We start from the raw sequence: 72,089 nt of genomic DNA on the forward strand, positions 1-72,089 counted from the left end.
TTCACTACATCAGTAGTGCGGCTTCAAATATATGAACCAATTAAATTGTCATTCAATACATCAGTAGTGCGGCTTCAAATATATGAATCTATTTCCTTTTAAATTGTATCAAAATAAATGTCTTCTTTCCTAATTTGAAAATAAATTCTCTTTATGAAATAATTTACAGCTACACAAATATTTAAGATTTATTTTAAACCATAAGTTTTAAAAGTTTTCACTCTTTTTTAAATGTCGTGCCCAGTCAAATGGATTCACATAAATGAAAACTTGGGGAATATATTATACTTCATCTGTTTCAATTTGTTTGAACCTATTTTCTTTTTAGTCCGTATCAAAATGAATAACATCTTTCCTAATTTAGAAACAAATTCACTTTATGAATGATTTACAGCCACACAAATTTTCAAGGCTTATTTTGAACCACAAATTTCAAAAGTCTTCTCTCTTTCTTAAATATCGTGTCCAGTCAAATGAGTTCATATAAATTGAAACGGATGGAGTATTATTTTATTTACTTACCAAGAAATGCGAGCAGCCACTAGAGCGTCGACATGCCTGCTTAGGCTAGGCAGTTTGGTCATTTCATGTGCTGCCTTTGATATGTTAGATAATCTTTGACAGGTGTATATGAATTTGCTGAAAAGTTTTATTCCGGTGAGGCACAACTAGTATTAATCGCGTGAGGGAGATTATTTAATTGAATTTATAATGCGGGACCCGTTAATCATTCACCCCACCTGCTCCCATTCTCTCCAATCCACTGTTTTTCTCTTCCTCGTTTCCCTCGGTCTTCTCTCTCCTCTTTTTGCACATTTTCTATTTTTCATCAAACTTTGAAACCAATTTTATGACATGGAGACCATAATTCTTTAAGACATTTTGAGTAAATTTTTTCGATGGTCGGCTAACTTTAAGAATTTTGTCCTTGCCTCTGTTGACACAATTAACCAACGGGACCGACAGACGAATGGGCTTTTGTGAGAAATGGCGAAATTTAATACATGGATGTTTATGTAATGAAGACTCTAGCTAAGAAGTTAAGTCAACCTTTTTTTTTTTTTTTTCAGATTGGGGAGAGTAGATAAAGAGCCCGTTTGGATTGGCTTATAAGTTGCTTATAAGCTGTTTTCAGTTTTTTTGAGTGTTTGGCTGGCCAACTTAAAGTCATTTTGTGCTTAAAATAAGCTCAAAAAAATAATTGGGCTAATTTGACTTAGCTTATCTAAAGTAACTTATAAGCTGAAAACAACTTATAAGTCAAAAAAAATAAGTTAGACTACCCCAACTTATTTTTTTTAGCTTATAAGCTGCAAACAGCTTATAGGCATAAGCCCATCCAAACAGGCTCAAAATTCCCTTATGGGGTATTCCGAAGGTGTAACCTAGGCAACGAAAAAGGCGGGGGGGGGGGGGGGGGCAAAGAGATATTCGCCTTTGACTTCTTCTCCGCCTACTTACTGCTACTCGGCTAGATGCTCCTATTTCTTATTCGGATTTGGTATGAGATCGATGATCTCGATGAGATTGATATTCCAATCTTTCTTCTTTTTATTATATGAATATTTTTTTTAAATTATAAAGGTCATTCGATTTTAAAACTTATCAAACATTTTTTTAATTTTTCACTTAAAAATCATTCAACTTTAAAGTTTACAACACAACTATTTTATTTTTTATATTCTCTTTTATTGTCATATAAAAGTCATTCAATATTGATCAAGTTAAATTAGTTGTGGCGTGCAATACTACATTTGCTTTCCTTGTTTTGATTTCTTATGATAATTTTAACTCATTATCATTAATGCCAAATAATATGATTTGACTATTTTTCCCTTAATAATATATTAATACGGGAAGTAACTTTTGATAAACACCTTTTAAAAATAGAAAAATAATTTTTATGTGATAAATTTTTTAGTTGGATGATTTTTACGTAATAAAAAAATAAAAAAGTGCTTTTTATGAGATAAACATTAAAGGTAAACGATAGTTATCGTAACTATAAGTTTAACTGTCGCCTAACTTTAATGTTTATCCCACACAAATATGAGTCGGCATGTCTCACACATACTAATTTTTTAGAATTTGCTTAATTGGGACATACCTCAATTTGCACGCTACACGCTGCAATTGCAAGCTTTTACAACTATCACTTTTTGACAATGTGGGTTGAATTTTTCATCTCACACTTTCATTTGCACCTTCTTTAAATGTGTCAATACTTGTCTCTCTCTTTGCATTGCATAACTTATATCCAGCTTTGTGGTATTTCTTTATTGAGTACTTCTTTAAAATCATACTATTATAAACTGCTTAACATTTCACAAAGCTTAGAGAACAGTTGAATAAGCTATTGCATCCAAAATTTTGAGCAATGTATTGAAAATAATTGTAAATACTAAAGCTAATAAAAATACATCACTAAATTATATTTTACAAGTTTATATTGCATTTTGTCTTTTAGGAGAAATTCATTCAATTTAAATTTATGATTATGAAAACTGTATTACACTATAATTTTAACAAAATGTATCTTAGGAAGAGATCTAAACTCATACTAATGAAAAAGTTACAAATTAAGAGCAAACACGTTTTCATTTTGAATAGGTAAAAGTACAAATTTAAGAATATCTTAAAACAACATTCTTTTGGAGTTGGGCCGTGCGTTGCACGGCATCTTCCTACTAGTCTTTTAGAAGCTATGATGATGATTATAATATTAATAATAGTGCCAATAATTATATCAAGAGTTTAACTTTTACACAATCGCATCGTAAAATGATTTTTATATTATCAAGTAACTTGAAAAATGATTATTACAGATTCATATAGTCGATTCTTACTTATTTGAGACTAAATCATATATTTATTTTATTGCAAGAATGTAAATATGTAATAGTTCATAAAAATTGAAATTTTGTGATCTGAAAAATAAACGAAGGTAAAATATATTAATATATAATGTAGATATTATCATTTACATGGTCCCTCTATAAGTTAAATTCATGTACATAATATGTTTATCTTGGATCGGGGTAATATGGTCGGTTTACAAGTCACCGAATAATTGTTTATTGCATAAATAATGAATATATAGGTGACCACTAGATCTAATAAGAAATTCAAACATCAAGAGGCTGGTCCTGACGTGCTTAGATTATCTGTATTATTATACAAATAAAAATATAATCATAACCAATCAATCAATTAAAAGAACTATACTTGAAGAAGTTGGCGATCATGTTCATGTACATACGATATATCTACACGATTTATTTTTTTAGTATTTCTTTTGTTTTACCCCTCCCGCAGGAGCTTTTTCCTCTTTGCTCTCTTGGCGACTCGAGCCTCACAATCTTCAAGTCGGAGATGGAGGTGTTTACCGTCTGAGCACCCTCCTATTGTCTACATGACTAGTGAATAATTCGCTTTTTATGCATTTGTGTCTCCTGTGAAAAATCTTTTCAGTCAATTGCTGAAAAAGAAATTGATCATTCGGTAAATAGTTGTAAAACATTTTTAAGACATGATAGAATATTACTCATAAAATATAATAAACTCATTTCCATACACTATATGCCATAATTTTCGAAAATCCATTCAAATTTAATTATAGCTAGTAGCTTAGCTTTATTTTTTATATATATTAATATTGTACAATAGACTAGAAACCAATCATTCTGATGTAGTATTCTTTTTAACAAATCATGAAAATAATAAACTACAGGCAAACACTAATTATGTTTAGTTATATTAATTTATTTAAAATGATGACCAGATAAATCTGAAGAAATATTTTTAAAAAGAATAGGAAAAAGAAATTTTGCGGTAGTTAACACTCAAGTGGATACTTAATTTATTCATCAGCGGAAAACTCTAGTGTGGATGATTTAAATCAAATTAACTGAAATTCGGTTCTCTGCTTGATATTCCAGTGTTTTAAGACACGGTGTAAGACAAAAAAAATCCTAGATATGATGATTTTTCTCTATAAAATATACCATCCTTTTACCTTTATATAAAAATCTCTTCTATTTAATGCTTAGTGAGGTAATGTTTACTTGATCTCTATTTTTCCAATTTGTTTTAATTCTTCATTTATCTTTTAAAAAGACCGTTTAACGCAAATTAATAGAAGAAACTGCTCAATTTGAGTTCTACACTTTTGTTATTCAACCGTTAATGTATTCTTAAATTGTTAGAATTGGAACTAATAGTGTTCCACGACTCACACAATAAGCCAAGCTTGATTTTGATTTTGATAATAAAAAAACTAACTAAAGAAGGTAATAATATAGTGAACGTATCCAACTTTGAAACAAGTTAATTTAATGTAACTAACGAATTCTTATACAGTCAAATATCTCTATAATATTGCCGTTTGGCCGGATTTTTATGGCTGCAATAGCAAAATACTGTTATAGAGAAGATATAGTATAAACATTAAAGTTTTTCCAAAAAACTTGATCGTTATATACTAAAATACTATTATAAATGATGATTATTCTAACTATATAGAAGCACGGGTGGATCGTCGTCCATTCCACCAAAAAAAAAAAGGGGTAGGCCCCATACTAAACACCAAGCAATTTAAAAAAAAAAAAAAAAAAAAAGTGGAACCCATCATTTCCACCCATATTAACAAAATAAAGTAATATAAAAAAAAAAAGGTGGATCCCATAATAAAAAAATAAATAATGTAAAAAAAAAAGTGCATCCCATATTAAAAAATCAAACAATATTCATGTAATTTCCAAAGTATCTCATTAAGTCAATAATGATGGATTTATTATCACATGTGTATCAACCCATTAGTGAGAGCAAATGAAATTATTGTACATAAAAAAATATAGATCCCATATTATGCCTTTTCTTCAAAAGGTTAACTAGCCAAATCATACAATTCTTTTTTTATATTAGCCTAAAATCTAATCTAGATTCCACCATGTCATTTATTTGTTATGTTTACTAAAATAAATATACTTAAAATATTTATATTTTAAAATAAGATAGAATTTAATTACTTTTTCATTTTTATTCCTACTCTAATAAATATAAAAAGAGGTTAATGTCGTAAAAGAAAAAATAATGTGGAGATCAAATAATGAATAAGGTAAATTGGTCAAATTCTAATTCTAATTAACGTTTCCTTAAAAAACCATGCAAAAAAAAAAAAAAACATGACAAGTAAAATGAGCTAAATCGAGAGTATTTACCAAAAATTAAAAAATAGTAGTTCTTCGTTTAAATAGAAAATCAAATTTCTACTTTGTTTCCTATTAAACATGTAAAATTAATTTAACAATTTGAATCAGAATCATCCAAATCAAACTTTGGGAAAAATTAATAAGTATTTTACACCTTTAAATTAATCGATTTAAAACTGAAAGTATCAACTGATGCTTAAATATTGCTATGGTTTTTATCTCAAAGAGAGGAAAATAGTTTCTTTTTAAACAAGTCTTCTCTTTTAAAAAGTAATAATAAATTTTTGTAGACTTTGTATTCATAGCAAACACTAATATAATAAAGTTTTGGATACGGAGCACAAACTACAATGTTATATTAATCGTGTTTATCAAATTTTTACTTTGTTTCGTTTTAAACATGTAAAATTAATTTAACAATTTGAATTAGAATTATCCAAATCAAAATTTGATAAAAAATAATAAGTATTTTACACCTTTAAATTAATCGAATTAAAATTGAAAGTATCAACTGATGTTTAAATATTGCTATTGTTTTATTCCAAAGAGAGGAAACTTGTTTCCTTTTAAACAAGTCTTCTCTTTTAAAAAGTATTAATAAATTTTTGCAGCCTTTGTATTCGTAGCAAACACTAATATAATAAATTTTTGGATACGGAACACAAACTAAAATGTTATATTAATCATCTTTTGAACATAGTATCTATATATATATATGCATAAAAACAGTGTAAAGTAATAATGTCAAAAAAAAAGTGCATTCCAAATTTAAAAATCGAACAGTATTCCTGTAATTTCTAAAGTATCTCATTAAGTCAATAATGATGGATTCATTACCATATGCGTATCAACCAATTAGTGGGAGCAAATGAAACTATTGTACGGCAAAAAATATGGACCTCATATTATTGTTTTCTTCAAAAGGTTAAGTAGTCAAATCATACAATTTTCTTTCTTTTTTTATATTAGCCTGAGATCTAATCTAGATATTGAACTGTTGTATTTGTTATTCCGCCATGTCATTTATTTGTTATGTTTACTAAAATAAATATACTTAAAATATTTATATTTTAAAATAAGATAGAATTTAATTACTTTTTCATTTTTATTCTTACTCTAATAAATGTGAAAAGAGATTAATGTTGCAAAAGCAAAAATCACTATAAGTATGAGTAGAAGCTGAAGGAAACCCCGAACCTGAATATATTCTTCTTTCAAAAAGACAATCAAATTGAATTGACATGTAACTTGAAGATTCAATTGTGAAGCACCAATCAACATATATAAGCAAAAAATACTAACTACAGATTAATTATTTTACTTTGAGACCCAAAGGAATTCCAGACTTACCCCAGAAGCGTAAGTGAATTTTTAATGGCTATAATTCAAACAATAATTTCTTAATCACTTTCACAAAAAGAGGAAAATCAGAAGCAAAAGATTAAAAATATGTGAATTTGAATTCTACGGAATACACTTACTAATCAAGTTAATTTTCACTCTTTTTCTCATACCACTTAAAGAATTTTGATTAAAAAAAAAAAAACATGACCCCACCAAAAGAAATTACCATCAGAGATTAGAACAACAACCATAAATATTGCATGTCTTTCTCGGATTCCTTTGGGTTGGGTTTTCCCCAGTTTGTTAATTTCACCATTGAATGGTTGTTGTGGGTTAAATCACACGTTATTGGACTTTTAATTGTCATTCTACTGATTGGAGTTTCTCAATTTTGAGCTAGAGTCTTAATTGTTCTTTCTCTTTTTCTTCATCAGCTTTTTCCGTTCTTCCACAGTTCTTTTGGGTTCTCTCCATAATTGTTAATGTCGTCATTCGATTGTTGCTGTGAGTTAAATCACGAGATATTGGAATTCATGGTGACGGTAATGGTGGCAATGGCGGTGGAGGGAAAGAAAATTTTAATGCAGGAGGAAAAACAAATAGAGGTGAGGGGTAAAATAAGTTGGGGGTACTGAGGTGACATGCCGCGTGACATCCAGTTCATCTAATGTTAGTGCCACATAAGATTGGATGTCCATCTTGAACAACTTTAACGGAGAAGAGGTATATTTGAACTAATAGTATAACAATAGAGGTATATTTGACCCCAAAGTATACTGAAGGGTATATTTGGCCCTTTTCCAGTAGTATAGGAATATATTTGGCCCTTTTCCGTTATATTTATAATAATATGTATTGATAGTTATGTTTGATGAAATTGCCTTTTTAAATGCTTGTTTATAGTTTAAGTTTAATAAAACAAAATTTAAAAAAAACTATCGCAGTAGACGTTTTTTATTCAGTTTCCTAATTTGGGCCTTAGGAAAAACTCGTAACTATACGATTTCAATAACATTAATAATTGTTACTGAGGATTCAGAGGATATATAAATTGATTCATTTGTTGTTTCATGTAAATGACGATCGAACAAAGAGAATGATGTATTTAATTGGTGTCAATAAAAATTTTCTAAAGGTATAAATTAAATTAGGGGAAATAAATTCGGAGAAGTTTGACATATAATGGCTTCTTAGTTTAAATCGCTACGCATGCTTCTTATGAGACAATTTCGTCAAAGATAACACTCGTGTGTTTTAATAATAACAAATAAAAGTAATTAATTTTAGATTAAAATTGTTATGTTATATTTAAGACCATTTAAAATCATAACTAAAACACAAGGGGCTAATTTTGCTATTTACTCACACAACATTAGGGGTGGGGATACAATGAAAATAAATTGGCGATATTGAAACTTGTTTTTTCTACTTCTACTATAGAAATAAAAATATATTTTCCAACATGCCAAACACACCCTTGGTCTAGTGGTTTTTTCCTACCATTTAATAACATTTATTGAGTTGGGGAAATTAAAATTCAATTATTGTCTCATAAATATGAGATGACAAAAACTTTATACGGCATTTATTTAAGGAACCGTAGTTTCTATTTTCTTTGATATAAATATTACTCCCTCTGATCACTTTTACTTGTCCACTATTTCAAAATATATTTTCATTTTTACTTGTCATTTTTCGCATATCAAGATAAGATGACTTTTTTCTTCCTGTTTTAACCATAGTATTAAATACTCACTTCAAATCATTTTTCAAATCCAATAAAATATGCACCAATTAATATGGGTAAATTGGTAAATTATGCGCTTCATTTATTATTTTCTTAAACAGCGTGAAAAGTCTAAAGTGGACAAGTAAAAGTGAACGGAGGGAGTACGTAGTATGAATCTAAGCCACAGAAAACAAATACATGCAAGATCTTTCATAAATCTATAGAAACATCGCACTGGTATTTTTTCCTTCCATTTTAATTTTACTAGTCTCTATGAACACGTCTCGCACGTTAATCCATGTCAATCATAACATATGTTAGGTATTTTTGTTTGAAATTACATACGTACTATTCATTTCATGAGGCACAAAAATATTATTTGTTGTAGCCACTTAATACTTCTCAAACGTGCAGTTGCACGTTATTCCCAGTCAATCCCAGTAAAAAATTATTAGATAACATTATTGTAATTATATAAATTTATTTTGTGAGTTACAAAAATGTTACTATAGTATATGATTTAGGATTGCACCTACGTTATACTTTGTTGAAATTGATATTCTCAGTATTTATTTTTTTCTTCTTTTTCCCCATAGAGAAAACATGTCATGACTAAGATAATACAATATTAGAGAATAAGTGACCATATATTTGTTTATTGTCATTTTTTTTTTGGTGCTGAAAATCATTACTAAACAAAATTACATTACAAGAATATCAATCAATTTTAAAAGTATTTAGAAAATAACTTAAAAATTAAGTGATCACTAAAATAAGGTATAATTATATCTTCTATTAAAAATTCAAGTAATACATAAAAACAAAAACATCCAACCAATCCATAAATAAATATAAATATGAATTCACAAATTAGCACCTCATGAAAAATAAGTTAACATAATTAATAAATCACAAAAATAGATATAGGAAAAATAAACTCATACCATATCCTACACAATGCAGATTATCAACTTTGTAAAATAACTAAACCCAAAAAAAAAATGATCTTCTAGTAGTCTCTATACATGTTTTACGAATAGCGTACATAGAATATAAACCTTCAACTGCAATTTTTGTTTCCTCGTTGATTTCCAAATATTTAAGAACTGCCTTCCGTCTCTTTTAACTATTAAAAATAAAAACTTAAATAATTAGTTCCTTAAACGTACCTTAATTTCTCCAAAAGGAATAATTAATTTAATGATATTTTATTATTAATTGAATTCAAAATCCTAAATATTGGATATATATTTAAGATTATAATTTTATTCAACGTTTACGTTACTCATTATCTTGAAATGAATATGTTACTTTAGTTTAACGACTCTTATTCTATCTTTTAAGACCACGCATATAAAGTAATCTAAAAATACCTAACCCTATCAAATTATGGTCTAATAATTACCTAATCATTTTATTTGTTAGACTTCAAATTCTAACGTGCACGAATAACTTTCAATCACACAATTACTCCAAGGAAAATAAGGGCATCCGTTTGATACTTCCTAATTTGAATGTGATATCAACTCTTTAACTAACTTGATTCGAAATCGAAAATTAAAAGTAGTATTTGCTTTAAACTCTAGTTTTAGTTGCGGCACTTTATATATTTACCAAAATAGTCAATAGAAATATAGTAGAATTAGACTAATAGGGTATAAAAGTCGTTTAATAGTTAAAGGCTATTTTAGTCTACCAACATTTATATTCATGCTTTTAAAATAATTATAAACGTGCAGTTGCACGTTATGTCAATCTCAACCATAGTAAAAGATATTAGATAATATTATTTGTAATTATATATATTTATTTAATGAGTTACAAAAATATTACTATAGAATAGGATTGTATCCACTTAATACTTCTTTGAAATTGATGTTACTGGTATTAAACTTTTTCTTCTTTTTACTCATATAGAAAACATGTTACAACTAAAATAATTCAATTTTAAAGATTAAGTAACCATAATGCCGACACATGGTAATCACTGTCTAGAGATTAATTAAAATTAGATAATTCACTTGTCTGTGACCTTATTTTATAAATTCAATTGTTAATCTTTAATCTAGATTTTAGGTTAAACATTCCGATATTATTTGCCATAAAAACTAAATAAAAATATTTCTAATCTTATATTATCTTTTAACCTGGTGAATATTTAGGACATGAGATATATCAAAGTTCTTAATTATGATAAAAAAAAAAAAAAAAAAGAGGAAAGAAAAGACTCTCCTAACGTCGATTCTTAATTGACTTATTTAATACACTATGTTGTCTTTAATAGAAGTCATATGGGTATAGGACTACTATCCTACCTATTGCGTTCTAGCATATTTATTTGCTAATCATTCTCAACATATTGGTCTTGGACCCTATCTCTATATTTTAACTTGGACTCTATAAATGAAATATTTTTACTTTTTTGTTAATTAACATTATAGAGATAATTTAATTAATAAGAAGTATAAAGATCAATCAACATTATTATTTGTTTTACTCAATCAAAGTAGTAGTAGAAGCAGTAGTACCTAGTTTTGATATACCCAGTTTTGAATATATACATCATAGGGGATGTAATAGGAATTCCATAATATAGGAGGTGTAAGTGTTTAATTTTAAAATACAGGGGATATGGAACTGAGTCATGTTACATTGGTGTTTAATAGTGTAATTAGTCCTTAAATTTTTTGCTTTGAAAATTTGTAGAAAATAAAAAAATTGTTTGGCTCCTTCGTTTTCTAAATCAATTCTTACAATAGGCTCATATCAAATTAAAATGTACGATTCAAATTGAAAAAGGATGGAAAATCAATTTTTTCAATCTACTATCGTCTTTGATGTCCATAAACAAATAGGATTATATCCTATATCATGCACGTTGGAAGTAGAATTTGAAGGATCCTATAGGCGGTGTTTGATTAAGATTAGAAGTTTATGCTAATTCATATTAGGAGAAGTTATTAAATTTACAATTTTATTCATTATAGAATTATGTTATTAAGACTCAATTTATCTTTAAAGGGTATAAAAATCATTCAATATTTGAAGGATATTTCGATCTACCAACATTTGTATTTATGCTTTTAAAATAATATAGATAAATGAGTTCTACAGTCTTATGGTGCATGTTAAACTTGACCCCTACCTGTATATTAATAAGCATCGTAGTTGTGTTATTCACGTTTGTAGGCTATCGACGAACTTTTGCAATTAAAATTGCAAATAATTAGTCATTTGCACTTGTCCCACAAAACATTACAAGTTACTACAACATTATATTCTATGTTTTGCTACAGCAACTTCAAAATTTACACCAATTAATGCAACGTAAGCTTCTAATTTTAATGTACATTTATGACTTTTGAGTATAATAAAATGTTGCCTAAAAAGATTCTACAGTTTTTTCCTTTTCCAAAAAAATGATCGTATGTTTTTCCACCAATTCGCATTTTTTTTAAGGTTTATTCCAGGTTAGGACACCACTTAGACACTAGAGAAAGAGTGAACAGTATTTAAATAATTTTCAACCTATTAAAATTTAACGTAAATGTAGTTTTCGGCCAACTAGCTTACCAACATGGCCTTATTATACATTACGTATACACTTCGGCTGTACAGGCTGTGTATAGCTATGTATATTACATATATAGTATATGTATATTTAGTATAGAGTATACACTATCTATACTGCCATTCAGGTCAAAACTAGAATTCTGGTCAAAATTAGAGTTCAGTTCAACCCCACCCAATTCACTTAGCATACATAAGTCATGTCAGAACCAAATAATTACTTAACTTTGGCAATAACTATGTCTAAATCCCGAACAAGTTTGATTAGCTAACAGTAGAAACTTTGTCCGGAACAATCCTACATAGTAAGCCAACTACTGCATCTCTAATGGGATAGATGTACAATTATTTTGCAACCACTTGGGGACCTACATTACTAAATGAAAACCAGTTAAATTACAACTAAATATCCAATCGAAACTGACATTTAATTAATTATTCTTGCAAACACAGAGGACAATCTCTAAAGAGTTAAAAAAAAAAAAAAAAAGGCAAATTAAAAAAGACAGGTTGAAGAAGTTTATAACATGTGATGTGTGTATTTCTGGTGCAAATATAGGGGAAGAAAAACAGCATGGTAAAGAAAGGAAAGTTGAGAGTTATGGTTAAAAAAATACCTGAACTATCACTTTTTCGCAAGTTTCACATCCCAATTATCAGCTGTTCCCTTTTCCTGAACTAATATCATCCATGTATTAAAACACACCTCCAAACCAATTAGGCCAACTATCAGTTGTTCCCTTTTCCTGCCTGAACTATCACCATCAACTCAACTAGATGTGTTTAAACACATCTAGTTGAGTTGATGGTGATAGTTCAGGCAGGAAAAGGAAACAACTGATGTTGAATTATCCAATTTGCGAAAATATGATAGTTCAGATGTATTTTTGCTCATTATCTCAAAAGTTAAAAGAAGCATGTGGTTAATTTTCTTTGGGGAGGGTATATACAAGTGGGGAATTTATCTGTGGTTGGTATTGAAGGCTGTCTAAACGTGATGAAAGGGTCTCTAAAGAGATGTTGATGGAAAGGGATAGGGAAAGTCCAAATACTAGGGCTGCTTATCGGGCGGATTATGACACTTAATGGTTTGGCTTATCGGTTATCGGCTTTTAAATATATAAATCCGCTAGCCAACCGATAAGATATTGGTTGGTCGATATCGGGCTAGCAATTATCGGGCGGTGTATCGGTTAAATTATGTAACAACTATCACTTTACAATTCATAAGTTCCAGCAAATCGTAAAGCTAATCAAGTCGGTTCAAAATAGAAATAGATCAGGCCAAATCAAAGTTCAAAGCATTATGAGGAGTTAGCTACACATAAAAAAAATATAACTTTTATTTACCAAATATATATATATATATATAAATTTTAGTGTATAAACTCTCCAGTGATTAACAGAAACTTCATCGAAAGGAAATCATTTGCAACTTCAAATCAGGCATGAAAGCAGGAGAACCAATTCATTTGATATGTTTAAGCACAATTTTTTTGAAGCACCAAAACATAACAAAGACGAATGAAGAAAGATGAAAGAGGAAAGACATCCTGGATAATAGTTTCTGATTTGTTTGCCTTTAGCAACACTCTCGTAGTTGCTGCTCTTTAGGGAAATTAGGTTCCTAAGGGGTAAGATGTGGGGTTGGGCTTTAGCTTTAGATTTTTGCTTTAGGTTTACAATATATATTTTATATGTTTAGGAGTAAAAATATAAATATGATAAATTCTTAACGGATTAACGGTTTACCCGATAAGAAAATTGAGTAATCCGCCCCCGCACCAATAAACCGTTAATAATAAAATTTTAACCCGTTTCCCAACCGCTAATCCAATAACCCAACACCAATAAGCCAATTTTACAGTTGGGTTATCAGTAACGGTTCGGTTTTGAACGGCCCTACAAAATACACACACTCATCACTGAAAAAACTAACCTTATGGAATGCAATTAAGACCGACTGGAGCACGCAATTTGACCGTTTCTTATAAATCCTTCATCTGCATATTCCACAAAAGGCTGTTTTCACGGCTTGGTATAAAATACTCATTCATTTTGTTTTTACTTGTCATGTATTGACTTGGCACGCCTATTAAGGAGACAAAAATAGAATGACAATTTTACTATATCACCCTTTAGACATAATAAATGCAATATTTTGGAAAATGCATTGATAAGTCACTACAAAAAATGGGTAATTTGCGGAGGTTGAAAGTTGCAATTTGTCAGGGTTTTATCTTCCGCTAGCAAATAGTTGAGGCTAAAACCTCTGCGAATTGCAACTTTCAACCTCCGCAAATTACCCAATTTTTGTAGTGAATGATTATAGTAAATAATAAGGGTAAATTAGGAACTAAGTGTTAAATATTGTCTTGATTTTCGACACTGAACAAGTAAAAATTGACATCTATTTTTAATATAAAGGATAAGTAAAAATGGACGGAGGGAGTACTAGTTACAAATCCTAAATTTCATAGTTGAATATTTGTTTCTGATATCTTGAATGCTACTTACTACTTACGAGTTTAAGTGACTGGTGCGAATTTTTTGGGAATAATAAAAATACCCGGGGGCTGGGAAACTGACCAAAAAAAAAAGGAGGTAACTTTCAACCTCCACAAATTATCCAACTTATTGCAGTGAGTGATTATAGTAAATAATAAGGATAAATTAGGAACTAAGTTTTAAATATTGTCTTGATTTTCTAAACTGAACAAGTAAAAATTGACATCTATTTTTAGTATAAAGGATAAGTAAAAATGGACAGAGGGAGTACTAGTTACATATCCTAAATTTCATAGTTGAATATTTGTTTCTGTTATCTTGAATGCTACTTACTACTTACGAGTTTAAGTGACTGGTGTGACTTTTTTGTGAATTAAAAAAAAAAAAAAACTTACGAGTTTAAGGGCCCTTTCGTCAATGAAAATTATTCACTTTTTTTCGGAAACTTTTCTCACTTTTTTCACTTTATGGTGTTTGGCAATAAAAATTCCAAATACAACTTGAAGTTGTATTTGAAATTTGGAAAACAACCAAAACTTGTTTTTTACTTTTTTTTTTTCCACTTTTTCCACTTTCAATACATTCAAACAATCAAATATCATTTGCAAAAACTATAACCAAACACAACTCCATCTTCAACTCCAACTCCAAAATACCAAATAAAGTGAAAAATATTTGGTTTTCATGGCCAAACCGCCTACTAAGTAAATGAAGAGAGAAAATACTAAATTAGCCAAAGCTGCGCCCTACTTTGGAAACAATTTGTTCATCCTCATGAGTCATGAGGTTACACAACTTGAAATTCAAAAGGGGACATTAATTATGTCCCATATCTGTAGTCTCCAGACTTAACGCGCAATCAATTTTATTAATGAAAGGTCTTAATATTGAAGATATTTTTAGATTGGTCTACTTTCAGAGTGATGGCCAACCAACCTATAGCTTAAATGAGCATGTAGTCAAGGGCATCTTGCACCGGAGGAGTAAGAATTTGACCTTTAGGGGTTGAATTTGCCATGAAATACATATATAGTCATCATAGTTACTGTGTCCGCAGTTAAAAATTTATACATATTTAATAGATTTTCTAAACAAAACTTATTGGGTTTATCCGAATCTGAACTAATACTCTCCTCCGCCACTGACAGCTAGTGTTTAATGGCAGAATCAAAATTTTCAATAAAAGGAGTCAAAATATAATTTACACCTTTCAAAGAATATTTATATACATGAAAAAAAAAACTTTAAGCTAGTTATACAGTGTAATTCTCTACCGAAGAAGTGTCACTATTGACTCCCTTTAAACAAAGAGAGAAAGACTATGGAATTAAAGGCTAAGTGTTTACAGCGAGTTCAATCTATGGTGACAAAGGAACATTTAGAGACGAATCTAGAATTTCTAGAAGATCGGTGCACTATTAAAGAACAGAGGGAAAAAATGTATCAAGTGGGATTGATCCTTAAACCTCTAGATATTGCGTAAATGAAAGTGAATTTGGGAGTAAAATTATCTGTGCATTAGGTACTATGTTTGGTGTATCTATCTACCCAATCAGGGTAATTTAGCCAACAGGTATCACTAACCAATTGATCGTATTGATATTGATAGTGTCATTACTTGCTCGTTCACTTTTTTAAGCGATAAACTTTATTAGTGTTGCAGGTCATTGACACCAATTGTATGTGACTTTTCGGTTTTTTTGGAAGTGGATATCGAACACTGAGTCGAATTAGTTCGGTTCGATTTCGGTTTTTCTAATTCGATTTTTTGGCATGGGCCTAAAACAGGCTATTTTTCTGCTTGTAAAATGGACTACCCTTTTAAATAAAAATGAGCTATTTTATGTTTTTTAATCTAAAATAGGCTGTTTTAATTTTTATTCAGAAGGAGTTAGGCTATATGGTGCGATGATCACCCTTCCAGGAAGACCAACAACATAAACTAGATTGGGCAAACTATTGCAATGCTGTTAGATTTATAAACACAACCTTGTGTGACGTAAACCTTTGAAGCTGCCAAGCTCCTCTATCTTACTGTAAAGTTATGATTATTGAGATGACTATGAGAGAGGGATGGTATGAGAAAAGCCTTTCGTTTGTAAAGTTTGAAATATTTACCCCATAAGAGAAACATGAGAAAAATAATGAACAGATATCCTCTTTTTTCTATAAGGCAGAAAGAATGGAGATCCTACAATTTCTCAAAGCTATCATTCACGTCATAATATATACATACATATGACTCAGTATATAAAAGCAAAAAAAAAAAAAAAAAAAAAAAGCAGCAGCAGTTGACAATTAGAGTAAAGCTATCTTAGAAAATTAACTTTGGCAACCATGTCAAGATTGTCGTTGTATAAGGATAAGGGGAAAAATGTAGTTAACAAAGCATAAACTTGGCCAAACTACGAGAGGCCCCAAAAGAAAATGCATTACACAAAAGATGTTGACCCCATTTCGTATCCATATAGTAACTCTTCGGCTAAACCGAAATATCGAAGAACCGGTGACCCAGAACCAAACACCGAATTTGTTTTAAAAAAAAAATTTATAACCGAATCGAAAAACCGAATTAATTTGGTTCGGTCCGGTTTTTCAGTTTTCGGTATTTTTGCCCAGCCCTACATGCAGCACAAGAGAATTCCTTAAATTGAAGAATCTTCTGGTTCTTCAGAGAGTGTCCCTATGAATTCTCAATTGTTTTGCGCATCATATTAGAATCGGGATGGCCCAACCAGTCATGCCAAATAATAAAATCATTTGAATTAGTAAACTTCTGATTTACTATGGCATGCACGTTTTAACCATGTTAATACTTGTGTAGTATAAACCAGAAGAAAGAGCGGATAACTTTTCAAGCACATATTTCTTACCGACATCTAGTAATATAAAGATATTCAATCTTTTCATAAATTGTAGTCTCAATATGATATCCATTTTTGGCGAATGTCTTTGAAACTCAATAAGTTTCTTTGAGACTTACTACAATATAATGCTTCATTAATTGACAAATTTGTTCCTCCGCATAATAATAAATTAACTTTTATGGAGCATTTAATTAATCTTGTACTTCCAAATATTGTATTAACGTTGGCTTCTTTTATCACCAAATAAGAGAAATATTTCTTATCTCTTAAAATAGTGTGCGTTGTAGTACTATCTATTAGACATATAGCAACATAATTGATCTTGGATCCAACTGATGACTGGGAAATTTCCATATTCTTCATAAAAATAAAAGGTACGTTATAAGAAATGTGAAAAACAACTTTACGAAAGTGTGCTATAAATGTAGAAACTAGCAAGGCATGATGCTTTAGGAAATAAATTTAAGGAAAATAAATTAGTGACAAACATGAAAGAAAACAACAACTTTTTTTTCATAATGCTATTCCCCAGTGTGATGATCAGTTCTTCAATCAATATCATTATAGAAGTCTCCAGCTTCTAATTAAATGAGTATATTTATAAGCAAGATTTGTCAATATCATCATATTCGTTTGAGGGAGCTGCTTCATCAACATTATTTCGAAAGATCAAGTATGCCTCTACGTTATTTTCTCTCACTTTGAGGGAGGACTTATAAAGCTTGATAAAATGATTGGGCGTGCGGAAAACACGTGCCAATGACCTTTCATACCACATTGGTGGCACATATTAACACGTGCCAATGACCTTTCATACCACATTGGTGGCACATATTAACTTTACCTCTTGAAGGATTATTTTGAGAGCCCTTATTGGCTTCTTGTTTATTCTCACCATGCTGACAATAATTATGACGTCTCTTGCCACGTCCCCGACGACGGTAATTATTTTACCTAGGCTTATCATAAGCTATTGTTGTATTCACTTCAGGAAATGGAGCAGACCCAGCCGAACGGATTCATGATTTTTCATTAATAGGGTATTATTTTGCTCAGCCACAAGTAGGCATGAAATTAAATCAGCATATTTTTGAACTCCTTTTCACGGTATTGTTGTTGTAGCAACACATCTGAAGCATGAAAAGTGGTAAAAGTTTTCTCTAGTAAGTCTTCATCAATGATAGTGTCTCCACACAATTTTAATACGGAACTTAATTTATGGATAGCAGAATTATAATCAATTACAATTTTAAAATCTTGGAACAAAGATATATCCAGTCATATCGAGCTTTTGGTAATACCGTCAGTTTTAGGTGCTCATATCGATCCTTTAAATTATTCCACAACTCAAGTGGATCTTTCATAGTTTTAATATTCAATTTTTAATCCTTCATGGAGATGATGACGTAGGAAAATCATGGTCTTCGCTTTATCTTGACTTGATGCTTCATTTCCTTGTTTAATAGTATTCCCAAGACCTTTAGCGTCAAGGTGAATTCAGCATCAAGGCCCCATGATAAATAATTTTTTCCGGTAAAGTCAAGTGCCACAAACTCAAGTTTTGATAAGTTTGACATAGTAAAAGCTGAAATAGAATATGAAAAAATACCTGAAAGTGGAATGGAAATGATTTAAGCCTCGTGCTGATAACGTGTTGTGAAATAATAAAACTAAAATACAAGAGAACATATATAAGAAAGAGACTTGAAGATTGATATTATTTCTTTCACTTCTGTGTGTCCTCAATAGGATGTGAGTGGTCCTATTTATAGGAAAACTAATTTAGTGATACATCTGGTTTCACACTTACTTTGGTGATAACCAATTTTGGTTCTTGACATCCACCAAAACTAAGTGGGTTTACAACAAATCATCATATCTTGGATTTTTGTTGTCTTACACCTAATGTTAGGGTTTTGCCCTGATTTTCTTACCATATTTGAGTTTTACTTTTCTCTTGAAGGAAAGTAAGAATATAACCATAGTTGCTTTATTTTTACTGAAAGGAAAATATAATTCTCTTCCATATTTGGCTAGTTTTTTTCTCGGAGGAAAAGGTTTTGGACCTCTATATATTGAAGAATCCCTCTCATACAATATAACACACAATAGCATCCACAATGTAGTCATTTAGAGAGGCTTGTTTATGGGGAAATTATTCTCTCCATAGTTTTTAATGCTTGAAAAGCATCCACAATGTAGTCGTTTAGAGAGATTTGATTAGGGGGAGATTTTCCTCTCAATAAATTTTATGCTTTTATATTAGTTTTCATATGTAGATCAATTGATCAAAGCATATTAGAATATTATGCCTCTTTTAGTATGTTTTTCTTTATCGTTTGATTTATCGTCATTCAAGGTTTTGCAATTATAAGCTTCCACATGACGTCTGATTATTTCGATCCCAATAAGTGATATCAGAGCCAACGATACAACGAATCTTAAGACAGGTTTAAGGTAGACTCATATCAATATACAACCAATTTGATGATAATGAAGATTTTTGTCCAAAAAAAAAAGGAAGAAGATATCTGAATTACTACATGTGGAAAATTTTCAATCATATTTTCAACAATCCTGCTGCTGCATATTTTTAAAACAAAAAACAATTTTTAACTCATGCTTACTTAACACATGAGCTCCAATTTTCAATTCGTGCTTACTTTTAACAAATGGCCTCAAATTTCAACCCTTGCTAACTTGAAATGCTCATGTCAATTTTAACCCTTGTTCTGAACGCAAGGGCTCCACTTTTAACCTATGCTCACTTTTAACGCACAAGGCTCAAATTTTTAACCCATGCCTACTTTTAACCATAGCAAGCAGCAGAGCCAGTGATGAAGATTATGTGAAGAAGACATATCAACTTTTGTTAAGAAAATTCAGGCCAAAAGGGGAGATTTGTTAGACTTTTGCTCTGATTTTCTTACCATATTTGAGTTTTACTTTTCTCTTAAAGAAAAGTCAAAATACAACCATAGTTGCTTTACTTTTACTGAAAGAAAAATATAATTCTCTTCCATATTTGGCTAGTCCTTTTCTCGGAGGAAAAGGTTTTGAATTTCCATATATTGAAGAATCCCTCTCATACAATATAACACACCCAAAAGCATCTACAATGTAGTCGTTTAGAGAGTCTTGTTTATGGGGAGATTATTCTCTCCATAGTTTTTAATGCTTGAAAAGCATCCACAGTGTAATCGTTTAGAGAGTTTTGATTAGGGGGAGATTTTCCTCTCAATAAATTTTATGCTTTTATATTAGTTTTCATATGTAGATCAATTGATCAAAGCATATTAGAATATTATGCCTCTTTTAGTATGTTTTTCTTTATCGTCTGATTTATCATTGTTCAAGTTTTTAAAATTATAAGCTTCCGCATGACGACTGATTATTTCGATCCCAACACTGGAATTAATACTCACCAGAGAATCAAAATTAAGTTAATTTGATTTAAATCATCCACACTAGAGTTGTTGGCGAATCAATCGAAATTAATTATTCACTTGAGTGGGTAACTGATTACCAGCACCGAATGTTTACACAATAAACTGATGCAACTTATCATAGTTGAATGATTTAATGAAGTAAATAAATTCGGATTTTCCTTTTCTCTTTGAAAATATTTCTTTAGATTTATGATCTGGTCAGCATTTTAAGCAAACCTAGCTTTTGGCTTTTACGACCGCATATTAGTTAATTATTTTCATTATTTTTCAAAAAGTACTAGTACTACTACTATATTAGAGATATTATTTTCTAGTCGATTATGCAATACTAATATTAAATAATCAAGATAAGCTAATTGCTATAATTAAATTTGAAAGGATTTTTGACAAATTATATAGTCTGGTTATGTCTTGTATAATAATATAGATAATCTGTGCACATCACCTCTTGAAGTTTGGATTTCTTATTAGATCTAGTGACACCAATATAAAAAATTATTCAATGATTTATAAACCAACCATATTACCCTAATAAAGATACACCTATATGTATGAATTTAACTTATACACGGACCACAACAGAAAACAACAGCATACCGAGTGATAATCTCACAAGTGGGGTCTGGGAAGGATAGAATGTATGCAGATCTTAGCCTCATTTTAAAAGGTATATTACTTGTAGTATCAAATAATCTGCCTTGTTTTACAGATCACAAACTGCATTTTTATTTAATTGTTACCTATAACTACCTCTGAATTGACTTATGGCAATGATAATTGCACCTTCACTCCAAACAAGTTAAGATCAAGGTTGGAACCAACCTTAAAGCTACAGGATCAGTAAGATCGAGAGCAGAGCCAGCCTTAAAGCCATGGGTTCAATAGAACCTAGTAGATCAAACTTTTTATTCGTGTTAAGAAATTTATTTCATATATATAAATAATTTATCCAGAACTCATTAAGCAAAAGTGATTATGGTTCAGAGTCACGAACTCAAAATTCTACTTCCGCTTCTACTTGAGATTGACTAGCTATATGACCGATCTATTTCAAGTGATCACTTGATAATATAAAAATTATTTTACGATGCGACTGTTTACAAGGCCGGCTTTAGGGTAAGTTATAGTATTATTTTCTGAAAAATAATAACTTAAGAGTACTATATTGATAACATATATTTAGTGTGCACTCTTTTCTATTTTTTTTCTCGCATTTCAAGCATTGCGAAGAGTTACTGAAGCGCCAAAAAAAAAAATATTTAGCAATCAACTCATCAATTTTTTGGGTCATTCTAATTTTCAAGTTTTATTTTTATCACATATTAGTTGTTTTTGTTATGTTTGTTATTTTCTCTTTATAATTATATATTATCATTTAAATAATTTATTATAATTTAAATATGTAGATAATCCGGTTATTCAAAATTATTAAAATTAAAACTATAGTACAACCCCTTGATAAGTTGGTATTTTACCTACTTATTTCTTCTTTAAGTTTAGACTTTTGCAATGTTTGATTGAGAAAATACTGGATTTAATGTCGTTTACCCCTATTTTACAGGTTTTGTGATTTAGAAGTGATCGGAAAAGAAACCAAGTGAAAATAAGTCAAAAGAGGCCAAATTGAAGAAAATGAGAAAAATGGTTAAAATTGCAAAAACGGCCAGATTTGTAATTCCGAAAATCAGTGGCTGTTTTGGACATATTTTTGATTGGAAACTTGTGCAACTATAAAAGGAAGACTTGAAGGAAAATATCTTCATCTTTGGCCATTTTACAAGTCTTGGAGAGCTAGGGTTCCAACACCCACACTTGGGGATTGAAGATTTGAAGTTTTGATGGGAAAAATTTCTTAATCCTTTACTCATTTCTTTAATTCCTTGCTATGTATTAAATATCTAAGTGTATAGTATTTCATTTCTATACTTGAACCTTGTTTATGGAAGTATACATTGTTAAAGTTTGGATTGAAACTCTTGTTTTGCTTATGTATTGAATGATTTTTATTTTTGTTGAAGTGGGTCTTTGTTGTTTTAATTAATCTTGTTCTTTAATGTTTCTTAAGGGATTAGCTAACCCTAAGACCCGCCCATTTACTTCGATTTGAGCTCGAGAGAGGAAGATTGAGGTTGGGAAATATTAATTAACAAGAATTTGGGGCTTTAAAACCCATCTAATATCTTGAGAAAGCTTAGAGTGAAATTCATTGATTTGGTCGAGAGACTTTTGATGAGATTTTAGAGATCCTTATCTAATTAGCATAAGCTCACTCATAGTTGTAAAATCGTGAAATACATTGGATCGTTACTTGAGCGTAATTTCCTTTGTATCCATACTTGTGGCCATTAATCATTTTACCCGCTTTCTAGTTAGTTTTATCTTTGTCAGTTGTTAAAACAAAAATCAAATACTGAAAAAGTGTTTGACTTAGCGTAGTTGGTGATAATTCCTTACTTGTTTAAATTGCCTAATATATTGTTCCTTGTGGGATCAACATCCAAATCCACTCCTCAAAGAGAAAGTGTACACGGTCGTCTGCAACATAATTTACCCAACTATGAGTCAGGGTCGATCCCGACTCATAGTTGGGTAAATTATATTGCATACGACCGTGTACACTTTTTCTTTGCGGAGGGAATTTGGACGTTATCAATTTTGACGCCGTTGTCGGGGAACAATTTGGTGTATCTGGGTTAGTTTGGGATTTAAACTTACTTGATTTGATCCAAACTTGTGAATATTTGTGTAGTTATTTTCTCTGTCTTTGTTTATTTTCTAAGTTTTTGTAAATGTCATCACATAATGAAAATTGGTCGGATGGTAGTTATTCAAACATTGATGACCCTTCTCTTTATTGTGGAGGACCACACTCATGTCAAAATTGTTTGAATTCTCCCGGGGGCGGATTGTGCGCACAATCTCAAACCTATGAGTGGAGTGTTTGTGATAGGTGTGGTGGTCAAAATGGTCATTGGGCTAATTGTGCTTATTTGTCCTTCCCTTCCCCGAACCCCTACTATGACGATTCTACTTTTGGTTTTGATGATGATAGGGATATGGAAGTGGAAGAAGTCTCAAATGCTCAAAATGAGAGAATAATGCTCATGTTGAAGACCATTCTCGAAAAGGAGGTAAAGTTGAACTTAGAACTTGAGGACTTGAGGCAACCACTTAATTACTTGAGGCACGCAATTAATTGCAATGACAAAGCTATTCACATCTTCGAGGATCAAATGAAATTATTGGTTGAGGCTCATAATGCTCACCAACTTGAGGGTGTTGAGAGTAGACTTGAGAGTGTCCAAAACATGAATTTTTCCATGGGTGAATTTTTACAAACTTTGAAGGACTCTCACCATGGAGAAACACTTGACAAAGTGGAAATTGTGAGCCAAGAGTGGCTAATGAATCAAGCTTAACAACTTGGAATCTATAGGGATCACGGCGAACGCATTTCACGGATGATGGAAGAATTTCTAAAAATGCATGTTGAGCAAAGTCAAGAAATTGATCTATTTGAGCAATGGCAAAGCTATTCACATCTTCGAGGATCAAATGAAATTATTGGTTGAGGCTCATAATGCTCACCAACTTGAGGGTGTTGAGAGTAGACTTGAGAGTGTCCAAAACATGAATTTTTCCATGGGTGGATTTTTACAAACTTTGAAGGACTCTCACCATGGAGAAACACTTGACAAAGTGGAAATTGTGAGCCAAGAGTGGCTAATGAATCAAGCTTAACAACTTGGAATCTATAGGGATCACCACGAACGCATTTCACGGATGATGGAAGACTTTCTAAAAATGCATGTTGAGCAAAGTCAAGAAATTAATCTACTTGAAATTGCTATCCGGGTATTGGAGGCCGAATTAAATGCAAAAATTGAGGCATACAACATAAAAGGGTCGTGGAGAGTAATTTTGAGTTGACTTCAATTGAAGATGAGGTCAAGATTGATTTTAAAGAGCTAATGGTGAATTGCCAACTGACCAACCCAAAACTAGTGAATGATGCCGAAGTTGAAGAAATGATACTAGAGTTGAATAAAAAGGTTCACAAAATATTTTTTGAAGACTCTAGTTCATTTGGGGATGAGGATGTCAAAAATGAAGCTTATTTGAAAATGGAGCGCCTTAAACCGCATTCCAACCATTTTTCAACATTGTGCTTAGTGGATGATATGAAAATTGAATTAACCGAGCCTATGGAGAATTTTTGAGGTGAAGAACAAGGCGTTTTTATTTTGAAGTTTGTCATGCCAAGACGACAAAATGACATCCCTCACTTAAAGGCCAAAAAGTGCAAAATGCGATATTCGAAAGTTGGCCTCTTTGTTTTTTTTATCATCGCCCCACGATTATCACCGGAATCTTGATTCAAAGTTGGGGCGAAAGTTCATATTCTCCAAATGGAGGGAAAAGTGGTAAAGTTGACTCATGTTATGCCACGACAATATATTAGGCGCTTGGTGGGAGGCAACCCATCGTTTTCAAAATTTTATATCATTTTTGAATTATTTTTTTAAGTAGTTTATTATATTATTTTTGACTAATCTGTCAAGTTTCATAATTTTTGGACTTTAATTGGCAAGATTATATATTTGAAATTTGGCAGGTTTTATATCAATAAGTGCAATCGATGAGAGTGTGTGTATATATGAGTGTGTATATATATATATATATATATATATTAAAGAATTTTTTGACTTTTTATATAGTTTTCAACAGAGTAGGGTAGCTACATGCATCGGCATTTATCGCACACAATCCATGGCACCATACCCAGCAAACACCGACACCCATGCTAATACTTGATTTGACTACAAAAATATACTAGTCATATCATCACAATGAAATAAAATATAATGAAGTTTATTCATTTGATACTAGTCATCTCATTAATAATTAAATAAAAAATAATAATCACCCATGGGGATAACTTTTCATGCGCATCGATCACATAATATTTTCCATGCATATTGCTGGAGATGAGCGGTTTCTTCTTCACGCATTGACAGAGACACTTTCAAATTCAATCAAGTGATGTTATTCGACGTGATATCGTAAACAAATTGAAACAAATATGACATATATTTTCTCTGTCCCAATTTATGTGACACTTTTCATTTTCTGAGATTCAAATTGCATGAACTTTGACCAACATTTTAAGATGTATCTTTTCACCAAATTGATATGAAAAGTTACAAATTATAATACTTTTTATGTAGTTTTCAAAATATATAAATTTTAATCTTAAAATATTAAGTTAATCTGATCCAATTTGGCTTAAAAATTTAGTCAAAATTGACACTCCAAAAGCGAAAAGTGTCACATAAATTGAGACGGAGGGGATAATATTTTTTAATAAATAATTGTATAATTGTCACGACCCAAATCTGACACTTCGGCCGTGACCGGGCACCTTTCGAGCTTCTACCCATAAGGCGAACCCTCTAAGCTAATCATGCGAAAATTAACGAATAAAATGAATAATACGCAAAGTGTCATAACATAACGAAAAGTACGGAAGCGAAATACAAATACTGAGTCTTGCCCATAAACCCCATAAAATGTCTAAGTCATGGAACTACTAGTCTGAATAGAAAAGTACGAGACGAAGCTCAGAATACTACTAAGTCGACTAAAGAAGAAGAGGCCGCCATGATCTAATGGTGGCTCACCTCCACTGAACTGGACTGAACAAAGCTGGAATGAATCAAGTATCGGCTACCTGGTCACCGTTAACCACACCTGCACACATACAACATTAACAAGTGTGAGTCTAAAAGACCCAGCAAGATCATCGACACTCTCAGCTTACCCCTGGGGCAAGTCTTTGAAATTCCTGATAATGCATAAAAGCAATTACACAGTACAAGTATATTAAATATATACAAACACTGAAGCTAAAGCTAAAATCATGAAGCACAACCAAGCAAAACATGAAATACTCTAAATCTGAATCTATGCTCACGGGACATAGTATGTATTTATCTATGTCTTACCCCGTTTCCGGAGAGGGCATTATTTACCCTCATCTTACCCGGACGAGCAATACATGAAATACACTGAATCTGAATGTATGCTCACGGGACATAGTACGTATTTGTCTATGTCTTACCCCGTCTTCCGGAGAGGGCATTATTTACCCCCATCTTACCCGGGTTACTTAAAATTCTAGCATCTATCTCTCACCGAACATCAATGGGACCTGTGGAAATATGCCCCTCTGAAGATACGATAAGTGGAACATACATCCATTCAATACCACTTCTAAACTTTACATTTACATAAATAGTATCTATTTAAGCGAAATTACGCTAAAGGACTCATACGGTCATTACTTTAGAAACTTGGAAATTATCCAATTTAGATCATGCTTGCCCACTCACACGAACTAAACGGTTTAAATGCATACATACAACACAAACCATATGCTTTTTATGAAAAGCAAGTAAACTAAGAGTTTAAGCCTCACTTGCCTTATAACCGGAACGCAACTCTCTTGAAGGGTCAAATCTTCAAACAATCTCCAATAGCCTCAATCTATTCAATTCCATAAATAAATATTCCGAATTAGTTTAGGAAAACTAATCCTATAATTTTGGGTTTAGAACTAAATCCCAACATCCCCAACCTTGATTCTATAATTCTTTTTTTTTTTTTAAAGATAGAAACTGTAATTTAGTACCAATAATAAGCAGTTGTATATAAATATAATATATATATATATATAAACTAAAGATACAGTTAATAGCACACTGTAATCCTCACGTTAACTTTTCCTATATGCAAAATTTAATCAATAATTTGAATGATGTATGTGTAGCTAGTAGTAATAATGGGTATACCCCTTTGGCATTATTAGGAAAATAATTATAAGATAAAGAAAGAAAAATAAAGAAAGGAAGAAAGAAGAAAGGGGCGAAACCCAAAAAAATAAGCACTGTACGAAATAAGCAGAAGAGAATTGCTACTTTTACACTTTTGAAATCAACTTTTCATGCTTAATTCTACAATTCTTCATATTAGCACCATCATGTGGATCCCGTTAATCATTACTCCGAATAGACTCTTGTCATTCCTATCACACTAGACAACACATCACTGCAACATAGTAATTTTCATATCCTAAAAGTTAATGACATAAATACCTGATGCTTTCCTTTTAAGTCAAGGAGAATTTTCACTTCACTGCTATATTTTGGAAGCAACTGCAAACCCTATGCGGTTCTCTTTCCCTCGTTCTTTTTTTTTTTTCTTTCTTTTTCTTTTAAGGCTAATAACTAGAATAATGATTTTTCTGAATTCTAACTTTCACCTTAACGTGACTAGTGGTGAAATAGTGGGCCTGGCCCACTAATTTACTTTTAATGAATTCACTATCTATAATATTATATCATATAGATAATATTCTCAACAATATATATATATATATATATATATATATATATATATATATATATATATATATATATATATATATATATATATATATACATATTATATGGATATAATGAGTACCTGCTATGATATGAAACTAGTTACAACTATTAAGCTATATTTAGGGACGTAACTTTAAAATTCACTTGGAAAATATCGGGTTGTTACATTCTCCCTCCGTTAAATAACGTTCGTCCTCGAACGTAAGAACAGCTCTTCGTGTGGTCAAGGAGGAACACATTAACAACCTTAACTGTCTCAACCAGTCTCTTAGGCCTACTGAAATTTGGGCAGAGTTTCCTCTATAATTATGACTAATGTCACTTATATATCTAGTATAAAACCACTAATAGCAACACCAACAAACATCATAAATAAATCAACATATACTAGGGAGTTCTAGGCGACTCCATACCATCAAGCACATGCAAAATGGGGCACCAGGCGACCCCGTACCATCATGCAAAATTACAAATAAAAATATAACACCAATGTAACTCAAATAAGTCAACACATAAATGCGAATATATAAACGCACTATCTATTAGTTTAATCCTCGTGAAAACACATAAAGAGTATACCTGTAACCAATGCACAAATGCATTGGAGCTTCTTCTCTTGACATGACTCAAGAGAAAAGCTCGGGATATCTGTCTCGAATGTCCTGCTCTGCCTCCCAAGTAGCTTCCTCACTCGGATGGTTCTTCCATAAGACTTTTACAAAAGGAATACTCTTGGATCTCAGCTGGCGAATTTGCCTATCCAAAATAGCTATCGGGGCCTCCTCATAGGCTAACTTCTGATCAAGATGATCTGTCTCATGGTCAATAACCTGAACAATATGGCTCGGGTCTCTAGAGTATTTTCGGAGCATAGAAACATGAAAAACTGGATGAACTCCTGCTAAGGATGGCGGTAAAGCCAATCTATACGCAACTGCTCCTATCCGCTTTAGGATCTCGAAAGGACCAATATATCTCGGGAACTTGCCCTTCTTGCCAAATCTCATGACACCCTTCATGGGCGATACTTTCAACAATACCAAATCACCCTCTGTGAACTCAAGATCGCGGACTCTCTTGTCCGAATAGGATTTTTGCCTGCTTTGAGCTGTCTTGAGCCGGTCTTGGATTACCTTCACCTTTTCCAAAGCTTGCTGAACCATCTCTGGACCCAAAAGCTTCCTCTCACCTGGTTCGAACCAACCAACTGGAGAACGACACCGCCTACCGTACAAAGCCTCATATGGAGCCATCTCAATACTGGAGTGGTAGCTGTTATTATAGGCGAACTCTACCAAAGACAACTGCTCGTCCCAATGACCTCCTAAATCGATGGCACATGCCCTCAACATGTCCTCCAAGATCTGAATAACCCGCTCTGACTGACCATCAGTCTGCGGATGGAATGCTGTACTGAGCTCAACCTTAGTACCCAAATCTTTCTGAAAAGATTGCCAAAACTGAGCTGTGAACTGTGACCCTCTGTCAGAAATTATAGAAATGGGCACGCCATGCAATCGAACTATCTCACGAGTATAGATCTATGCTAACCGCTCTGCTGTGAATGTAGTCTGAACCGGTATAAAATGTGCAGATTTGGTAAGTCTGTCCACAATCACCCAAACTGAATCATGTCTCCTCAGAGTACGTGGCAAGCCCACCACGAAGTCCATAGTGATTCTCTCCCACTTCCACTCGGGAATAACCAGATTCTGAGCTAACCCTCCAGGTTTCTGATGCTCATACTTAACCTGCTGGCAATTCAAACAACGAGCCACATAATCAGATATGTTTCTCTTCATCCTCATCCACCAGAAATGTTTCTTCAAGTCTTGATACATCTTTGTAGCTCCCGGATGTATGGAATAGCGAGAACTATGAGCTTCTTCCATAATAGTCTGCCTCAGGTCTCCTACATCTGGTACACATAACCTGCCATCATGCCATAACACTCCATCGGAGTCAATAGTCGCTCTCTTAGTCTGTCCCTGCTTCACTTGCTCTTTGAGCTTAAGCAACCGGCGATCCTCGAACCGATGAGCTTTGACCTGCTCAATCAAAGAAGACTGTGCAACTACGCAAGCAAGTATCCGTCCACAAGGCGTGACATCAAGTCTAACACCACTATTGGCCAACCGCTGAAAATCTATAGCTAAAGGTCGGATTGAGGCTGAAATAGAAGCCAAACTACCCATTGACTTCCTACTTAAAGCATCTGCCACTACATTAGCTTTCCCCGGATGGTACAAAATTGTCATAGCATAATCCTTTAGTAACTCAAGCCATCTCTGCTACCTCAAATTCAAATCTTTCTGCTTAAAGATATACTGAAGACTCTTGTGATATGTAAATATCTCACATGGCTCGCCATACAAATAATGCAGCCATAACTTCAAGGCAAAGACCACTGCTGCTAGCTCTAAATCATGAGTCGGGTAGTTCTTCTCGTGATTCTTCAGCTGTCTAGAGGCATATGCAATCACCTTGCCTCTCTGCATCAGAACATAACCTAAACCCACTCTCGAGGCATCACAATACACTGAATAGCCTCCCTCCCCAGTAGGCAAAGTCAATACTGGAGCCGAAGTCAAAGCTGTCTTGAGCTTTCGAAAGCTCAACTCACACTCCTCTGTCCACTTGAATTGGACATTCTTCTGCGTCAATCTGGTCAGCGGTGCAACTATTACTGAAAATCCTGCCACGAAGCGTCTGTAATAACCGACTAAGCCCAGGAAACTCCTGATTTCAGTAGGAGTAGTAGGTCTAGGCCACTGCTGCACTGCATCAATCTTCTTTGGATCGACTAGAATACCATCCTTAGAAACCACGTGACCTAAAAATGCCACTGTGTCTAACCAGAACTCATACTTCGAGAATTTGGCATAAAGCTTGTGTTCTTGCAACTTCTCTAACACCGCCCTCAAATGACCCTCATGCTCCAACTGGCTACGGGAGTAGACCAATATGTCATCAATGAATACTATAACAAAAGTGTCGAGAAAAGGCTTGAACACTCGATTCATAAGATCCATAAATGCTGCCGGGGCGTTAGTAAGCCCAAAGGACATGACCAAAAACTCATAATGGCCATAACGAGTCCGAAATGCTGTCTTCGAGATGTCCTCTTTCTTGATCCTCAACTGATGGTAACCCGATCTCAAGTCAATCTTGGAAAAACAGACTGCACCCTGAAGCTGATCAAATAAATCATCTATACGAGGTAGTGGATACTTATTCTTGATTGTGACTTTGTTTAATTGCCTGTAGTCAATGCACATTCGCATGGAACCATCCTTCTTCTTCACAAATAATACTGGAGCACCCCAAGGTGACACACTGGGCCTGATGAAACCCTTATCAAGCAAATCCTGAATCTGTTCTTTCAGCTCCCTCAACTCGGCAGGTGTCATACGATACGGGGGAATAGAAATAGGCTGAGTCCCCGGTAAAGTATCTATGTAAAACTCAATCTCTCGGGTGGGAGGAAATCTTGGCAAATCTTCAGGAAATACATCTGGGTAGTCCCGTACAACCGGAATGCTGTCTATAGTCACTGTCTTAGCTCGAGTATCTCGAACCGTGGCTATGAATCCCAAACAGCCCTGGCTAATCAACTTACGAGCCCTAAAATAAGAAATGATCCGCTTCTCTGGAGCGGCTGTGGTACCTTTCCACCCTAATCTCGGCTCTCCAGGTATATCAAATCTAACTAGCTTGTTACGACAATCAAGTGTAGCATAACAGGCTGTCAACCAATCCATACCGATGATGACATCAAAACTGACCATCTGAAGCTCGTGAAGATTCACCAAGGTCTCTGTACTCTGAATAGATACTATACAATCACGATATACTCGATCTACCATTATAGACTCCCCAACTGGGGTAGATACTATAAAAGACGCATCTATGTAATCGAGTACTCGCTCCAAACAAGCAGCATAAAATGGGGATACATAAGAATAAGTGGATCCAGGATCCATCAAGGTAAATGCCGGATGAGAACAAACTGTGAGAATACCTGTGACTACTGCATCACATGCGTCAACATCCTGTCTGGCCAAAGCAAAGAAACGGGGCTGTCCACCCACTGCCTGTGCACCCTGAGTACCCTGTCTAGCTGTTCCACGACCTGCCTGTGGTACTGCTCTAGCTGGAACTGCGGCTATAGGTGGCGCCGCAATGGCACCCTGCTGCTGGGCTGCCGGCTGGACTGCGCCTACAACTCTAGGACATGCAAAAGACAAATGACCCTGCTCCCCGCAAGTATAGCATCCAGTGAAACCTCTCATACACTTTCCTGAATGGTTCTTCCCACAAGAAGAACAACGATAAGCCCTGTTCTGAAAAGAACTATGTCTCTGGTGCTGTTGCTGCCCCTGCCCCTGCCGGGCTGACTGAAAACCAAGTGAGTCCTGAGAATGATTATGTGAAGCTAACTGAGGAGGTCTAGATGACCCCTTACCCTGAACACCCCTGCTCCCAAATGGAGCCAAACTGGATACCACTAATGTGCGCGACTTCTTCCCTTATCACTCAGTCTTGTCCTCTAAATAGTATCCCTCTCGACGCATAGCACTATCTAGAACCTGATCACAGGAAGACCTCCGCACCTCAGTAGCCAAAGCGGTACGGTGGGACCCTTTCAACCCATTCACAAATCTCATGACCCGATACTCCTCAGTAGGAATGATCTCAAGGCCATAACGAGACAACCTCGTGAACTCTGCATCATATTGTGCCACGGTCATGTCGTTCTGACGAAGCTTTTCAAACTGATCGCGCAAAGCATCACGCTGACTGGGAGGTAGAAACCTATCCATAAAAAGTGTCACAAACTGGGCCCAAGTAAGTGGCGGAAAATTTGCACGCCTATTACGACTCAAGGTAGTCCACCATGACTCTGCCAATCCCGAAAGCTGAAAAACTGTGAAGTGAACCCCGTAAGTGTGTAAAATACCCTGAGTCATCAGAATCTTCTCACACCTGTCTATGAACCTCTGGGGACCCACCGACTTAGGGGTAGCATCGAAGTTCGGTGGTCCAAAACCCATGAAAGTTTTAAGCTCATCTGTAGCACTTGCTCTCCTACCAGTAACCAAAGTTGTACCCCCTAGATGAACTGCTGGCTGTGTTACCACCTCAGCTGGTGGTGGAGCTAAACCAGGTGGTGGTGTCTGAAAATCCTGTGCGACCCGCTGCTCTGTGGTAAGAGTGGCTGGTGTTTGACCACCCACACCCTTTTGAGTCTGAGAAGTAGCTGGAGGCATAACTCCACCTAGACGAGGAACAATAGCCTCTAAAACTGAAACCATCCTGACTATAAACTCTGGTGGTACTGAAACTGTAGCTCCCTCAACTGGGGCTGCTGCTGGTATGTCCATGACATCCTCCTCTGCCGGGAGCTCGGGTGGTGCCTGTATGGCGGCTGGGGGTCTACCTCTAGGCATAGCAGCCTGTCGTGCTGGAGGCCATCCTCGTGACCCGGCTCTCCCCCGTGCAACTGGTGCACCCCCTCGCCCCGCAGATGCAGAAGATCGAGTCCTAGCCATCTGTTCCAGAACAAGAAAAGGGTTAATTCCTTATTAAACTTTAATGGCACGATAAGAAGTAGAAAGAAGGGAAATTTTTCCTAAAATACCCAAGCAGCCCCTCGAAGATAAGTACAGACGTCTCCGTACCGATCTACAAGGCTCTACCAGGCATCGTTCCATGACTTCAAGGAAACTGAAACCTAGTGCTCTGATACCAAGTTTGTCACGACCCAAATCTGACACTTCGGCCGTGACCGGGCACCTTTCAAGCTTCTACCTATAAGGCGAACCCTCTAAGATAATCATGCGAAAATTAACGAATAAAATGAATAATACGCAAAGTGTCATAACATAACGAAAAGTACGGAAGCGAAATACAAATACTGAGTCTTGCCCATAAACCCCATAAAATGTCTAAGTCATGAAACTACTAGTCTGAATAGAAAAGTACGAGACGAAACTCGGAATACTACTAAGTCGACTAAAGAAGAAGAGGCCGCCATGATCTAATGGTGGCTCACCTCCACTGAACTGGACTGAACAAAGCTGGAATGAATCAAGTATCGGCTACTTGGTCACCGTTAACCACACCTGCACACATACAACATCAACAAGTGTGAGTCTAAAAGACCCAGCAAGATCATCGACACTCTCAGCTTACCCCTGGGGCAAGTCTTTGAAATTCCTGATAATGCATAAAAGCAATTACACAGTACAAGCATATTAAATATATACAAACATTGAAGCTAAAGCTAAAATCATGAAGCACAACCAAGCAAAACATGAAATACTCTAAATCTGAATCTATGCTCACGGGACATAGTACATATTTATCTATGTCTTACCCCGTTTTCGGAGAGGGCATTATTTACCCTCATCTTACCCGGACGAGCAATACATGAAATACACTGAATCTGAATGTATGCTCACAGTACATAGTACGTATTTGTCTATGTCTTACCCCATCTTCCGGAGAGGGCATTATTTACCCTCATCTTACCCGGGTTACTTAAAATTCTAGCATCTATCTCTCACCGAACATCAATGGGACCTGTGGAAATATGCCCCTCTGAAGATATGATAAGTGGAACATACATCCATTCAATACCACTTCTAAACTTTACATTTACATAAATAGTATCTATTTAAGCGAAATTACGCTAAAGGACTCATACGGTCATTACTTTAGAAACTTGGAAATTATCCAATTTAGATCATGCTTGCCCACTCACACGAACTAAACGGTTTAAATGCATACATACAACACAAACCATATGCTTTTTATGAAAAGCAAGTAAACTAAGAGTTTAAGCCTCACTTGCCTTATAACCGGAACGCAACTCTCTTGAAGGGTCAAATCTTCAAACAATCTCCAATAGCCTCAATCTATTCAATTCCATAAATAAATATTCCGAATTAGTTTAGGAAAACTAATCCTATAATTTTGGGTTTAGAACTAAATCCCAACATCCCCAACCTTGATTCCATAATTCTTTTTTTTTTTAAAAGTAGAAACTGTAATTTAGTACCAATAATAAGCAGTTGTATATAAATAATATATATATATATATATATATATATATATATATATATATATATATATATATATATATATATATATATATATATAAACTAAAGATACAGTTAATAGCTCACTGTAATCCTCACGTTAACTTTTCCTATATGCAAAATTTAATCAATAATTTGAATGATGTATGTGTAGCTAGTAGTAATAATGGGTATACCCCTTTGGCATTATTAGGAAAATAATTATAAGATAAAGAAAGAAAAATAAAGAAAGGAAGAAAAAAGAAAGGGACGAAATCCAAAAAAATAAGCACTGTACCAAATAAGCACAAGAGAATTGCTACTTTTACACTTTTGAAACCAACTTTTCATGCTTAATTCTACAATTCTTCATATTAGCACCATCATGTGGACCCCCTTAATCATTACTCCCAATAGACTCTTGTCATTCCTATCACACTAGACAACACATCACCGCAATATAGAAATTTTCATATCCTAAAAGTTAATGACATAAATACCTGATGCTTTTCTTTTAACTCAAGGAGAATTTTCACTTCACTGCTATATTTTGAAAGCAACTGCAAACCCTATGCGGTTCTCCTTCCCTCGTTCTTTTTTTTTTCTTTTTCTTTTAAGGCTAATAACTAGAATAATGATTTTTCTGAATTCTAACTTTCACCTTAACGTGGCTAGTGATGAAATAGTGGGCCTAGCCCACTAATTTACTTTTAATGAATTCACCATCTATAATATTATATCATATAGTTAATATTCTCAACAATAAATAAATAAATAAATATATATATATATATATATATATATATATATATATATATATATATTATATGGATATAATGAGTACCTGCTATGATATGAAACTAGTTACAACTATTAAGCTATATTTAGGGACGTAACTTTAAAATTCACTTGGAAAATATCGGGTTGTTACAATAATATGCCAATAAACTTGAATAAATAATGCAAAAATCATAAAATCATCGTATACAAATTGTATGAGCTAAACTGTGATAATAGATTGATATTATTTATTTAAAATTCTGCATACACAATTATCTTCCGTTACTTGCTTGTTACTATGATTAGAAACGAGTCGGCATAATGGACTCCATTTATGTCGTAGACTAGTTGCATGTGGCCCGGGCTCATGATAAAAACGTAGTAAATTTAATTTAAAAATACTATAATTTATGTTAATTTTCTATTGCATAATTAATTTAATCTAGCAACACGTTAATCATGTCTTTTTGGTAAGTCTTCATAATTATTAAAGTTTTTTAGTCACATAATTGCATAATTTTTAAAGAATAAATTATACATGAGGAAGGAAGTTTGGAAGGACAATTAACAAATACAAAGGGACACAAGATTCGATATTCACTAAAGAAGCAGAATTTTGGTGATTTAAAACAAATAAAGGGTGTGTTCCGTATAAAGGGAAATATTTTAAAAATATTTTTCTATTTTTCATGTTTGGTTGGTTAAAATTTTTGAAAAACATTTTCTTTAGAAAAACAAATTCCTTAAAATGAGGAAAATAACTTTCATAATAGAAGTAGGGAAATCAAGTTTCACAAAGTGGCTTTCACATTCATTGTGTCCTCCCCACATTCCAATACACCTCATCTTCACTCCTACCATTGTAGCTCCCATCCCCACCAACCATCACCGCACATCCCCACCCCCACCTCTCATAGTACTTGTCTAGGTTATAGACAAATGATTTTGGCATAATATTTTTGCTTACACCAAAGATGAGAATTTAAGTAAGCAACACACTTGTTTTCCTAGAAATTATTTTTAAAAGAATAATTTTCGTGAAAAATATTTTCTCCATACCGAACACATCTAAAAGAATATGGAGTACTAATTAGCAAGACCTAACAAATGTTTTCATTGGAAATGAAATTGTGATTCCAAATTTACATGAATTTTATCAAAATGTATGATAATAATAATAATAATAATAATAAGACATAATGGCCAAAAATACACCTGAACTATCACTTTTTCGTGAGTTTCCTACATGAACTATCAGGTGTGCAAGTTTCCTACATGAACTATCACCAACTATTTAACAAAACACACGTCAACTATCAGTTATTTTATTTTTCTGCCTCAACTATTCAGATAAGTTATGAGGTAAGTTTGACTACTACTTCCTACATCTCAAATTATTTGTCGCTTTTTCATTTTACAAGCTCTTTAAGAAATTATAATTAGGAGACGTATTTGACTACTTTACCCTTAGTTATGTCTAAGTTATATACTCCCTCCTCCTTAAATCATCTGTCGCTTTTTTGTTTTAAAAGCCCCTTAAGAAATTATAATTAGGAGGGGTATTTGACTACTTTACCCTTATTTATGTCTAAGTTATAATCTCTTTCCATTAAACATTTATCTATTTTTATGTGCCGTCTTCATTAATGACAAAATTCTACTAAGGGTAAAATGAGGAAAAATAATTAATTGTACCCTGAACTTCTAAAACGACAAATAATTTGAGATAACTATTTTTAGTAATCACAACAGATAATTTTAGATCGAGGAAATAATTCTTATATAGTTACTTAATGATAAGAGTAGTATAGGACAAATTAATAAATCTTTCCTCATTTGTTAAAATAGACAAATAAAAATAATTAGTTTTAGTATAAGGAACAAGCAACAAGAAATGGAAGGAGTAATCTAATAAGGTACAAGCAGACATCCACCAAAAAAATACTATATATGGTGTCAATTTAATTCAATTACAAAGTTTCAAGTGGGAATGATCATAAGAAAATGAATGAGAAAAATGAAAATAGGTAAGCAAAAAGCAACAAACACATGTAGCAACCTCATTGCTATGACGTGAGGACTATAAAAACTTGATATCCTCACTTATATATAGTAGTAATATAGAGCAAATGATTTGCCGTCATTGACAAGACTTTCCCAAATGAGACCAAGAAAAATAGGGACCATAACATTATACTGAAACAATTAAAAGTAAGGTTATATTTTGTGGTACGTATTATTTTTTATTTAAGGAAGTATATGAATATTGCACCAATAAGAAATTTTGTGGTCCAATGCCTATCCAGAGTTTTGGAAGTTTGCATTTCAGCATAATGATGTCGATATATCAAGTCGGATTTAACCTAAAGCGATATTCGAACTTCCTATACCATTTTAATTACTAGAACTTTCTCCTATATCAAGAAAATTCAATAATTTATATGTAATTAAAAATAGTAATTTTTACATAATTTGCACAATATAATTTTTTACTGAAGGAACTTAATTTAATCTTTTTTTTTTCAAGCTAGATCTGCCCCTGGTTAAACGATATATAATATGAACCAGAATGAGAGAGTGTGTGTGTATTTTTGCCCTTCCCCACATGCATCGATCGACATCTCCTTAGATACGCTTTTATCTATTAGATAGTTTGTAATATAAGAGGTTTTAAATTAAATAGACACATCTGTTCATGAAAGGGCATGACTATTCTGAAAAGCTATTTCTCAAATTCTATAAATATAAGGACACTCTTGAAGCAGCATATAGAATAATCTGCAGGTATAAACACGGGCTTTGTTGTATCCTGAAGGGAATTTCTTGTATTTTTCCTAATTTGTATATGGACAATATTTCTTTAAGGAAAGTTGATTCTTCATGCCTCAAAGTCATTTCTTCTTCTATTATGTTTATCTATTTTTCTAACAATCACGTTGACATGTTCTTCACTACCAACCACATATGAATTACCCTAACCCCCTCACCACTTGTTCATACCCTCCTATATCCCCACAAACAATCACATGCTTCTATTTATGTGATGGTATTTGATCGGATATAAATTTTAAAAGACTTTGATATTTATAATTTTAAAAATGTCATGAAAATTTGTATGATGATAGAAGTGTGTTATTAAAGGTAAGTGAAAAATTTAAAGTTATAGATTTTCTAAAAATATAAATGCATAATTTTCTTTGAAACAAACTAAATAAATAAAGAATGTCATATATGTTGGGATATATACTATTAACCATGTGTTTGGATATAGTATTTATTACAAAAAAATTATTTATTCAATTTCTGATAAAAATTTAAATAGATCATGTATTCTTATGTGTATCATTTACTTATATAATAGATGATTTAGTGTATAGAGTTTAGTGTATCCAAGGAAGATTAAACCATTAGTTCTTATAAGTATACATTTTCTGTTCACAAGCTAAGATGAAAATTGGATAAAGCCATCGGTATGACTGTAGAACAAGATTAAATATAATTTATTTTCATTAAGGGAACGATATAGTTCCGACTTCTTCTGCTAGTATATTTTGTATGTATTGAACGAACCAAGTAAAGATAAGTGCTTTTGTATTGAATATATAAAACAACTTCTCTAGTTCATTAAATGTACTTATACTCTTAATCTTGATATAATTATTATGATCAATGTGATTTGTTCATTATTTTGATTTATCAAAAGGTATGACTGTATTGTGAGTCAATTGTACCTCATAATTGGATAGCAACAAATAACATTTGTGAAATAATAATTAGTCAATAGAATCCATGTCAAGACTTTGAGATTGATGATACCCCTTTATGGATGCTTATAGGTTTTCACGTGAAAACCCAGCAGGTGAATTTTGTATCCGCCACATGAAATAAGTTAAGCAGAAGTATAAAGAATTTAATTAGTCAATGAATTAAATTGTCAGTAATTTAATTTAATTGATTAGTATCTAAATTAGTCAATGAATTAAATTGTCAGTAATTTAATTTAATTGATTAGTATCTGTAATCTTGACATGAGGAGTTAAATATGATTTAATGAAAGATTTTGAAATTGAAGTGAGGAGTGCCATTACAGATTTTAAAGTGGAATAATATGTAATTTATTGTGGTTGGATTAATTCACTCATATTCCAAATTAAGCAACAATTGGAAGCCTCGTTATTATATATGTGATCCCTGGTATGCTAATTATTCTTGGGGGAAAAGCAAGTCTACACGTTTTGGACTAGGGTTTGCATCCTAAAACGTGCTTGCAAAATAGGATGCTTTTCAGCCCTAAGACACACACTTTTTTCTGAGTTGTAATACTTGCCCACACGAGTATTCTCTGTCCAAAGGCTAGTTATGTTACATAGCAGAAGACTGCATACCATTGAACTGGAGGCCGATCTCGTGGATGGTTTCTGCTCGTGATTGAAGGTTCGAATTGCGGTCGCGGTCACGCTTCATAAGATAAGTATCGTTTATATATTTGATTAAAATCTGCGATTATGTGTTATCTATATTACATGCAAGTTCGATCCTGACTATTTGCTTCCACTGTTTATGCCTGTATTGCATCAATATACACTGAAATGACAAGACTATTCTAGATTTTGATTTGCAACTTTTATTAGTAAAGGGATAATAGATATAATAGTACTTCACCGTCGTCAGTGTCTTAAAATCAAAGTTTCTGGTGAATGGGTGACCAGACGACCTGAAGCAACTAAAAAGTATGTTCCTTCTAGCTCGAAATATATTACAACAATAAATTACCAAAGGATGGACGAAGGGGAAAGAACTACTACTTCCTTGGTTTTAATTTATATGTATTACTTTTATCGTTAGTTTATTAAGAAATCCATTCGTCTGATAAGTTGGCATTTTTGCCAACTTATGCTACTTTTAATTGATAAATTCATGCCCCATTTGTGAGATTAATGAACTAATTATGGTTTGAATGATATATTTTTAGGTTTTGGGAGCCTTGGAAAAGCATAAGGATTAGAATAGCTCCAAGGGCTTGAGAAAAGTGGTTATGAAGGCCAAAATTTGAAGAAAAAGTGGCTAAAAGAGTAAAAGAGAAAATATGTGTGGGCCACGTAGCTCACCTACGTAGCTGAAGAGAAGATTGGCTTCTAGGAGTACCCACGTAAGCTACGTGGTTGGGAACCTTACCCGCGTAGCTAGGAGAGAATGGTATTTTTGTCACATTTTTGGATGGCTTTAAATAGATTTTTAAGGCTTTTTCATACATCGTCTTTACACCTTTAAACTTAGGAGAGCCTCTATACCTACTTTTGATAAGTTTGGAGAGATTTCATCATAGAGTTTGAATTTTCTTATTTAAGTACTCTTTCATTATGTCTTTAGTTTCCCTTTATCTTGTATTTTCTATTTCTAATATGAGGAGCTAAATTCCATAGCTGGGATTGTGACGCTTATGACATTAATGTGAATGGATATTTGATTATCTTGCTTATTAGTACTGGAATTGTGATTATCTACTTGTCTTTAAGATTTATTGTTAATTCGGTGGTTGCAAACACTAAATTAGACCCTTGTATGTCTATTTCTTACTTGGAAAGGTAGAAATTGATTTGGATATTGAACAAGTAGCAAGAAGTTGAGCTTATTAAGGAATTACTGAAGCTTGATTAATGAAATCAAAGTAGGAATAGGGAGATTTCTATTTGGGTCATATGCAATTGGGTTTTAATATATTCCTTTGGGTTTGCAAAAATTCTTAGGAAAAATCTTGATAGAGTGAAAACTCTAATGAGTAATAATTAATTGGATCATAATCACTAATTCAAAGTAGTTAAGCAATATACTCATGTCCATGAAATCACTATGTCATATTGATGTCACAACCCCGGTCCTTCTTAATATTCGAAAACAATCAAAATATTTTGCATTCTAAGTGTTTGATAAAACTCCTAATCTAGTTTTAGAAGTAAGAGATCAATCATTCTCTTATTTGAAGAATACTTTAGGAAATTACAAATTCTCACACATTTTGACATCTTAGCACGCACATACTACCCGTGGGATTAGCCTTAGCTTGCAAACATCCTTTTCTCATATGTCCGAATTGTTTCTTCAGGTAAGTTGCTTATTTTTCATACATGAAGGTTTTATTACATCCTGTCAGAGCCTCTAAGTCATATTCTCATCTTCTTGCTCAGGGCCATGGCAAAAACGTTTCTGCCATATATCTAGTCAAGAGAATACTCTACACTGCCTCCGAAGAATTAGAGAGGTTAAAAGCTGAGAACTTGCGCCTGCAGGCCGACATGTCACAGTTTGTGTCTCGATAGTCTTCCCTTTTATCTTGGTGGTGGGAGGCTAAGAAGGCCTTGTCCTATCGGGAGAGCACTATTCAACGTCTCACAGTCGCCCACTAGGAACTTCAAGGGAAGGAGGCTCAAGCTGAAATGGAGGGGCCCAGTCGCTCGAGAACGGGTCCAAGGATTGGAAGATTCCCGGGCTCGACTCCGAGCTCGTTTTAACTGGCTGCGACTTCGTCGAGCTGCTGACAAAAATGCTGCCAACATCATTAAGGATTTTGCTATTTTGAAGACCCGGGCAGATACTCTCATGAAGGTTCATGAGGGTCGTATTACAGACATCCCTTCGACCCTGGTGGATGTCGTAGTGGATGTAGGAGCCGCTGAAGTAACCCTGGATGACCTCCGCGATGAGACAACCTGTCCTTCAGATGCCTCTGCCGACTGATACGCTCAAATTACACCTATTAATGGCGTAAAGCGGACGTTGTCAAATATAGTAACCCAACAAGGTTGGGGTCGAATCCCACAGGGAATATGGAGAGAAAAGAGTACTAATCGTATGCGATACCAATCTTTAAATGCTTTAATCCTATTCCGGATAGTTTGAATTGATTGTTGAATAATGTAATTGAATACTTTGACTTAGAATGTAATTAATATGAGAGAGAGACTAAGGTTGTGTTTCCCAATTTGATTAGATATTATGCTTCAGATTTCAATGTGATATACTTCTAATGGTTGTTCTAAGAATATGCACTTGATCTCTTAAAGACTTCTTAATGTTTCCCAACAGTTAAGCAGTATTTCCTCTTTTTGATTCTTCCGAATATAAAAGAGTTACAATCGAAGAGCGACCAATAATGCCAATTTAGACTTATTCTTATTCCTAAGTTAGTCTATTAAACGAGGGTTAACGCCTCGAGTCATTGTTATTCAATCTTACCAATATTGACTCTCTTTCCCAAGAAAAGTCAATATAATGGCTTCGGCTAATGCTTGCAATCATTACCCAACGTTACAACACAAAGATAGAATAAATAACAACAACCATTATGCATATATCAATAATAGAAACCCATTCACATAATACCCATCATGGGATTCACAACCTTAGAATTGAAATTAGCTACTCATAATGTTTCTTGACAGAAAAAGCTTAAAGATTAACATAATACACTTACAATACTAATACAAGATGGAATGAGAGTGAAGTTGTTGCCTTAAATGCTCCAATCACTTCAAGATTAAAAATCTAGGGTTTATGCCTCTAAAATAAAATCTGAATAATGAATTAAAACCCTACATTATGTATTTATAGAGCCAAAAATCGCGCCAAGTTTCTGGACAAAAATGCCCTTACGCCGCATTGTTACGGACCGTAACTCAGGTTACGGTCCGTCCTTCATTTCGTCATTTGACCACTTCGACGTTACGGCCACCATGCGACGGACCGTACCCTGTGTTACGGTCCGTCCTTCTGAAGCGTAAGTGGTGACAATTACTTGGCAACTCTCTGGAATTTTGGATGATGTTACGGTGAAGGGTTACGGACCGTAACATGAGTTACGGACCGTAACACTAAACCGTAACACTGAAGATTTTATTGAAACTCTCTGGAAATTTAGCTCATGTTACGGTGACATGTTACGAACCGTAACATGAGTTACGGACCGTAACACTTCACCGTAACACTGATGGTTTCAATGAAACTTTCTGGAAATTCAGGCCTTGTTACGGTTCAAAGGTACGAACCGTAACATGAGTTACGGACACCGTTACGGTCCGTAACATGAGTTACGGACCGTCGCTTAGCTCAAATTTGTCCGTTTTTCCAGCATTACTTCTCATTTCCGATCCTTAGTTAATCAACCCTATAAAACACAAAAATAACATAAGAAACAATATAAAAACACTTAAAATCAAGCAATATTTCTAGTTACAAAGGCATAAAATGTGCCAAAATTCACGGCACATCAACACCCCCAACTTAAGCTTTTGCTTGTCCTCAAGCAACTACAACAATACTCACTACTAACACACGACATCTTAGCAAAATAAGAATGACTACGGTGGTTTTGGCATGTGTTCCTAGCACGGACTCTTCAATTCAAGAAAAATATTTAGGCTCTTATCCATCTCCTATTTGTGACACAAGATGCACATTTCGGAAAAATGTCAATTCACTATGCAACCTCAATTAATGACATAATCATAGTACGGGGGCCTCTATGCACATGAATTTCAACTTCCGGAAAGCCGGTTACTTTGAAACCTACAATCCTTATGCCCTCACATAGACCAAAGAATGTCCCAACACACATTTACGACATAAATGGGACAGAAGACTAAAGAGACAGAAGAACACTCACACTCACAAAGAAATTTGCATACCATGCGTGCACATACCATAGGCTTGCCTTTATTTTCCATGCATTCAACTTTGAACAATTTGATCGTGATCACATTAGGACTTTTTGGGCTTGTAACATTGGCTTAGGGATGGGTAGGATGAATATTTGGGTATCGGTGACTCACTCTCCTCGACACTTCTTTTTGACTTCATTCACCATTCTTCCTATCATTTCCGATCCTCCATTTTTAGCGTGGATTTATTTAGAACTTTGAACAATTTTTTTTTTTTTATATATATATCCACGCTGAATTATGTCCCTTAATATTCGTGATTACCCCCAACAGGCCTTTGACCTCATTTTCCTCATCTTTGACTTATCACCCCCAACTTAGGATTTTAGCCTCATTTTCCGCATTTTTGACTTGTCACCCCCAACTTAGGCTTTTAGCCTCATTTTCCGCATTTTTGACTTGTCACCCCCAACTTAGACTTTTAGCCTCATTTGTCAATCTTCCGTGTCAAGGAGGGACTTGGTGCCAAATGGGTTTATTCGAAGAAAAAGTCTATAGGCTCAAAAATGGGAGACTAGGGATCATTTTCTGTACGGGCCAGACTCATTTAAGATACTTTGGGGTTAATACAAAGAAAGCCTAAGATCACTTCACAATCTAATTCTCCTTAGAATTCACGCACGACCAACCGGGCAAGTTCTAGATTGCAGGCATCATATGCAAATAGAAGCTAAAAACTCACAACACAATGGCATAAGGATTGTTTAAATACTCCGACTTCATTTCCGTTTGAAGATTTCACATACATAAACACCCTTTCTTTGCAATGTCATTAAAAGAACCATACATGTCAATATCAACAACTCAGTTTTGATGTACATCACAAATTATTTTTCGGAGGGATATCATTGAACTTGTAAAAACCATTTTTATCTATGCTAGAAACACGGACCACCACCACTTAAGTCAGCATTACTTTACTTCTATATTAAACATTCTAAACATGCTAGGTTCAACATACACACAGCATTCTTCGGGAATAGAAACACATAGCAAAGAACAGCCGAAGAACGTCCTAACACATACTTGTTAATAAAAACAATACCAACAAAACAAAACAATAACAATTGTCTTAAACACATGCTTACTATCACAATTTTGATAAGATATTTACCAAAACAAAACAATAAAAACAATATCCAGTATACTAAAACAGCAATCCCAACAACCAATCAGCAAATACCACACCCCCAACTTAAAAGCATGCATTGCCCTCAAAGCATCAATATAACGCAGTAAAAAATTTGGAGGGCCTCCCTGGAGTGCACTAGGCACTCGGATCTGTCGCAGCATCATGGGGTGGAGCAGTGGATGGGGGAGAAATACGGTGAGCCGGCTCTGTAGGCTGAGTTGAGCTAGAAGTAGCTCCTGCGGTGTCGGAACTTAACCGGGACTCCTGGCGGATTCTTTTCAAAGTACGCCGCTCCTCTTCCTCATTCTGTGGGCGTAACTCAGCATATGGATCAAGACTTTGGAGAATGGGCTCGAGATCTGGCGAGGCTCTGCTTCGCTTCCCTTTGTCCAAAGAGGGGATATCCTCCTCCAACTCCTCGTCGTGCTCACAAATTCCGGCGGGAATCCCCCGGATGTCTGCAATAGTCCAACCCAAAGCTCTTAAATGCTTTCTCAAGACTACGATGAGTCTTTGAATTTGGCCCTCATTCAGAAGCGATGACACAATAACTGGAAGAGTAGCATTTTCTCCAAGAAATACATATTTAAGATGTGATGGCAGTTTCTTGAGTTCCAGTTTCGGTGGCTCAATAATTGATGGTTTTGCTGGAGGAGTTGTTCGTTTCTCTAGATCAAGAGATAATTTCTTGGGCTCATAAGAGTAAGACCCCAGACCTGTGAGTGAATTCACTGTCTCATTATATCCCTACATTTGGTCGGCATCAAAATTCACCAAGATGGCCAACAATGCTTCGCTCAAGCATTCTTCCTCCATTTTAAATTCCACTGCTTCATCCACCTTGTCAACAGAGTTTATGACTGAAATGCTTTGATAAGGACTAGGTAACTTCATGCCTTTGCTAGCGTGAAAAGTCACCTCCTCATCGTTCACCCGGAACTTTATTTCGTGCTTTTCGGAGTCCATAAGAGCCCTCCATGTGGCAAGGAAAGGTCTTCCCAGAATAATAGGAATTTATTGATCAATAGCACAATCAAGAATCACGAAATCTGCCGGCAGTAGAAATTCCCCGATTTGAACCAGCACATCATCAACTACTCCAACTGGCCTTTTTATCGATCTGTCAGCCATCTGCAACCTCATGGTAGTTGGCCTTGGCATAGCTAGCCCCGATCTCTTAAAAATTTCCAGGGGCATAAGATTTATGCTAGCCCTGTTATCACACAAAGCCCTGGCAAACTTTTGCTGCCCTATGGTGCATGGAATTGTGAATGCTCCAGGATCTTCCCTCTTTTGCACAGTGGTTTTGGAAAGAATGGCACTAACGCGGTGAGTGATACCCACAGTGTCGTGTTTCAATGGCTTTTTCTTCTTTGTTAAAAGATCCTTCAAATACTTAGCAAAGCCAGGCATTTCTTTAACAGCATCCATGAAAGGAATGTTCATCGTCAACTGCTTGAGTTGATCATAAAATCTCAAGCACTTCTCATCTTCTGTTTTTCTCACCAACCTTTGAGGAAAAGGCGGTGAAGATTTAAACAATTGGCTCAAAGGGCGAAGAGCACCGGAAAGTTTTGCCTTCCCCTTTTCCTGGTTTTCCACCGGTTCCTTTGGTTTATTAAGATTCAGCTCTTCTTCAACTACAATGGGGACTTCCTCCCCTGCTTCTTCCTCGACAATATCATCCAATACACTAGGCTGCGTTTCTTTTTCAACAATTGGTTCCTGATCAATTGACTTTTTATTGTCATCCTGAAGTATTTTTCCACTTCTGGTGCTAATGGCAAGTACATTCTCCACAGAGTTCACTCCACTACCTTTTGGATTAGGAACTGTATCACTCGGTAATTGTCCCCGTTGAGGAGTATGCACTTCTCGGGAAAGGTCTCTGAATTGCGCTTCAAGCTTCTGAATGGAAGCTGAATGCGATAGTTGGACCTGGGACATTCCCTTGATTGTGCTCTCTGTTCTGTCTTGATTCATCAGCATTTTCTGCATCATACTCTTCAGTTCTGCAGAATCATTAGACGTGTTACCAGCAGAGTTAGTAGCTGAAATATCTTTCCATGGCTGGGAATTGGATGCTTGTCCCCTAGGTGGAATGTAGGGGTTAGAGCTCTTGTTCTCATAATTATTGTTATTGTAATTCCCTTGATTGGGATTACCCTGATCAGTTCTTCCATAATTCTGTCCTTGGTAATTTTGTTGAGGCCTTTGCCATGGGTGATTACCGGAACCTTGGTAGTTTTGCCGTTGATAACCCCCTTGCGAGTTATTGACATAATTCGCATCCTCATATTGTGGCTGCCCCTCAAGATAAGTTTCGTCAGAAACTTGATACATTCCGGGAGCATGAGGTGGCATCTCATCGATAACGTTTACACATTTGGCCTCTTTCTCCATAAGCCTTTTGGATAATAAATCCACGGTGGTTTGCAGTTGAGCGAACGCATGATCTCGCTCATGATTTTCTTTGGCCACCGCGGCCACAGAGGGACTACCATATGATAGGAATTCGCTATCAGTCGAATGCCAGGCTTGATTATGGGTAGTAAGCTTGTCGAGCAACCGGGTGATGTTGACAAAGGTTTTGTCCATAAAGCATCCCCCAGCTGCAGTGTTGACAGCTATTTGATTCATTGTATCTAGCCCCTTGTAGAACATCTCTGTGAGAATTGCATCTGGAAATCCATGATTCGGAGATTGAGCTAGATAATATTTGAACCTCTCCCATGCAGCATATAGTTGTTCCCCTGGAAGTTGTTTAAACCCAAAAATCTTATCCCGAAGCTCAGCCTTTTTGCTGGGTGGGAACCATTTTTTTAGAAAGATATTGGCCAGCTCATTCCAGGTATGAATAGTATTGCTCGGGAGCTTTTCATACCATTCCCTAGCTTGGCCAGCTAATGAATATTTGAAAACCCGCAGTCGCAGTGCATCAGCAGGAACAACACCTTGAGATTGTTGGGAACATACATGCACGAAATTCTTTAGGTGTCGAAGTGGACAGTCTTCCGAAGAATTTCGGAAATAGCCTTCAAGTTTCAATAGCTGATAGATAGAACTACCAATTTTGAAATTAGCATTTCCTGTTCTCGGGGGAACTACAGCAGAAGCATAATCAGCTTCGTCGATGAATTCTGCAAATACATTCTCATCCTCCTCTTCTTCTGGTGCAGGATGGTTCACTTGGATCCCCCCTTGGTTCCCTTGATTGCGATGGGGTCTTCCAGCCTTGTTCACCTGGTTCACTAAAACAGCAAACGAGGTGTGATGGAATAGAAAAAGTTTTAAAGAATAGTACACAACAATTAGTAATTTCTGAACCGTATTCCCCGGCAACGGCGCCAAAATTTGATACGCTCAAATTACACCTATTAATGGCGTAAAGCGGACGTTGTCAAATATAGTAACCCAACAAGGTTGGGGTCGAATCCCACAGGGAATATGGAGAGAAAAGAGTACTAATCGTATGCGATACCAATCTTTAAATGTTTTAATCCTATTCCGGATAGTTTGAATTGATTGTTGAATAATGTAATTGAATACTTTGACTTAGAATGTAATTAATATGAGAGAGAGACTAAGGTTGTGTTTCCCAATTTGATTAGATATTATGCTTCGGATTTCAATGTGATATACTTCTAATGGTTGTTCTAAGAATATGCACTTGATCTCTTAAAGACTTCTTAATGTTTCTCAACAATTAAGCAGTATTTCCTCTTTTTGATTCATCCGAATATAAAAGAGTTACAATCGAAGAGCGACCAATAATGCCAATTTAGACTTATTCTTATTCCTAAGTTAGTCTATTAAACGAGGGTTAACGCCTCGAGTCATTGTTATTCAATCTTACCAATATTGACTCTCTTTCCCAAGAAAAGTCAATATAATGGCTTCGGCTAATGCTTGCAATCATTACCCAACGTTACAACACAAAGATAGAATAAATAACAACAACCATTATGCATATATCAATAATAGAAACTCATTCACATAATACCCATCATGGGATTCACAACCTTAGAATTGAAATTAGCTACTCATAATGTTTCTTGACAGAAAAAGCTTAAAGATTAACATAATACACTTACAATACTAATACAAGATGGAATGAGAGTGAAGTTGTTGCCTTAAATGCTCCAATCACTTCAAGATTAAAAATCTAGGGTTTATGCCTCTAAAATAAAATCTGAATAATGAATTAAAACCCTACATTATGTATTTATAGAGCCAAAAATCGCGCCAAGTTTCTGGACAAAAATGCCCTTACGCCGCATTGTTACGGACCGTAACTCAGGTTACGGTCCGTCCTTCATTTCGTCATTTGACCACTTCGACGTTACGACCACCATGCGACAGACCGTACCCTGTGTTACGGTCCGTCCTTCTGAAGCGTAAGTGGTGACAATTACTTGGCAACTCTCTGGAATTTTGGATGATGTTACGGTGAAGGGTTACGGACCGTAACATGAGTTACGGACCGTAACACTAAACCGTAACACTGAAGATTTTATTGAAACTCTCTGGAAATTTAGCTCATGTTACGGTGACATGTTACGGACCGTAACATGAGTTACAGACCGTAACACTGATGGTTTCAATGAAACTTTCTGGAAATTCAGGCCTTGTTACGGTTCAAAGGTACGAACCGTAACATGAGTTACGGACACCGTTACGGTCCGTAACATGAGTTACGGATCGTCGCTTAGCTCAAATTTGTCCGTTTTTCCAGCATTACTTCTCATTTCCGATCCTTAGTTAATCAACCCTATAAAACACAAAAATAACATAAGAAACAATATAAAAACACTTAAAATCAAGCAATATTTCTAGTTACAAAGGCATAAAATGTGCCAAAATTCACGGCACATCACCGACTCCTCGGACAGTGAAGATATTCCTCCCCCTGCTTAGCTTATGCTCATGCTTATTTTTTGTAGGCCTTTGTGCCTTTAGTGGATGTTACGGCCTGCTTGCTGATTTGACCATGGTTTTTATTGTTTTTGCTGGATATTGGGGATTGTGTGCCTTCTTTGAATGTTTTTGTTTGGGCTTTTGAGCTCATCTATCTTTTCTGCTCTTGGTGAATAAAAATCGTTTGTTTGTTTATCCATCTTATATTTGCTTTTACACTTTGACATAAGTTTTGCTTGCAAAAATTGTGGTCAGGAATGACTTGTTGGCTTTTTTAATTTTAACACTTAACCGTCAGGGTGTGAGCGCTATGCCCATCTACCAGAACTATGTTAATATTCTGGTGTTGGTGTTTAAGTTAGGAAATGTTGACCGGTGCATGCTTTTTCTTTTTGTGTTTAGTGTTTGAGGTTAACATTCTTAACTCATTCTGGGAATGTCACTTTCGGGAACACTTTTTGCGACCAGGAATTAATCATCCAATTCACAATAAAGGAGGGCCCTTGTATTTCGGTGCTAATGAGGAGGACGCCTCGACCTCATTTAATGGCACAAAGGTTCATGGAACCTACACGCTCTGAGGCTCCAAGGTCGTGTCATATGTTCGAAGCAGTTTTTCGGGGTTGTGCAACTTTCGAGTTCGGTTTTACCCTAAACATTTTTTTAAGATGTCTTGTCGACAATAATTAAGAAACAAGTGGGGATTCTTTTTTCATTTCTGAATTCTGGGATGAGCTAGCCATCCTGTTGATGCATAAGCCATTTTGTGGGGCTTTTACAGAATTTCTATAAGATGTACAAAAGAAAGAGAACAAGGAAGATCCGCTACTTACCGGGAGTCCCAGCCCACCTGTATATATCTTCAAGAAAGTATGTGCTTGGAGGTCTCGCTTGTTCACCCATTGTTCACTTATCTCCCCCCGGTACTTGAATGCATCGTACCGAGGATTCAAGTATCTTTTTTTGGTATATGACTAGCTTCTCCAGAGGTCTCGGTATCTGCTGAGTGTGACAGGCTTTTGGACTGTTGCCTCGTTAAAAACCTTGTCGGTAAAACCTCGGTCAAGAAAAATAGTGCATAGCGCATCCTCGGCTCGATTGAGATATGTTCTTCTAGGGGAAGTCCTTGCCAATAAGAAAAAGCAAGTAAATACAAGATAGACCACGAGGACCATACTTGTTGACCCTTCAGAGATAAAATCTCTTGAGGTGGTTGAAACTACAGCTATTTTCTGATTCTTTACCGTGCTCGTCCTTGATTTGACAGGATCTTTTGCCCGCGATCCCTACTATTTGGTATGGGCCTTCCCAGTTAAACCTCAACTTGCCTGTGTTGACATCCCGCTTTGCGAGCATGATCTTTCGGAGAACGTAGTCCCCAACCTTAAAGTGTCTCAGGTTCGTCTTTCCCTCATTACATACTCTGCCTCCATTGGTCCCAGACATTTGGCTAGTGGGCCTAGGTACGACTTTAAATATAACTCCCCTATATCTATGCAATATCGTGTAGCTTGAACTCTTGTAGCTCGTGCGGCTTTGGTATCTTCAGGGAGAATCCCGCTCGGTAGTTAGTTTACGATGTCATTCTGCTAGTATTTACCTCGTGCAGACTAGCTTCCAGGATGGAGTGCAGTAGATGGACTATGGAATCCGAACCTGCCTCCATTGCCTCAGAAGACGATCCCATGTTTGCCAGAGCATCTTCTTGTCTGTTCACATCTCGAGGGATCTCAGTGGGCTTCCACAGTCAGAAGCGATACAACAGCATGACAACTTTATTCAAATACTCCCGCATCCGCTCATCTTTGGCCTCACATATGCTGAGGATCTCGTTTATGATCAGCTGAGAATCAATTTTTAGTTCTACGCTTTTCGCCCTGATCCCTCGAGCTAATTCCAATCCTGCAATCGCGGCCTCATACTCGGCATCATTGTTAGTTAAAGACAAACTTTTAATAGCTTGACTGGCTGTATCCCCCGACGGGACAATCCTCAACCCGGTGACCTCAGTGTTAGCGGCTCTGTCCGTGTACAAGTCCCACTATCCTGAAGCAGCCTTGAAATAATAATAAAGCAGTGAAACAAGTATAAGTAGAAGAGGAACCACCTGAAACCTGATCTTGCCACGAAGGGCGTATGATATGCATGCTGTGACTTTGAAAACATAAATATACATAAATGTGACTCGGTGGAAACATAACCGACCATGTGAGGCTCGGTAGTAACACCTAACTGATCAATGGTTGCACAATAGGTGCGGTACCCGACCAACTATAATGCTACTTGGTGTAGTAAAATAAAAGTATGCATATATATAATGCATAATGAACTCATAGAAGTAACATCTGGGCCTTTCGAAGTGACGTAAGGTCTGTAACCTCCGATTATCATTACGGAACTCATGCCAATATCACAATATTATTTATTGAAGCTAATCATCATGGATAAGAGTCTATCCATGTAACTGAGAACATCATATATGAAGTACGAATCATTAGAATGGAGTGAATTCATTATGGAACGTCCGTTAGCGAGTTTTAGTTGGATTTGTGCCAAGAGAAAAAGAAGAGGAAACCCTTACATACCTTGTATATCGGGAGGTGGCTTCGCAGTAATCCTTAACCCTATGCTTGGACAACAAGTTGACCGATATTTGAGAGTACATCTTTCGTTAGGCCAAGATATATTTGTATATCATGTATATACTAGGAATATTGAATGACGATTCGGGCAGCATTTCTTATTCTTCTGATACGTTCCCGAGTTCATAACAACAACTAATAACCACCTTCAACATAAGTTGACTTATTTTAACACCCAATTCATCTCTACAACAACAATAATAAAATTATACATCACTCTCATCTCAATTTGGCTTAATACGCGTTATTCTCGTAACTACCATGTTGATGAAGCTTAAATTGTCACAAGAGAATCTTACCTTGATTGAGTTTAATGGACCTTGATTTAGCTTAATCCTCGAAATTCCACTTCCTCAACTTGATGTGAGGGAGAATACGAAGCTACCACGAACTTTCTTGAGCTAATTTACATTGAAATCTTGTGTAGACTTGTGTAAATAGATGAAAGGGTTTATAGAGGTGTATATGGATGTCTTAGGACCAAATAAGTGTTGGATAAAATGATGAAATAAGTGAAAATGGGGTATTTATACTTGAGGAGTTCGGCCATCGCCTCAAATTCTACGGTCCAAGATATGGATCGTAAAAATTTATACGGTCCGTAAATTGGATCGTAAAACTGGACCCCAAAAATTAGCATTCTGTTCCAATTATATGGTTGCCCTCCCCTATTTATACGGTCCATATAAATTTTTACGGACCGTAAAAATTGGGTAGTTTTTCCAACTTCGTCGAAACGTATTTCTTCGATTCGTTCAACTTCTATTCTTCCTAATACTCATTAAACCTGACCTTGGCTTATTGAATATTACTAGTTACATTACATATAACTTGAGATTTCGAGAACTAGATGTAACAAGCATCTCGCCCTCGAGGACATCAAACAAACCCTTCGAGGAGACCCCTTCCATGTGCGTGATCAGCTCGATCTGCCCCCAGGTGGTCAATCTTGACAAGTTGAATCCGTTCAGGATTTTGACCACCGGGGTCATTTGCTCAGTCACCCACATCTCCTTCTATATTTTTTTTCCTCCGCAACATCGAAGGTGACGCGGTCTTCTAGGTGATCCCTCCCTTCTTTTCATAAACGGGAAGATTTCCTGTCATAAGGTTCTCGGGATACCACTCCGATGATCTTTACCTTAAATATCACGTTGATCGTACCCAGGGCGCTAGTTGCTCACGCGAAGTCCCGATCCTTTTCTCCCAAATGTGCTTTGACTGGTTGCTCAAGAATTCCTGCAGGTGCCCCTTTGCAATAAATCTGCTATCTCGTAGCGTAGGTGTTTATAGTCCTCAGTCTAACGTCCCGAAAGGGTGTAAAACTCACATTACAACTCTACGTCGCACCTATTCGGGTTAGACCACGTTGCTACTGGAAGCCTTGCTTCCTTAATCTTTTTCATTTCCATGACCAATTCACCAACTTCCATATTGAAGTTATACGACGCCAACCTCGAAGGGCCCGGGTCATTCAATGACTTTCTTTGCGCCACCTCCCTAGCTTTCTTGGGTTGGCCCTGGTCATATCGTGGTCTACGGTTTCCCGCTTCACCCTATTGGAGGGAGACGTGCCGCGTATGTGTCGTCCTAATCATTCGGGTTCCTTTGCCTAGCAGAAAGGACATTCATAGGTCTCTCCTATGTCTTACTTCTTATTTCAATCCGGGCCTCGATTCTGAGGTGATCCTCTATCCTCATTTTAACTGTGTACCTGTTGTTCACCTCATTCCAGGACTTGTCCAGGAACTCCCTCAGGCTTTTTTTTCAATTTTCTCGACGCATCTGATCTGCTGACATTGAAACCATCTGTGAATGCCGCTGTGGCCTAGTCCTTAGGTCTCAGTCAAAGAATTTATAAGTTTGTCCATGCCCTCCCTCATCGCGCTGTTTGATTCCAAGACCACAGTTAAAGTTACTTCCAAAGGGGGGGTTCTCCGCTTTGTACATCCCCTATACCCTAGAATGAGGGCGTTTTTCCTTTTTACAAAATAACATCCTCTAGAAAGCCTCTCCCTGCTATCCGCTGAATGATTAGGATAATCTTTCCTCGTCGGGATCTTGTCATGGACCTCCTCCAGGGGTGGTGCTATCTCCACTCTCTCTTCTTGCTCACCTAACTCCAGGTTGCGTTCCTTGTTAAAGTTCTGTTGTTCCCTTGGTCGGGAGCCCTGCGGGTCTCCTACTCCGACTAGAGCACTTTTACCAGACTCGCTGCTAGCTACTTCAGGCATGATCAGGCGTTTCTTTTTAACAGAACAGTGCCAAATCCAAGCTAGTTTTTTAAGATCTTTTGCTTTTGGATCAGGGCGGCACCACAACTGTTTATCCCCACAGACGGCGTCGAACTGTTTTTCGGTGAAACAGACATAATAAGAAAATTAATTAGAGATTTGTTTTTATAGGGTCTGAAGACAAGTGGATCGTATCCAATTCCTAGCTCTATTATGAGCCCGATTCGGAGTAATAGTGAGTACGGGTTATGCACAAATAAGCTACAAAGATAGGTAAATAATGATTCAAGAAGCTCAAAATGAGTAATACTAAGCTTGTGTTTATTCCCTTCTTGAGAGAGAAAAGTAAAGGTTACAAGAGTGTGAGCAAGAAGATGGCTTCTTTCTACCCTAAGCTATCTTTATATAAGCCAAGTTAAAAAAATATAAACCCTAAAGTAGAAGTGATGTGATCTCTCTGCGGCCTCAACGTGCCGCACTCTGATAGAGTTCTATGGACATGACATGAGTTGGTAGGAGTGAGAAATAGCTGGATGGATTCCCCGGACTTATCGAGCATCCGGTCTCATAAGCTAACCCCGGGTGCACCTTTCACCCAATACAATAGTCACACGATAAGCCAAGCTTAATATTGATTGATTTCGATAATAACAAACAACTTAAAGAAGGAACAATGAACATGTCCAACTTTGAAACAAGTTAATTTGATGTAGTAAATGAATTTTTATACCGGTGACTAGAATTGGAACTATATGGAGGCCTTATTATCAAGTAGTATTAATTAATTAAGTTACGCATAAGAGTGATCCACATGTGATTAGGCAAAATTTCTGAAGAGTTTTAATCTATTTTCAGTTAAGCAAAGCTTGATTCGGACAATGCATAATTATTGGAGAATATTGATATGATAAAAAGCAACACAATACTGGAATATGAATGCTAGCCAAGTGATGAATGAAAAAAATACAAAAAGGGAATGAAACGGGACAGAGAGATGGAAAATCGTTAAGTGTTTTCCATTTTTGTTTTGTGCTTTTTTTTTTCTTTTTCTTTCGGGTTGATGAGAATCTGCCGTACAGCCGAGGAAATGATTAATAAATGGCTGGTGGGCGTTCGATTCGGTACGGTATTTTCAATGTCAGTTTCAGTAATTTGATAATCGTAATAAAAAGTACATATCAATATCGAATTTTTAAAGTTCGGTCCGGTACATTAACCAAACTTCGATACGATAAATTTCGGTACGATAATTATGTATTGAAGGAAAAAGATAAGATATGTTCATAATTTGTCCAACATTTGACACGTTAGCTTTTAGAGAAATCACATAGAGGTTAGATCTCCACTCTCAAGCCCTAACATTATGAATTTGGCGCCACAGATCAACCAAAACATCCAAATCACTGGTTAATATTACCCATATATATGGTTAGGGATGGGCGTTCGGTATTAGGTTCGATATTTTCAAAGTTCGATTTTGATAATTCAGTAAGTGATAATTGAAAGTAAATATCGGGTATAAATCAAATTAAAATTTGATATGATAAATTTTAATTCGGCTCGATAATTTGATATTAGGTGATTTATACATGTTATCGGGTCTATTGGTGGACTAAAGAAACCAATGCACAATGGAAGAAAAAATGATAAAAGTAGTTGCGTATGTTTGGGGTTAATCTAAAATAATTCTTTAAATATGGATATGAATTTACTGTTTACACAAACCTTACGTATATCTTGTTCATACTGGTAGGGGGTAATTTTACCTTCTGGCTCAATTCTTACGGTCGCCAACACAATTTCTTTTACTAGCTTTTTATAGGTAGGTCCAATAAAGGGTAACTCATTATAAAGTGAAAAAGAGCTCTTCTTAATCAATGAGATACCCTTCCTTCTGAGATACTATTCACTTGTGTTTTTAAAGGCCCAAGCATGAGGCAAGACGTTATACTTGATATCGGGCGAGACTTAAGCCTTGAGGCGCTGGTTGTAAGCCTTATGGATCTTTATTTATTACTAATAGTTTATATAATATAAATAATAAAAAAAGATAAAAATGACATAGAAAATATAAAAATTCAAGAAAACATAAAATAAGTGAAATATATGTAGAACATTTCATCTTAAAATGCTAATAAGAATCAACAATTAACGAAAACCTAACCAGAATTGTTTCATGTAAAGGAAATTAATGAGATTTTGGGGAAAAAAATGAGTAGAAATTTATAAATTACCTTGAAAGAGCAAAAGAAACTTGAAATGGAAAAAGAAAAAAAAAAGCGAAGAAGGGATCTATAATTACAAGTGTCGAACCTGTACAAGTGATGATCTATAAAGCATTTTTTCTTTATAATTTTCAAATTGATCATTTTTTCAGTTACCCAGTAGAAAACGAAGAAAAAGAATAAAAATTTGGGTTAAGGATACAAAAAACTTTTGAGATTTAAGTTTTTAAACATTTTAAATTTAATAAAGTAAATTTTTTATATTTTTTGGTATTAAATTAAAGATTTATTTAGCAATTTAGACTCTAATTTGAGGTTTTCTGGCTTACCCTAAAGCAAAAACTAGCCCAACGCCTAAGCATCCACCCAGAACAATAGGTTTATGCCTCGCGGTACTTTCGCCTCCCCAAATCGTCATGGTGCTTTTGTACTACGTCTCGCCCTAAAACTCACCCCAAACACATTTTAAACCACTGCTATTCACAATTCTTTTAACATTATATGTGGAACTAAGGCTAGTTTCAAAATCAAATATGACTTACGATATTAGGCGTAATATATTATACTTATGCATTATTGTCATACAATGCATCGTTATTGAATTGGTTTGCCTTGAAATCTTATAGATGATGACGGCGATGATAATAATACTAATTATGGTAACAGTAGTTTTATGTATAAGGAGTTTAACTTTTATGTAGTTATAGAGTAAAATATTTCTCATAATATCTAGTCGATCACTTGAAAATTGAAATATGATCGTAAGCAGGGACGACTCAATATCATTGGTGGCCTAAAACCAAGCTTTAATAAGATGAGAAGCCTTAGTTCTTTTTCAAGATTTTTTTTTATATGAATTCTATTTTTCTAGATTTTTTAGATGCAAAATTATGAATGTTTGTTCTATAATCGATCTCTCCTATATAATAATGTTATCTAAATTGATAATGAATTAATAGTCAAAAACACACTTAAACTATCATTTTTTCGCGAGTTTCATACCTCAACTATCCATTGTACAGTTTACCTACCTAAATTATCACTTCTTTTGTATTAAGACACACCTCAATGTTGAGTTGTGCAGATATTTAAAAACAATAGACAACAAGAGTGTAAAGGCCAACTCAGCATCGAGGCGTGTTTTAATACAAAATGAATGATAGTTTAGGTAGGTAAACAAATAATGGATAGCTGGGGTATGAGACTAGTGAAAAATGTAATAATTTAGGTGTGCTTTTTATCATTAACTCATTAATAATATACCTGGTCTATTCAATCTCTCTTGACACATTTTATATGAATCTTTTTACCTTTCCACTAAAAAGTAATTTTTTTTATAAACTTATAATTTTTGAAAAATGGGGCCTCCAAATTTGGGGCCTAAAGCGTCTGTTTCACTTGCTTCACGTTTAGGCCAGCATTGATCATAAGTATGATTTTATATAGTCGTTGAATTAATAGTGGTTTATATATATATATATATATATATTGAGTAATTCTATTGATACAAAAGAAAATAAAATAACTATGTTTCATAATATTCTTAACGTGAGTGACTGTACAAGAAATTTACTCCTTTTTGGGCTGTGATGTGACTTTACAAATGGCCGTGGAAAAAATTAACAAATGCCATACGAGTACCTGTCTTCGCGGCAGTCGGTGGACAAAAGTCTAAACTCCAAAGAAAACAATCAATGGGGGAGAAAATGACAAAATTAGTTGGTTATGTTTGGGGTTGATCAACTAAAATAGATACTTAAATACGTGTTTGAATAATTTTAGTCCTTTATATTTATCAAAAATGAAAATTGTTGTTCTCATCATATTTTGAACACTAGCTGGGGAAGCGCCCCGTGCCGGCTCATTGCTTAAATTAATAAATTTTTTGATGAACTCAAGATATTGTTTTCCCAAGTACTTTTTCCCTCCCAAAAAAAAACTCATTTTTTCATATGTAAAAATAATTTATCTTCAAAATTCTTGTTTTATCTTTAATGAGATGATTTATAGCCGTATAAATATGTATAACATGTATGAAATTTTATTTTCCAAATTCTACATAAACCAGTAAAAGTTTTCATGCATAGCCTGAATTTAATTATTTTAAAAAATCAACATGCAAATTAACAAATGTAATTTGATGTGATATGTTACGGTTAAGCACATAAGTTAGGTTAGCTTTTTACTAAACTATATACTCAGCTCGCGGAAGAAATTTTGCAACAAAAAATAAAAGCGCCGATTATTCTTCTTTTTATTTCAATATGTTTTCTATTACATGGTATATATTGGTTAACAAATATAAACCACATTATAAATCACATTAGCAAAACGTGGCAATCACATATATATGCACTCAAGCAGCGATGTATTGGATAATCCCGGAATAATTTTAGCTAACTATCAAACGACCACTTACAGTTAAGCATATAAGTTAGGTTAGCTTTTTACTAAACTATATACTCAGCTCGCGGAAGAAATTTTGCAACAAAAAAAGAAAAGCCCCGATTATTCTTCTTTTTATTTCAATATGTTTTCTATTACATGGTATATATTGGTTAACAAATATAAACCACATTATAAATCACATTAGCAAAACGTGGCAATCACATATATATGCACTCAAGCAACGATGTATTGGTGTCCAATTAACTGGGCTTCTTGTCCTCAAAAAGATGGATTGGTCCCACAAAGAACAAAAGTGACTTCACAACCTTATTATAACAAATCAGTTATAATAATTGCACAAAATCAAACAAATCACAATAACTTGTAAAATTTATGATAATTTGTTAAAATTCGAAAGATAAACACAAAATGAACGGAAAAGACAATAATACTCTCAGATAACAGGCAGGCATGTTGACCTGCTTGCTTATTCCCATTTATAAGATAGTAGAACATGAAAACACCATTAGTAGAATTATCTTTGATAGAAATGGCTCGTGAAAAGTATGTGTACCTGTTTAAATTGAAAATACCATTAATTAAATAGGCTTTTCCCCATTTATTTTCCCTGATTTATACGTGAGGAAAACCCCTTCATTCACTTAAGGTTTCAATAACAATACGTATTACTGAGGGTTCAAAAGAGATTTAAATATTGACTCATTTGCTATTTGCATATATTTAAGTGCCACACGAAGAGAATGGTATATTCGGTTTTCAATTGGTTTGAATAAAATTTTCGTAAGATACGAATTGGGGAAAATACGGAGAATTTCATCAACATGTAATGTCATTTATAAAACTTTTTTTTTTCTTATTTCACCAGGAAAATTATTTTCTAATTTTTAAGAAATTTATTTTTCTAAAGAAAATAATTAAAATATTCGTTCAACCAGACATGAAAAACTTAAAGAAGATATTTTCTTCCGTGTCAAGCACACCCTAGATCTATTTGAGTTGGGTAAAAATCAGAGGCGGAGTCAGGATTTGAAGCTTGTGGGTTCGGGCCTCTAATTTTTTTTTTTTTTTTTTGGTTAAACGGATATTTATATTAATACTAACTTGCTTCATACATAGTACTTGGTACATTGTTGCTATCAGAGATAGCCAAAACATTAATATTACGTAGTTTGACTAGACTACTACATGCTGCCATAGATATCATTCTAGAGGTTGCCACTCCATGCATGTCCGCTTGCAAAATGTTGTTGATGGTAGGAGGACACACTGATAGATAAGTGACTGGATTATGTGGGATGAGTTTGGATCCTTGCTTTGTCAACGCATCTGCTAGTCGATTCCCTTGCCTAAAGTTATGTCGCACCACTGGATTCCCCAACCTCCTCAAAAGCAACCTGCAATCCATTAAAATATTGTGATAAATAGGTTGTGATTTTTCTAGGAGGTGTAGGACCTCTACCGAATCAGTTTCTACTTCAAGTGGAGTGTAGCCTTTGTCCAAAGCTAACTGGAGGCCCTGCCAAAGAGCTTGCAGTTCCGTCATTGTAGAATTTAAGCTGTGAATGGCCTGGGAATAACCAAACAACCAATCCCCGTTATTATCACTAAATACTCCACCAATGCCTCCTCTATGAGATGTAGGGGAAAAAGCTCCATCAATGTTAAGCTTAGTACAACCATGGGTAGGGGGGTGCCATTTTATTTGAACCTCTATTTTAGTATTAGGGAAAGACACACGAGAGGTAGACTACTTATATTCAGAAGCTCGCATAACAATGTGGTTAATGTGGATATTGATAGAATCATTGCTGAAAGTATTATGATTACGGTTTAACCAAATGTGCCAGAGAATAAATGGATATAACTCCGACCAAGTAAGGTGAGCATATATAGGGGGCAGGTTCAGGTTGTGGAGGTTTTGTAACCAGTGGGTAGTAGTATTGAGAATGTTTCCCATGTTAAAATCCATGTCAAGCCAAAGCTTCCTGGCTATCCTGCAATCAATAAAGATATGAGCGATATTCTCTTCGACTGTGGGACATGAATGGCAGGAGGAGTCATGGGCGGAGCCACCTTGGCTTGAGGGGTGTCAGTGACACCCCTTCTCCGGAAAATTACATTGTATATATAGGTGAAATTTTGATTTTATAGGTATGTATACTACTGTTGACACCCCTTAACACAAGTTGAAGGCTTAGCGTAGCGGTTAAGGGGTTGCAAAAAGTCTTTAAGATCATGGGTTCAAACCTAGGTCATGACATTTCTACATTTTTTGACACCCCTTAATATGAATCGTGGCTCCGCCACTGGGATGAGTCAATGTTGATCCCAATATGGTGAAGGTAACTTCGCGTTGGGAGTCTATTATGAGAGATTAGCCAAAGGAAAAAATGGATTTTTGGCAAAGTGGGGAGTGACCAGATCCAAGTAAAAGGATAGTCTAGGGAGGTAGTGGTAGGACTACTAGAAGTAAGAAGTTTAAGTGCTGATCTTATCGAAAATGTTACGACCCGACTAGGGGCCATGACGGGTACCCGGGGCTAACCACCGAGCACCGCTCATACTATTACCCATCGTACTCATCTTGCGTTCATTTATTATTCTCATGCTCGAAATCATAGGAAAAACATTTCCATTTTGAAACATATTTACCTTTATATACATAAGCCCCTTTGGCTATCAAAATAATACATATATACAAGAGGGAAAAATCGTGAGACCATACTACCCACACATGCGTATCTACGAGCCTCTACTGGAGTACTAAATATAGGGACGGGATAGGACCCCGTCGTGCCCAAAATATATATACAAAATCATAAGCAATGGCACCTCCAGAACAATGGAGTGCTCTCAATTCTGCTGATCGCTCGTATGAATCTGGATCACCTCCCTGTCTACCTGTGGGCATGAACACAGCATTCAAAGAAAGAGGACGTCAGTACTGTTGACACCCAATTTTGTCCCTCTTTTATTTAATTTACTCGGGTTTCTAAATTTTCTGACGAGCTAAATACTTCATTTTTTCACAATATTTTATTGCCACTACTATTAATATCACTACTTTTATTTTTCAACATTATGAGCATTACTTTATCAGAGATTTTAAACGGTTAGTCATCGTTTCGTTTTCGGGTTTGGAATCGTTAAATTAATTACAAGACAACACTTTGTAAAATCCTTACTTTCTATATACTAATTACTATTTATCTTCACATAATAAATATTGTACTGGTTACTAAATTAGAAGCCCGAAAATAATTAAAATAACGGAGGAAGGACCAATATTTTTTAGCCAAATTATCAGCCCATACTCTAATTAATTCAACCAACCCACATTATTTCCCTACCCCAAAACAAATAATCAGCCCACATTTATCCCCTATCCAACAGACCAACCCACATCCTAAACTACCCGGTCCGGCCCAACCATCTACCCGAACCGGTCCAATTTTTTCCTAAACCTAAACAACCCTTCAGCAGCCGCCCCTGCCCTTATTTTTTTTCCCTTTCCCTTCATCTCTTTCGCCCTCTTTTTCTCCCTTTCTCTTCACCCGCCACCTTCCCTTTCCCTTCCTTTCTCTCCCACTTCACCTCCTCATGCTCTCTCCCACTCGCCTCTGCTCCCTATGTTCTCTGCCTTCCACTTCCTCTTGTCCCCCACACCGCTCCTCACCTCATACGCTCCTCTCTCTCATACGCTCCTTTTCCTCTTTTCTTAAACCCTAATCACACCCCTATAAAAGGAAGGAAAGCCACTAATCAAAGGGGGGGGGGGGGGGGATTTTTTTGGAGTTTAGGAATTGATTCAGTGTTTAGGGACACTCACCATTTTCCAACCATAGTTTTCACTTTTCCGGTGAACTTTAGCCGGATTACTCTAAATCACCATATTTTCACACAATCAATTCTGGGTTTTAATCGAAAGCATCGTTTATTTCGTTCGAGTTCGAGCGTAGATTCGACGACGTCGACGCCCCACTTCACTGTACCCACAAAAGGTCGGTAAATCTCCCTTCGTTATCTGTTTATTAGCAGCTTTAGTACTTTCTGTTTGTTTCATATGTCGAAGTGTTTCGTTGGTTCGATAGTTAGCTGTTAGGTTGGTTTGATATTTGTTAATATTAATAAATGATTGTGTCAGTTTTTTTTTAGTTAGTGAAGCAGTGGTGTTTGCAAATTTGTTTAGTTTGAGTATTGTTTGATTATGTGTTTGTAGATGTTGTCCAGCATCTTACTTGAATGATATTCGTGTTTTAATATGGTTTAGTTTCCAGCTTAGCTACCAGTAGAATCTGTTTGCTCATTCCTTAATTCAGTTCAGCTAATTTTAAGTTTTTATTAGCATGTTTATGCCTGTATGTAGTGCATGTAAGTATATTGAATGTTCCCGCCTCTGTATAATTGAACCTTTGTGTGGTGTGGTTCTATGCCTAATTTGCTATTTAGTTTAACATGCCACTAGGACGCGCTTAAGTGCTTATATGACGTAGTTTCACTGTCTTACAGAGCTGTTTGTTGTTAGTTTGCCTTCATCATGTTTAAGTTTCAGGTTGAGTCACGATTGAATGATCTGGATCAATATGCTTAATTCGCTGTTTACTTTTCCCCCTTTTGTCGTGTGATCAAATGAGAAATGCTTTACTTTGATAAAGGTTTTACTTCGCTTTACCTTGCTGTTTATAAGTGAACAAATGAGCACATTTCCAAAACATTCTCTTTAATCTCTACTTTGCTGTTTCATTTGAATCTTTCTAGCCTTCATTTTTTTAGTCAAGTGACAGCAATATGCTCATTTGTCGTCTTCTCTTTACCCTTCTGTTCAAAGAAATAAATGATAGTTCGTGTGATCTTTTAAAGACATTAGATGATTCACCTTTTTGACATTTGTGATGGGTTAGTTTGGAATAGAATAGGACTCTTCCTTCCTAGTTTATAGTCTAAATGTGTTCTCAGATGCACTCTATGATGAATTATGCCTAAAGCCTGCCTCATTTTCCACTTATAGTTTGATTCAAGATCTCATTCTCTTTGTTCTGTTGCGAAACTGATATGATACAATATCATGCTTAAAAAATTATTTAAGTTAACTTTCATAAGGACCAATAGGAGTTATCTGTAATCTTGTTGCTTGATTGTTACAGTTCATATTTAACCTTAAGATCATGTTATACTCGCAAATTTCTGCCAATTCACATGTTATAATTGCTACTTGTGCCTTGCCCTGCTAACAACCCAAATTTATCAACCCCCTGCACTAATTCTGTCACTGCTGTTTGTTACCTCTTCCCTTTTGCTTTGCCTACAACTGCTGTTACTACTCTTCTTTGCCCTTCAAAGGAGTATGTGTTTGATTTGGTTATTATTGTTTGGTGTCATTAAGGTCTTTGATATGAATTTCATATGTATGCACTTATGCATTTCCTCCTGTATCTCTCTTGCATACTTAGGCCTGCTCATGTGTTAGTAAGCTCATTTGCATATGTCACTCTAATTGATATTTGTGTTTAAATTCGTATGATGAATCAGTCCCCTATGGTTGAAACACATGTCATTTTCCCTTTGTGTTGTATCCAAGTCCTTTGATAATGTGAAATCTTTTCATTTGGTATTACTTTATATGACAGCTGTTTCTGTTGAGTCCGAAAAGGGTAAGCTGGTCATCAAGTTGTTTAATTCATGATTATGCCTGTTTGGATTTATGTGAGCTCATGTAAAGTATAGAAGGGTATGTTATTTACACTCCTGCACTAGCAGGAATCTGTGTACTTGTGTGAGTGATTAGTTTGATTACATTGCGCTGGTTGGATATCTTGTTTAGTCAGAGCTGCCGAGAACACTTAGGCAGCATGCTTGATGGGTTAACTAGCACCTGGAGAGGTTGTTTGACTGTCTAGATTCTGTACTTAAGACCCATCCATAGTAGTTCAATCTGTTTGCCTTACTGTCTAAATGTTATATAGAACTGCTATGTCCTTCTACAATTGGTATTTGCTTTCTTGCATCCTGAAAGTGCTTCCACAAATGTCTACGATTTCTCTAAGAGCTTGCTTTTTCTTGCTATATGCTTAATCAGATTCATAATGCTCTACTTGATCCATGTTGCTGTTCGTTGACTATGTCCGCGGAACATTAAGTGCTTTCCTTAAAATTGGTCAAAGCGGTTTGGGCATATGACTGAATGTATATTCATGTGCTTTCCTTAATCTTTTCTTCATGAATGTGTATACATGAGATATACTCGACTATACACAGTGTATACATAATCTATCGATTTGTTTTGAGTTATATTTTACATGTTTAAACCTTGTTTATTGATTGTATACTAATCGTTTTTCTTTCGTGTTTATGCATGACTATCGCATACGAGTCCCTCGGACTCGTCTTCCTCCGTGTTTGGTGTTGGATAAAAGCCCAACATGGCCTCTTCTTGACCAGCCTGCCCACAACAACAACAACAAAAAAAGGGACTTTCTGGGCTGAAGCCCAATAGCAAAATAGGCTGCAGCAGCAGTCCATAAATGGACTGTTCCATTTGCTCTTCTTTCCTCCTATCTTATTTTGTTGTATTTCTTGTTTACCTTGTATTACTAACATTTTGTTGTTTGTTAATTTAGATAAATCTTAGTGACATTAAGGGTTTTAGTTTAGTTATGGGTAGTTAATTCCACAAATTACATTCACTTCTAGTTATGTTCTAAACTACTTATATAGTATCTATAACATTTATTTGGAATAATTTTTAAATAGCATGACTATATATTTGAGTCAAAAAGAATCAACATTCACTCTTTTATCTTAGAACGCTTGAAATACACATTTGTTAAAACATTAATATTAATCTTACAATAACTTTACAAATACATTTTAATTTGCTAGTTGGCGCAATTCCTATTCGGGATACATATGAATATTACTCATTCCGTTTCTTTTGATTTATTTATAACTAAACTCTTATTAAATCACTACATTTTCTACAAGTATTATCTTAAACATTATTATTACACTTTCGTTTAAAAATCTTAACAACATTTATAAGTCGTATTTTTTCAAAATAGCGTTAAAAGTACTCTTTTATACAAATTATTATTATTTTACAAGTTCTATTTTAAATAGCAATCTTATATATTTATCTATAACTTTAGTCATATTTACAAAACTACTTTTTTTTTTCTATAATACTATATTTACACTTAGCCTAATTAAATTTTAGTCCGGTCGGTTAACCATTGTTAATGGGTCTTAAAGGGTGTCTAATACCTTCCCTTTAGACTAATTGAACCCTTACCTAGAACCTTAAGTTTCGCAGACCTTAAACATAACTTTAATAAATTTTAGGTGCCCTAATTCACCATAAATAATTAGGTGGCGACTCCTTAACAACAAACAAAAAAACAGGAATCACCAATATGTTGTACTTCTAATTTAACCTCCGGGTAAAAATGGGGTGTTACAGCTTGGCGACTCCGCTGGGGAACTAAACCTAGGTTCTAACCATAACGGACTTAGATTTAATTAGGCTTTGTGTGCTAACTTAGTTACTTTATTTGCCTAAACTGTTTTACATGCTACAAATTGTGTGCGTTATTAATTGTTGTTTGATATAAACTGTCTAAGTGTTACTGCTTTGATAAATTGTCATTCCGTTCATATTTCTTCCACTTCTGGAAAACTCACACTATCACACGTACACGCGAGGTGTGTTTTGCGCACCCGCAAATTTCTTTCGTAGAATCTAAATTTTAGGAGAGTTGGCGTATGCGCGGGGTGCCCGAGTAACGGGGACCGCATAGCCTTCTCACTCGAGTAGTCCGCTCGGGAATCTTGTGTCTAGTAAACCCACTCTTAGTCAACCTAGGATAGAGCTAAACCAACACCCTTTATTAAGAGCATACATCTCATAACCTAGGAGGTTTAATACCCTTGGTGTATTAAACCCATTAGACGACTTTACCCAAGCGTCCAAGCGGGTTCACAACCCCAAGTGACAATAATCATACTTTATATGCATGTTTGAAGGATAACTGTGCCTAAATATTGACTACTTGCTCTAATTAATTAAACTTTAGGAGGGAGGGAATGACTAACGTTTCTATGACAGGTATGTATTTGCATTGGAGTACAACAAATGACGAATATCAAGGACATCACAAATGGAGCTAGAACTTAGACATAGGAATTTTATTTACTTCATTTAGATTAGGAAACACTTTATGTTGTATTCATTTGACATGTAATAAATATTACACAACTTTTGTACCTTATTTGGGGAAATAGAATCTGTTTAATTAATCAAAGCAACGGGATGACATATTATGGCACACTTTACCCTTCAAACAACGTTAGGCCCACCTCTGGCGCAAAGAGGTCACATGCATGTTAGGACACGTTATTGTTTGATATACTTGTTTGACAACTTGCTTGACTTTACTTGATGAATTATTTGCTACATGACTTACTTGACTTTACGTGATAATGACTTTACCTAGATATGTTCACGAGACTAACATCATTTATACTTGATGTTTCTTTATCTTATTCCCCAAAAGAGAGTTGATTCGTGTTGACACTCAATGGCCGACCATCCTTACATCACAAGGTCAAAGACATCATCGTTACCTCAACGCAACTGGGTTGTTCAAGGAAAGGCAAATATTACGTCTAATCCAGCCACATCTATTTCAACTGGTCCGGAAAACATCATGGTTTCTAATGATCCCCCTGAGACTTCTGAACATAGCATTACTATTCAGCGGGATGAACATATCGCCCGCCTAACTCAAGAAATTGAGGATCTACGCAGAGAACTCAATCGGGCGAGAAACATGACCAACTCATCTGTTACACTCCAAAGTCCGCCTCCTGAACCTAAGAACGTCGCATCAAACCCATCTCGTTTTCCATCACTTGAATCTCCAGTCCCTGAATATTTTCCTCCACAAAACACTGTACCTACCAACAACAACTTACCTCCAACCTACACTACCTATGCTGCTCCTGATCCACCACCCGTCAACCCACCAAGTCAATCACTAGGTCATACTCCTTACATTCATTTACCCACCAACACTAACCCATCACCTACAATTACTCCTCTAAAACAAGCCATTACATACTCTGACCATCCACAACAGCCTTTCTATCCTTACCACTACGCCAAACCCTACCAAGTTCCACTATTCCATTACCCTGTCTACAACACCCAAGCAAACTATTGCCAACCTCGAGCACCTCACTATCAAAACCCACTTGTCCAAGCTCCCACTTACCAAAATCGACCACATACCACACATAAAGTCCGTCCAAACCCTGTCATAAAAAACACCCGTAATTACACTCGGTTCGCTGAACCTTTGGCTCAATTGTTCGAAAGACTGAAAGCCGCAGGAATGGCACAACCTATTGAAGGGAAAATTCCCGACCCTATTCCAAAATGGTTCGATGGCTCCAAGCGTTGTGCATATCATTCTGGTGTTGCTGGGCATGCCACTGAGGATTGCTATGGCCTCAAAAACAAAATTGAAGCTCTGATTAAGGAAGGGGCAATCCAGCTCACTGGAGCTCGACCCGATAGGGATCACCATCCCTTTTCCTACTCACGAAAACGTCAACGTGAACATGATAATTATCGAAAAGTTAAGAATCGGAAGGAGGCCGTTGCGCCAATTGGAAAAGATGGAGAGAGGCATGTCATCAACGTTCGTTGCGCCTGTGGGAATGATCCGAAAACAAGTGCCAGTGAAGATTGCTGCTACAACTACTGAGACACCAACCATCCAGGGTGCGGAACCAGGAGAGACTCTGAGGAACTGGACTTGTACTCCGTCCCTGACTCGCCAGGAGTCTTGGTAGACTGAACATGTAGTGAACTTGTTTTCTTTTATTGATGCTTGAACTGTACCCAAGATTTTGTTTGTTTTGCTTCATCTTGTGGAGGCTTGAATTGCAAAAACTATGAATGCATTTCTGATTTTCCTTAATCATCTATTTTCTACTTTATTTATCAAAACTGTCAACTCTACGATTGTGACATGAAATGTAAGAAATAAGACAACATACATCCCGAGAGAGTAACAAAGAAGCTAGGGGACAAGACAAGATTCCACTCAAAAGAACTGAAATAGCCGATAGGTGATAACATAAGCCTGAAAGCTAGCAATCCAAGAAGAGATCAAAGGACGACGTTTGGTAAGACAACCTAGTTTGCAACCTTTCCTTTAACAACCGATGCGAACTACGCTTGACCTGATTCCTCGGCGGATACGTAGGCAGCCCACATAGGGACTCGGTCATACTAGGTTAGAATTTTTGCCATTTGCATGCATACGAACTACGCTAACCTGATTCCCATGGGGGAATACGTAGGCAGCCCACATAGGGTTCGGTTGCTTTACAACAAAAAATCCAAAAAATATCTTATGCGTACGAGCTACGCTTGACCTGATTCCTTGGTGGATACGTAGGCAGCCCACATAGGGACTCGGTCATACTGGGTTAAGTTTTTCCCATTTTCGTATGCGTACGAACTACGCTGACCTGATTCCCATGGGGGATACGTAGGCAGCCCACATAGGGTTCGGTTGCTTTATAACAGAAAATCCAAAAAAAAAAATACTTATACAAGGAAAACCACATAGGGCCTGATTCCCTCGGCGGGATTCGTAGACTATCAACACACAGATCTATCATACCTAGATAAAATCCAACAAATCTTTTTATATACGAACTACGTTCCGACCTGATTCCCTTGGAGGGATACATAGGCAACCTATACAAGGTTCGGTCACACCACAACGTAAATTTACCATACCCTTCTGAACCCAAAACTGGGGCATATTTTGAAAATATATAGACAAAAGAACGGTTGGACATCGACGAGATTGAGGCTACCAGATAGGAAGTATTATAGACCAATTACTTTAGAAGTGTCACAATCTGAAGTTGGCAGAAATATTTTACAACTTACATACATATATTTACACATATATATTTCCTTATATACATATACTTACATATATATCTTTCCTTATATATACACTTACATATACACTTTTTAAATGAAACACTTTCTTTCAATCATTTTCACTACTGTTCATCTACCGAGGTTTGAACGGAGGTCACAAGATCCAAACAAATAAGACGAATAGAGCAGCCAACAACGTCAAGCTTCGAGTCAACACGAATCAACTTGCCCCTCCCAAACTAAGAATTTTTCTTTGAGTGCAGGAACTTAAAAGCGCGATATCAACAGTCAAGTTTATCAATCATGGCAGAAAAGCATCCTTTGGCCCATTGTGGCCTCGCCTCAAAAAGCCATACGGCTTTACTTCCAACCTTATCTTTTAAATATTTTTGTCACAATAATTTTATGACTTTATATACCTGTTTTTGTAGGTTGACGAGATTGAAGGCGAATTAAATCAAGATTACGTGTCCTGAATTTGGCCTGTCACGATGCCATCAACATCATAAGCCAAACGGCTATTCTACCACTTTACTACACACTTTATCAATTACTTTATCATATACTTTACCATCTCTAACCATTTTGCTCTGAACTTTACAGGAATCATTGTTAAGTCTCCGAAGACAGCTGGAGGCATCTCCTAAGACCGCTGGAGGCATCAATATCACATCCCGAGGATAACTATACATTTTAGGCTCGTCCGCCTTTAATTGAATATCATTTCTTTAAAATGCCTCACACGGCATATGCATCATGTCCTCGAAAACAACCGGAGACATGCTTGGGTTCGTCCACCCTAAAATAGGATACTTGGGTTCTTCCACCCTAAAATAGGATGCTTGGGTTCTTCCACCCTAAAATAGGAT

The 72,089-nt window shown here is 35.3% G+C and overlaps 1 non-coding gene across 1 annotated transcript; it reads left to right on the forward strand.

Moving 5' to 3' along the window:
• The first annotated feature begins 48,516 nt into the window (after positions 1–48,516).
• LOC132604736 (small nucleolar RNA R71) lies at positions 48,517–48,623 on the forward strand. Its single transcript, XR_009568838.1, has one exon. It is a non-coding gene; the product is annotated as a small nucleolar RNA R71 (small nucleolar RNA).
• The last annotated feature ends 23,466 nt before the right edge of the window (positions 48,624–72,089 follow it).

The sequence above is a fragment of the Lycium barbarum genome, chromosome 7 (assembly GCF_019175385.1).
Source record: "Lycium barbarum isolate Lr01 chromosome 7, ASM1917538v2, whole genome shotgun sequence".
Taxonomy (NCBI): domain Eukaryota; kingdom Viridiplantae; phylum Streptophyta; class Magnoliopsida; order Solanales; family Solanaceae; genus Lycium; species Lycium barbarum.